Genomic DNA, 72,089 nt, shown 5'->3' on the forward strand with positions numbered 1-72,089 from the left:
GATCCGAACCAATGAACCCTGGGCCACCAAAGTGGAGTGTGTGAACTTAACTGCTGTGCCACCAGGCCGGCCCTATTTGTTCATTTTTTTTTTTTTTTAAGATTTTATTTGTTTCCTTTTTCTCCCCAAAGCCCCCCGGTACATAGTTGTATATTCTTAGTTGTGGGTCCTTCTAGTTGTGGCATGTGGGACGCCGCCCCAGCGTGGCTCAATGAATGGTGCCATGTCCGCGCCCAGGATTCGAACCGACGAAACACTGGGCCGCCTGCAGCGGAGTGCGCAAACTCAACCACTCTGCCACGGGCCGGCCCCCCATTTGTTCATTTTTAACGCCTGTCATGCGAGCACTTTAAAGCCACCTAAAATATATTACTCAGTGGTCTGAAAACATTTGTTAATTTATTTGTCAATCAAACATTTTACCGACACCATGTCAGTAAGGGGCATTGTGATTGGAGGCTGTTCATAAGATGGCCGTATTTAGTAGATGAAGAGGAGGGAGAGCTTGTTAGGACCACTAAAGGCAGAGAGATCAAATTCGATGGGTAAAATATGGCTGGAAACGAGAGCTGGAGGAGAAGCTCGGCAGCAAAATGGAGAGAGGGACGAGTGGAGATACTGAGGAGAGAGGGTGATCCAGGCTACACGGTGAGGAAAGCAGTGCTGAACGAGCCAATCCAGTAACCATGATGCTTTTAGATCATGCAGACAGGTCCCAGACCACGAGGCACCGCGAGGCAATGGAAAGAGACATCAATCTTCAGTGGAAGAGAAAACTGATAAAAGCATTATGTCCGAAGTTCAGTATGTGTAGTATGTCGGCAAGATGATTCTGAGTAGTGTATACACAGATTTCCTTAAAAAATTATTCGTTGAGTATTTGCTAATGTGTGTCAGAATTCCTTAATTTACAATCAAAATGATGATTTTCTGCTATTATGGATTAGAACCATGCTAAATTTAAAAAATGCATCAATTTAACACAAAAAAGTTGAGTGTATAATTTTATGGTTAGTATGCAACCGTGTACAAAAATATTCATGGGGGGCCGGCCCTGTGGCCCAGTGGTTAAGTTCATGTGCTCCGCTTCGGTGGTCCAGGGTTTCACTGGTTCGGACCCTGGGCAGGGACATGGCACTGCTCATCAGGCCACATTGAGGCGGCGTCCCACATGCCACAACTAGAGGGACCTACAACTAAGATACGCAACTGTATGCTGGGGTATTTGAGGAGAAAAAGCAGAAAAAAACCAATATTGGAAACAGTTGTCAGCTCAGGTGCCAATCTTTAAAAAAAAAAAAAGTCATGAAAGAGGCAAATAAAAGATGAGTTTAGAATAGGAGATTAAAGAAAACAGAATATACTTTGCCCTCTACACTATTTTCCTGAAAGGTGTCCCTATCTTGACATACTACAAATTCAGGGTCTGAATCCCAAGCCATGTTGCCTTCTCTTTGTAATATGGCATCCAAATTCTAGTGCTTTCTTATCCTATTGACTTCAGGTTGGTACAAAGAGAAGAGCCTTGGATTTAGAAGCTCTAAGTATAAACCATGGCTCTGCCACGCACTTGGTGTATAACGTGCAGGAAGAGACTTACCTCGTCTGTCTGGTTCACAGCCTCCCTATCTGTAAGCGCTGAATGTGTGCCTGTTGAATCTGACCTCAGTCCGCTCTCTCCCAGCCACCTTCTCTGGCCTGTCACTACCATTCCATTCCTTCGACTTTCCATTGCCTCCTCCTCTGTTGTTCTCAGACTCCAACGTCTGTCAGAATCTCATAGGATCTTGGAAAAACGCAACTTCCTGGACCGTGGCCAGAAATTTTGATTTCTGTGGTGGTTTCTGATAATCTGCATTCTAGCAAGCACCCTTGTGTGTCTGAAGCAGAGGTTACATATTAGGAAACACTCCTCAGCTTGCAGTAGCAGCATGAGAGCTATAAGAAGAAGTAGATAGTTGTCAAGTTATTACTACTGTTGTTAGGTCACCTCTGAATCAGTGGTCCCTCCCTTGCCATCCTCTCTGTTTCCTAAATTTCTATACCAGTTTATTCCCCTACTTGCTTTTTTATTTCTATCGTGATTTAGTTCAGCCACAGGTCTCAGCCTCTCCGGCTCAGCTATCACGCCTTCCATCCTGTGGCTGTCTTTACCATTCCCTCCAGATCAATAGACCCACAAGAGAAAGAAAGGTCGTTATTATTGAAAAAGACACAGAAGAACTACACAGTCCACGTCTGATCTTGGAGGGAGAAATAGCAGACAAGCCTCAATCCAAGAGCTCTGGTCTACAGACTTCTGTGTTCCCAGAGTCTGGAGCAAATCCGGCTAACCTCACATAATTGGTCAGCTGCCCCTAGCAGCTGCTCTCAAGGCCTGTGTGGAGATAATCAGTGATGCACTGCTTAAAAACGCTAATAAGGTTAATATCTACTTTTGGGGGAAAATAAGGAGAGGAAAGCAGAGAAGAACCATAATTAGGGCATGGGGGGGTCCTATTTTCTTTCCCCATGACATAATCTAAAATTGATTAGGGAATCCTTGGCAAATGTGAGCTGAGACGCTGGGTTCTGAACAGTTGTTATAACACAGAACATAAAAAAGGACAGAGATAGCCTTGTCTTCCACCTCCCCTTTGTTGAAGCATCTTCTCCTCCCGCACGTCATCCCAGAAGAGGAGCACAAGCTCGTTTTATGCACACGTATCCTGCTGAGGGCTGCAGAGTCACAAAACAGCCGAGGAAAACAACACCCAGCACACAATATGCACATTGTTTTGATTGAGACATTGCTGTTTGAAATGCATTTATTTCTGCCTCTCATAAATACTCCTCCACAGTAGGAAAAAAAATAACAAATGCGTTGTAAATAGAGGCCCAGACATTTTACACTTAAATTACAGTCACGTCATCCCAGTCCTAGCCGATCTTTCAATTATAGTCATTAATTGAGGATGTAACCCAGAAACAATTACATCCATGAAATTCTAATGAGTCTCCTGTAGTTAATATAAAAAGAAAACAATGGGAAATGCATGCTGATGCTGGAGTCTAATCCAATTCTGTCGATTAAAATAAAGAACAGCATTTTTGTAACATGTAAATCTGATTCTTTTTCCTCTACCCAGTTTCATTTCTTGGGGAGTGACAGATTTTCTGCATAGATTTGTTTATCTAACAAGTTTAGCGAGCTACCTTCTCTCAATTATGTCCAGATCACATCTTGAAAACGCACCAGTGGGGAATATATTTTGCTAGGGATCCATCTTTTAGAGAGTCTCATATTTCCACGTGAAAAGTCCACTCTTTATTTACCTGACTTAAGTGGGAATATGCTTCATATTTCCACCACAACAAAAATAATCACATCAATTATGATTCTGGAAGAACATGGTGGCAGCTTAATTCTGAATGTTTCTACTTCTCCTGGAAATACAGCAACAAGATAATGAAAAGAAAAAGGACAAAAAAACAAATCACAAATTCCACGTTCACTTAAAATAGAAGACAAAGAAACTCCACAAATTTCAAATTATGTATACATGCTGCCAAAAGCAACTGAGACCAGCAGAGTCAGGTGGGAACGCCTGAGAGCAGCCACGATGCAGTGGTGGGCAGAATTTGGGAGTGCTGACCCTGCAGAGGCCAGTCCAGAAACCAACTACAAAATAAATGTCTACTCTCCAAAAGGTGAGGGTCCCAAGCTATGGGCAAACTGTTCTGAACAGCATTGAAAGACAACTGGGCATGAATACTCGGGGTGGAAGAAAGACTTAAAAATTTCCGAGACAAGCGAAGGGGAGAATATAGTTAGAAAATGTCATTAAAAAACCACTTTCTAAATGTGAGTGGATCACGTTGGAAAGTAAGACCTGTGTCCCTGGGTAGCAGCAGCCAACAGAATAAGCAGAGGAGGTAGAGGACTGGAGGAGGGAGGTCTCCAGAGCGACGTGAGGTTCTGGGAGACGAAGGAAGGGTGCGCACATAGAAGCGCCACACTATAAGGAAAGAATTTTGAAGCCAAGGCTGATTTTCAACAGGAACTCATTCCTGCATATATTTTTCCCTAAATCTGTGATGGGTAGCTGAGATGTCTGTTTACATCGATCAGTCGTTATACGATACCAGTGTCCACACTCTTCTCACTTGAGTTGTGAATCAGAGAAGCTGTTCCTGCCCATCTTACTCCACCTCATGCTCACATCCAGGAACATTTTGCTGTCATTTATATATGAGAACCGAAAAAGGAAAGGGTAAAGACAAAAAACTAAAAACAGTGTAAGAAAAAAATGTGAAAAATTAGAAATTTTCCAACAGAAAGGAACACTCACTAAAATTATCTTACTATATAGCAGATAAAAATTGTAATCCAATATTCCAATAAGGATTTTTAAAAAAGCAGTGGGGGCCAGCCCAGTGGCATAGTGGTTGGGTTTGCATACTCTGCTTCAATGGCCTGGGGTTCACAGGCTCAGATCCCAGATGTGGACCTACACAGCACTCATCAAGCCAAGCTCTGGTGGCATCCCACAGACAAAGGAGAAGAAGATTTGCATGGCTGTTAGCTGAGGGACAACCGTCCTCAAGCAAAAAGAGGAAGATTGGCAATAGATGTTAGCTCAGAGCCAATCTTCCTTACCAAACTCCCTGCCCCAAAAACAGTGGATTATTTGTGGCTGTAAAGGAAGATCACAAAGCAGAAATACAAGAATTTTGGGACAAAAGAGTCAGTCAGTAAGAGGTGACGGCCAGAAAACCAGAAAAGGTTAAAAAGGAAGTGAAAGAACTCAGAAAAAGAAAAGGACATAATTAGACCTGGCCCCATGGTTGAGCAGTTAAAGTTCTACATGCTCTACTTCAGCAGCCCAGGGTCACGGGTTCAGATCCTGGGCACAGACCTACTCCACTCCCCAATCTTGCTGTGGTGGCATCCTACATACAAAAAAAAAAAAAAAAATAGGAAGATTGGCACAGATGTTAGCTCAGGGCTAATCTTCCTCAGCAAAACAAAAAAAAATGGACAAAATTCTTTCAAAAATGAAAGAGAATGATGACATGGAGACTATAATAAAGAGTCTCATGAATAGAAGTGGGAAAAAGAGACAAATAAGGAGACAGGAACAAATAAATATTAAATGATGGATAAAGACAGGTAAAGGAAATTTAGTACATGTGTAACTGAAGGTTTCATGGAAGAAAAACAATAGGAGAAAACTAATAGTTTTAAATATCATTTAAAAAATTGTTTGAACCTAAAAAAGATGTGAATCTATATGTTGAATCTGTGTACCAAAACAAATTGACCCCAAGACATATCCAAATAAAATTATTGGGCTTTAAAGGTAAAGAAAAGATTAATTGGATAGGCAGAAACATCAATCCCCTTATAAGGGAAAAAAAATAGGGTTAGTTTATGGTATGGACTAAATGTTTATGTCCTCCCAAAATCCACATGTTAAATCCTAATGCCAAATATCTTGGTATCAGGAGGTGGGAGCTTAGGGGTGATTAGGTCATGAGGGCAGAGCCCTCATTAGTGGAATTAGTGCCCTTATAAGGAGTGGCTCCAGGGAGATTCCTAGGCCCTTCCCCATGTGAGAATATAAGGAAGTCTGTACCCTAGGAAAGAGGCCCTCACCCAACCATGCTGGCACCCTGATCTTAAATTTCCAGTCTCCAGATCTGTGAGAAATAAATTTCTGTGGTTTATAAGCCACTCAGTCTCTGGTATTTTGTTACAACAGCACGAACAGGCTAAGACAGTGTCAGACTTTTCCTGCATTATCTTCTATGGCCAAAAGACAATGGAGCAACACCTAGAAGGTGTTTAAGGAAAGAATATATAAGCCATAAAAGAAAATTAAGGTTAGTGATCTTAATAGCAGATCAGGTAGAAATAAGACCAAAAGGTATTAAAAAGAAAGAAAGGGAGAGAGAGATTGGGAGGAAGGAAGTAAGGAAGGGAGGGAAAGACAGTCACCTTAGAAGAGTTAAGATTGTGGTTCAAAATTAAAATATAATAGTAATGACTGTCTATATATATCAAATACCATAATGCAACTTAAAAAAAGGGGAGGCTATGGAGAACACATTATCTTTTCAATTGGACCATTTTAATCAATGGAAAAACACAGAGGCATTCTTGCTACAGTTGGGAAAAAGGCAGAGATATCCACAATCACCAGTACATCGAAGATTATAGTGAGGCTCATAGCCAACACAGTTATGCAAGAGTAAAAAGTTCGAGTAAAACTATTCGCAAAAATTGGAAGGGAAGAGACAAAACTCTTTTTGCTAATTATCTGTTTGTGTAACTGGTAACCCAAGAGAATCAAACACACAAAAAAGAAAGTAGCCAAATTCAATAATGTTGTAGGGTATAGAAGTAACCTACAGAAATCAGTAAAAATAATAAGCAACAGTTAGGATATAAAAAGAAAGAAAAGACCCAAATTATAAAGGCAACAGAAAACAAAAATGTCAAGAAAAATATTCTGGTACATTGTACTCTCTAAAAATGACTTCATGACTTCAGCAATATCTTGCATCACACACACACTTAGAATGTGACTTAGACACACCTCCTATCAAGAGGTGGGATCTGTGTCACTCACTTCGAAACTGGAGAGGCTTGTGACTATGGTGGAAGTGATGCTAGGTGACTTCTGAAGCTGTTATTAAAGGTGATAGAGATTCCTTCTGGTTCTTTTGAGATAATTGCCTTTGGAGCCCTGAGTACCATGGAAGTCCAAGGATGCCATGATGTGAGGCGGCCCAGGTGACAGAGACACCATATATAGGTTTCTAGTTGAAAGCCCCATATGAGATTCCTAACAACAGTCCGTATCAACTGCTAGACCTGTGAGCAAAGACGTCTCCAGACGATTCCTGCCCCCAGCCAATGACACCCTAGCCCTTGATTCACGTCCAAGTCTTTTCAGCTGCCATCGTGGAGGAGAGAGAGCCATTGTCATTGCTCCCTTTCCTAATGCCTGACCCACAGAATCTAGGAGGGCAACAAAATGATTCTTTTTACACCACTAAATTTGGGTGGTTCTGCAGCATTCATAACTGTTAGAATGACCAAGGGAAAGATAAGCCAACTTTTTTCTGTTATAAGATTTTTGGCGGCAGAGGGAGGTTGTTTTCTTGTTGCTGTTGTTTCGTTTTGTTTTGGAACTAGGAAAAGTGATTCTAAAATGCATGTGGAAAGATAAAAAAAGAGAAAAATAATCTGGAAAACTATGAAAGAAATAATAGAGAAATTATTGGTAACTAACCCTACCAGATATTGAATCCTATTACAAAGCTTTTACAATAAAACTATAGATTCACGAATAGAAAGACAAATGGAACAGAATGTAAAGTCAGGAATGAGATCCAAATGTGTCCCGGAGTTCAGTATATGATGAAAGCAGCATTTTCAAATAGAAGGAAAAAAAATACATGGCATTGAGACAATCTGGCAGCAGCTAGAAAAAAAGACGTTTGGATCCATACCTGTAACCAAACACCAGAATACTCTTTAAATGTATGAAAATGAAATATCAGAAGCAAAATCATAGAAGTACTAGACTAAAATATGACAAAGTTCCTTTATAAATTTAGAGGGGAAAAGCCTATTTAATTGCAAATAAAAAACTAGAAATCTTCATGGAAAAATAATAAATTTAAATATATAAGAATAAGAAAATCTGCATAACAAAACTATCAGTGCAAAGACAAAGGTAAATAAAATGGAAAACATGTTTGCAGTTTGTATCATGGATGTACGGTTAATCTCTTTAATAAAATTGTTTTTAAAAAATAGAAAACAGTCTGGTCTTTGTAGCCGCCCCTGACGCAGCAAGGGTTAATAATCACTGGAAAAGGCTTGCCAACAACCTGTGACCCAGAGGTGAGAAGGCCCCTCAGCCAATGACAGGTAAGACCTCCAAGGCGGGGCAACCTAAGACAGGCACAGTCGCCTGGGGGCACAGATGGAGACACCAAATCGATATCTGGAGCAGGAGGGGCCGTTGCCTAGGAGACCTTGCCTGCTCCAAGATAAAAATATATGAACACAGCAATAACATGATAATATCAAAACAGAGTCTGAGGGAGGGCTCCTTGAGAAATCACTAGGAATTCTTGGCATTCGCTAATTACTTCATGCAGAACAACTGTGTATGTTTAACAGATGGAAGCTATGTATATATTGAAACGCTGATTATAATAAACTCAGAGTGGCCATCAGCCCCCTCTGCATCTATCCTGATGTGTACATTGGATTGCGACACCGACAGTCTTGGGCTCCTCATACTAGTTGCTATTATTGCTTCCAGAACTTTTTAGTGGACAGAGCTAAAAAAAAAGTGTACATTCATTATATATTATGAAATGATGACTTTATAGTGTTTGCCAGTTCACATTTCAAATTATAAGTTCTAAATTAATTTCTTTGATTTTATAACTGTTTCATGTGTAGAAAATATTGATTCCTATGATACTAACAATATGTTCAAAATAACAATAATAATAGAACTACTAAAAACAAATCCAGCAAATTCAGTCAAATATTTTTTAAATACATGTTTGTCTTTAGGATGCATTTTATTAGTAAAAATACTATATTTTTAATCGCATGAAATATTTCTTCATTGTGTGGTTATTCTACATATTATATAAAATTAGGATCATTTGTTAAAACATTATTCAATTTTTAGTGACCATCTTTATTTAATTTTATTTTTTAAGTTTTGTAAAACATTAAATGATTCCAAAATAAAATCATAATGTAATGTATATCCAAGAAGGCTTGCTTCTATCCTGGTTCCTCCATCTCTTTTTCTTTCTCCTTCTTTAAAAAGGGGTAGAATTGCCTGCATTTTTTTTTCCCACTTAACCAAATACTCTGGAGTCAGCTCATATCAGTATACAGAAATCTTCCTTATTATAATTTACAGAAGATTGGTACTGTATTATGTAAACATATCATAATTTATTGAACCAGTTCACTATGGATGGGCATACACATTGTTTCTAGGCTTTGCTATTTTAAATGTTGTCAGAATCAGTATCCTCAGACATACATCATTTTGTATTTTTGCAAGCAGGTCTTCAGGTAGATTCCTAAAAGAAATTGCCAGGTAAAAGAATAAAGACATATATTTTGCTGAATATTTCCAAATTCCCTTAGAAAGGCATTTTGCATTCCCACCAGCAATAAATGAAAGTGCCTCTTTTCCCAGATCCTTGTCAAAAAGTATATGGTCAAAGTCCTTGATAAATTATCTCACTGTGGTTTTCACTTGCAAATCTGCCATTGTAAACAGTTTAACCATGTTGCTCAAATGTTTTAGGCTTATTTGCATTATTCTCATTGAGTTGTCAATTATCAGTACTTTTCTTTTCCTTTAAGGAATTCTTTATATATTTGAGACTTTAATCTTGTGTTACAAACTGAAGATATTTTTCCAATGTGTCATTAATAATTGCATTTTGTTCATTGAGTTTTATTTGTTTTTTTAAATGTAAAAGGGGTGTTTTTAAACTATTTTTGTAGTACATTTTCAAGTTCATTTTCAAGTTCTCAGTACAGTGATGACTTCCAATTATGAATGTCCAATCTAGATTTTTACTCTGAACTTCAGATATGTAGCTATAGCTTCCTACTCAACATATCCACTAGTCTAAAACAGACCACTTAATCTCATTTATGGCCTTCAGCCTTCCCAAATAGTTAATGGCAACTTTGTCTTTCCAGTAGCTCCAGATTTTTTTTAAAATGGCTCTCTTTACTTTTCTTCCTCACATCTAATTTGTAAACACATCTTGTTGGCATCAGTTTCAAAGTAGCTTCAGGAATCATCCACTTTTCACAATGTTCCTTCTAACATCCTGGTCCAAGGGCACATCCCCTCTTTCTTCAATTGTTGGAAAAGCCTCGGTACTCTCTTTCCACCTTTGCCCTCTCTATTGTATATTCTCAAGACAGTAACTAAAATCATCCTGTTAAAATGTTGATCAGATAGTTTCATTCTCCTGCTAAAAACCTTCAAATTCCCAAGCGAAAGCTCAAATCATTCCATTGGCCTATGCGGCCCTGCTTGATCCCGTCCACTCCCACCTACCTCTCTGGCTTCATCTCCTACTACTCATCGTTGCGGAGCTTACTTGCAAGAAGACTGGCCTCCTTGATGTTACTGGAATGCACCAGCAAGTGTTCCTCATCAGGGTCTTTACAATTGCTTCTCCCTCTGGCTATCCTTGCCAAAGACATCAGCACAATTCACTCTCTCATCTCCGTTCAATCTTTATTCTAAATCTACCGTATAAAAGAGGATTCCCCGTCCACTCTGGGAAAATCGTACTGCCAAACTCCAAATTTCCTCTCTTTGAGCTATTTTCTCCTTAACATGAATTACCTACATCAATTTAATCTACCATATATTTCCTTATTTTTCTTCTCATTGTTTTCCACACACACACAAACCGCACACAAAACATACATAGTTCCAAGCATTGTTGAAAGCTGTAGTTTCTGTTTATTTGCTAACAACTGTCTATATTTACTGTACCTATAAATATTTATTGAAGGAAGGAAAGAAGGAAGTAGATGAATAGATACAGGAAACTAACTTTTTTCTGTAAAGTCCTATTACATTAAGGGTTATTTTTCCATTGCCACCTCTAGCCCTAAAGCCCTTTTATTTTACATTTGCAACTTGACTGATGCATTCACATTTTACAGCTCTTAAATTGCTAATTTTCTTTTCCTTTTAAACTAATCACAGTGAGAAATTTAAAAAAAAACCTCTTTTGGTTCAAGAAAGAAAAAATAGTATTGTACGATGAAAATAACTAATGTTTGTTTTGAGTGCTTACTAAACCCTAAGAGCTATAGTTTTATAAGTATCAACTGACCAAATTCTCATGAAAACCTTGAGCAAGGTCGCATAGCTATTACATGTAGAACAGGGATTCAAATACAGGAAATCTGTCCCCAGAAGCAATGTTCTGAGCACCATCACAGTACTGCCTCTATATTCTTATGTTGTAGAAAGTATTACTATTCCCACTTTAAAGATGAGAAAATTGAAGCACAAGATTTTAAAAACCTTCCACTTTTATAAATCTTGTAAGTATAACCAGAGCTAAAGCCAGGATCTTACTCATAATGTATACTATCTCTCACTACGTTATTCTTTAAGAAAAAATGGAAATTGTAATATGCTTTAGAACTAGACAAATCCATCCATCCCTTTATCTATTTATCCATCTATGCATCCAGATGGTCGTCATATATTTATTGAGCACCTATTATGACAACAGATTCTATACTTGTCAGTGGGAATACGAAAGTGAACAGGACAAATATAATCCTCACTTTCAGGATGTTTATAATCCAGGAAGGTAATATTTGGGGGTACTTAGGAAGCTGGCAACATTGACAGCCATTCCAAGTATCCATGGTAAGCTCTTTATCATAATAGCATGTTTTGATGCCCAAGAGACTTATTCCAATTTATAACTATCCTGCAAATTTTAAATTTTTCTCATAAGCAGCTACACTAAAAAATGCTTTGTGTAATATTAATTGTCTTTTTGAACTTACAGATCAAGCATTAACATTCACAGGAACCAAACAGTAATTAGGAAAAACAATACATCATTTTATTTCTGATTAAAAAATTCCTAACTGGAAACAACAGCAGACTTCTGAGAACTTACATTTTCAAGCCCTGAGTACATCTATTTTCAGAGCATTTTCACTCATGGAAAATTAGCTGCCTTTCTTTGGTAACCTCTGAGAATAGACATTATAAATATAGTAGAATGACACTTATGATTCCTATGAAAAGAAAAACAAATAAATAATTTCCCTTCAGCTAAGGGGGCTGGTAGGTAAACAGTTCACATAAAACCATCTGCAATTATAGCTCTTCTGGCATTTTGGAACTCTTTTAATCGTTTAGGTACTTGTGGGGGTCAAGAGTTGAACAGAATTACATATGCTGTCCTCCTATATAATCATATAGAGGCAGTGTTACTACTAATGGTGTCCTACAGTTTGGTGAAATGTGGAGGCTGACCATCTGTCATCAATAATACAGTGGAGAAGATTTGGAAAGCGTTTGTTCGGGTTTTGGCAGCATGTTATCTGTTAAAATATTGTTGGAGGCAAACCTGGGAAGTGCTGATGCATTTTAAGGAGACACAAATGTCTCAGCACATGGGCAGCCTGAAACTGAGATGGTGCAGTGTTTTATTTAGTAGAGGCACAGATTTCAGTGCCAGTCAATAAAGAAAAGCACTGTGTTTGTATATTCCAGCATATACGCTAGGCTCCACAATGGAGCACTTTTCGGTACTCTGAAAAGATGGCATTAGGAAGGAGCATCTGTTAAACACATTAAGGAAAATTCCTTTTGCACTGAAGGAGAAACTGGAGCACAGGAAAGATTAGAGGAAAAGCCTGATTGAAAATTAGGCATCGAGACATAGGTGTCAAGTCTGCCTAGCTGTCAAAGAGAAATGGGTTGATAAAATTATGCCATTTCAGACCCCAAGGGGTTAAGATTAGATAGGAGGAAAAGAGAGGAAAGTTGGGTGGGGCCAGGGTGGGGATAAAAAGCAGGGACACGAAGGATGAAGAGTCCAATGAAACATAAAATGGTGGTTGTTTATAGGAAGGGCTTCATAGAGCTCTCGGGGAACGTTTCTCATTCCATGCTCCGTCTGGAAAGAGACCAAACTAAGAGGACCATGGATATCAAGCTCAGGGTCTAGTGGGCTCAGCTTTCAAAGGGTTTCTGGGTTTGTTTCTCAAGTCATGTGGAAGCTGGGAAAATTCACCAGATGCGTCTACATTAGTCAGCAAGCCTAATAAATACCCAAGCACAAAGATTTCAAGACAAACAAATTTTTACATACAGAAACACAGTCTTGTGTCATTTAACGACTTAATGGGGATATGTTCTGAGAAATGTGTTATTAGGCGATTTTGTCATTGTGCGAACATCACAGAGTGTACTTACACAAGCATAGATGCTACAGCCTCTCACTCTGACACCTAGGCTACTTGGTGCTAATCTTATGGGACAACCATTGTATATGCAGTCTGTCGTTGACCGAAATGCCTTTACATGGCACACGACTGTACTGACAATGAGGGCCTAAATTAGTTGGTGGTCACCACATTGTATCAGTGGAGCGTAATTCTAAGCAATTTTTATTAAAAAATTAAAGAAATTTTCTGGTGAAAAAGATAAGGAGAAAGAAAAATTATGCCATCTGAAGATTTCCGTCCATTGATAATAGTTCTGTAAGAAATAATATAGACTTTAAAAAAAAATAACTTGGATTGAAGGAAAGAAGTCTGGAGTTAAATAAAACAGAAAGCAAAAACTTTTTTTTTTTCTGGGTAACCCTCTGTAATCTGTGCCTCATCTTTCTTCTTTCTATAAAATGGGGATAAGAATACTGGTTTCACAGGACTATAGTGAAATTGTCCTACGAGAAGTTAAAAAGAAGCAAACATTAATGCAAGGTCAAATCAAGTTAAAACTTGATTTGAATTTTCTTAAATAGCATATGTTTTTTATATATATATATATATTTATATATAGATGCATATATGTACATATATAGGCAATGATTACCCCTTAAATGAGGCATCTTCCTTCCTGGAAATTCACAAGAAAGAAATAAACACTCATTAATCTGTATTGATTTAATGAAGCCTGATTGGAAGACAGGAGATGACTTAAATGATTTCAGGAATACGGGTCCTTCTAGTTTATATTACTTTGTGCTCAGTCTATCATTTACGCTTCTATGTCTTTTAGATAATCATTAATATATTTTAATAAGTGTGTGATCCACTTGTAAATCAGAAATTCTTTTGCCACTGATAAAAAGAATGAAGATTGTTTCATCTTCATCTTTCAAATGCATTTGATTGCCAAATTATTAGTACTGATCTAAGGAGAGAACTGCATAAGAGAAGATGGACAGTGTCTTCATCACCGATCCTTCACATACTTGAAAGGGGGAAAAAGAGAGTGTTTTCTTTCAACATTAGTATATGCCTTAGGGATCTGATGCTTTATCAAGAAAGGGCAAGAGGAATTCAATACCATCAGTGGAAAACAGAAAGTAATGAGGCAAAAGCAATGTCTTATGGAATTCGTGTGTGAAACACACATGCACACACACATTTCTCTCTTCCTGATTGACTCCTCTATCTTATTAACACAATTCAGAAACAACTTCTTAAATTTTAAGCCAGAGTGTGCTAAATAAAGATGGATTTTAGTCTTACTTTAGGTTAAGGGTTAAAACGTACTCACAAAATGAATCCACTAATTCCCCCTAAACCATGTGGTGCAATTCCAGACCAAACAAAATGTATTTCATGATTTACTTTCTTTGAACCACTATTTTCTTTCCTAAGTAAGGAAAACCCAGAGTTGGCTCTAATTGCGTATGTATTTGCATATGTTATAGCTCAAGATAGAACTGTAGCAAACCCTCGCTCGGCAGGGAAGAATAGTTACCAAACTCAAAAACAACATTTTTATTCCCTTAAGTAATGACTTAATTAATGCCTTCTGTCTTGGTTACAGCTTTAGTAAATGAAAATATATTTCATTTTTACCAGTATATTTGAACTTTCCACATTTTTTATATCCTAGAATCGAAGTAGATAGTTTCGGTTAAACAATGAGCAACCAAAAAATATCACCCTGGGAATATACATATAATGTCACTAACGTCAAGCAACATAAGCCATCCAAAGAAAATTTAATAGTTGAATTTTATAGTAATGATACATTATTGTGTATCAATTTTCAGACTATACGAACTGCAGACAAACACGATCCCTGTTTTTCTCAGTAGTAAATCAACAAAGGGGAAGTGAGTGAACTGAAACAATTAGACGAACAGAGGAGGCTTCATAAACATGACAGCTAACATTTACTGAGCACCATCTATGTGCCAGGCACTGTTGTAAGCACTGTACATGTTTTCACTGCAAATCATGTAGTTCTCATAACTGCAATTATAGAAGGTAAGCAGGTTAACCTCATTCTAAAATGAAGCCACAGAAAACCAAGAGGCTAAGTAACTTGACCATGGTCACCTGGCTGCCAGAGCCAGGATTCAAACTCAGGCTCAGGATGACTCCAGGGCTACTAGGTGACAAACACATCCCTTACAAACAAACACTTCCAAATCTAAGTTCATGCATTTTATTTATAACTAGTTTTGTGTTAGTGTGTTTTAGAAACTTTTTTTTTTTGGTGAGGAAGATTGGCCCTGAGCTAACATGTGTTGCTAATCTTTCTCTTCTTGTTTAAGAAAGATTGCCCCTGAGCTAACATCTGTGCCAATATTCCCCTATTTTGTATGTGAGAGGCTGCCACAGCATGGCTTGATAAGCAGTGCATAGGTCTGCACCCAGGATCCAAACCCACGAACCCTGGGCTGCCAGATTTGAGCACATGAACTTAACCACTACACCACCAGCCAGCTCCGGGGAAACTTTTGTGTGGAGAATCAATGAAATGTTTCAGGTGAGAAGAAATATATTTTGACTGTTGTGTTTATCAGGGTTCTCCAGAGAAATAGAACCAATAGGCTGTGCACACATGGAGAGATTTATTTTAGGAATTGGCTCATGAAATTGTGGAGGCTACCAAGTCCAAAATTTGCTGTTCATGTCCAAAAGTTTGTCTCCTGGCATAATTTCCTTTTCCTCAGGAGAGGTCAATCTTTTTCCTATTAAGACCTTCAACTGATTGGATGTGGCCCACTCCAATTGTAAAGGATAATCTGCTTTACTCAAAGCCTACTTTAATTAAATGTTAATCTCATTTTTAAAATATCCTGACACAGGGGCTGGCTCCGTGGCCGAGTGGTTAAGTTCACGCGCTCTGCTGTGGTGGCCCAGGGTTCAGATCCTGGGGGAGGACATGGCACCACTCGTCAGGCCACGTTGAGGCGGCGTCCCACATCCCACAACTAGAAGGACCTGCAACTAAGATATAGAACTGTGTACAGGGGGTGGTTTGGGGAGATAAAGCAGAGGAAAAAAAAAGATTGTCAACAGTTGTTAGCCCAGGTGCCAATCTTAAAAAGAAAAAAAAAAAAATATCCTCACATCGACATCTAGCATACTGTTTGACCAAATATCTGGGTACTGTGGCCTAGCCAAGTTGACGTGTAGAATTAACCATCACCATTGTACACATGTATGTGTTTGTATATTTATGTTATGGTTGAGAACAAATTAGCAAACTCCTTAACAGAGAAAGAGTCGACTCTGAGACACTGCTTACTGAGCACCTACTCTTTCCTGGTTATTGGGACTACAAATAAGTTCTCAATTTTGAGATTCTCATACTCAGGGTGGGGACAGGTCAAGCAGAAAGAGACAGACATGTAATGTATACAACCAGCTATGCAAGACTGTGCTGAGTTTTAATGAAGGAGTTGAGACAGAATTCTGCAGGCAGATGGGAGAAACAGTAATGTACTTTTCATGTCCACCCCAGGGCTTGAGAAGACTCTCAAGGAGGAGGAGACACTTGAGCCCCATTAAGGAGGAAGAGGACTCCACTTGAAGGAGAAAGCTGAAGAGCAAAGATCTGAAGACACAAACATAGATAGAGGTTTAAGGATTTGTAGGAAATCTAGTGAAACTGAGCACGGCATGCATGACAGATAGAGACTGGAACAACCCTATAAATCGCAATATAAAGTTAAAGCTTCATCCTGAAGCTAATGGGAAATTGTTGAAATTCCCAGCTGAGGGAATGACATAATCTTAGATGGGTTTCAGGAAGATTCTATTAATGGCAGAAGGAGAAACAAAATGGAAAGAGATGGCAATGGAGGCAGGAAAACCGTTTAGGAGAGACAGTTGAACTGTTGAACCAAGATAGCAAGACTGGGGAGAAAACTGGGAGGAAAGACTCAAAATGATTTTTTGAATTGAAATTGACATACACTTGATTAGGTGTAATTTATGAGGAAGAAGGAATTCTTTCATTCAATATATATTGAGTACCTACAATGTGTTTGGCCCTCTGCCAAAACAAATGAACAAAAGACTATAAAGATGAATGAGAGGATATAAACAATTACAGTATGTGATAAATATAACAATAGAAGAAAATGCAAGACATAAACATGACAAAGAAGAGTCAAGAAAGACCACAAAGAGGAGGTGATGCCTGGTCTGGGTTGTGATAGGTGACAAATAGCATGAGAAAGAAAGGCTGCTAAGGGAATTCCAAGCAGAAAGGCAGAATCCAGAAAGGCACTTAGGTGTGGACAAAACTTGTGCTCCGGGGTCACAGGTGGTCAGGAGTATAAAGTTCACAGGAGGAGAATAAGAAAAGGCAGAGAAGCCAGGTCAGGAGGAGCCTTGACTGTATTTTATTGAAAGACATTAATCAGAGACATCGTGATCTGATAGCTCTGGCAGAAGCACAGAGGATGGATTTATGAGGAAAACTAGTTGGGAGTTGTATTAGTTTTCTAGAACTGCCATAACAAATTACCAAAATTTTGTGGCTTAAGGAATTTAATCAAGGTGTCAACTAGTCCCCTCTCCCTCTGAAGGCTCTAGCAGAGACCCTTTCTTACCTCTTCCAGCTTCGTGTGGTCCCTAGCATTCCTTGGCTTGTGGTAGCATCACTCCCATCTCTGCCTCCATCTTCATATGAACTTCTTTTCTGTATGAGTCCCTGCGTGTCTTTTTGTCTCTTATAGGACACTCTCACCCTAATCAGTATTACCTCATCTCAATTCTCACTTTAAGTACATTTGCAAAGATCCTATTTCCAAAAAAGGCAAATTCTGAGGTTCCAGGTGGACATGCATTTTTGTAAAACACTATTCAACCCACCAAAAGAGGCCATTGCAATAACACAGGTTGGGGAGTGTGAGGACCTGAGAAAAAGCAGGGCAGAGGAGATAGAGAGGTAGTCAGGAAGGAAGTCACAGTGACAGGATGTCGTGGTTGGCTGAAGTGGAGGAAGAAGTCAAGTTCAAAATTGAGGACAACAACAATATTTCTGACTGAGGACACCAGGTGGATTTCGGTACCAGTGGTTGAGACAGGAACTATATGAGTAAGAACAGATTTGAAAGATGGGTTCTGAGGTGTGGAAGACGTAGATGAGTTCAATTTTACACAAAGCAAAGGGCTCCGAGTGAGAATATCCTCAAGGGAAAAGAAAAAGGTCTAAAATGACTTAGATGACTGGGTGGGCGGTGATGCTCTTAACTGCCATTGGATGAACGATGAAATAAAGTGGGGGATATTTTGGGAAAAAAATAAGGTTAGTTTTGAAAATCTTAAGTTGGAAGGATGGGTGGCATATGCAAAGGAGGAAGTGGAGCACAAAGGAGGAATATGCCTTGGTGCTCTGGGGAAGAAGTGACGATGTTTAGCAATTTAACCACAGAAGGCATGTGCTTCACAGGAGACTGAGGCGTGTGGAAAGGAACGATGAGAGAAGAGAGTCAGTGAAGCTCAAAAAGTAGCTTCAGTGAGGGGAGGTCAGTAGTATTCAAAACTTCAGCAAGGACAAGAACTGGGGAGGAACTCATCACATGATATTAGAGACCACTGTTTGCCACCGACCAGGTGGCTGAACTGTAGCACCCATCCCCACGCCCGGCTGCTGGAAGATGGAGAGTAAATAAAGACGGAGGAAGTGGAGACACACAATATTGTTAGACAAGAAAGCAAATTGTTCAGCAATTTGTATAACAAGATCCCAAATAAGAATCTGTTTAAGTATACGTGCAAAGAGAAGACTAAAAATATCTACATCACCGATAAAAAAAGTACTAACATATTTATTGCTTTATTTACTAGTGGCCAGTCACTATAAGTGTTGTACACGCACTTACATTAACCTGTTTAATTTTCACAGCAATTCCCTGAGGGGCTGAGGTTATACATTTTGTACAAGGGGAAACGAAGGCACAGAGAGGTGAGTTTACTTGACCAAAGTCAGGTACCGGATGTGCGACAGAGCCAAGATGCGAACCTTGAGTCTAATTTTGTAGTCTGCTCACTGAAGCCAAGAGTATACTGCCTTCCATCATCCCAGGCTTTTCCTCTAGATGGTGAGATTGTGAGTGGTGTTTATTTCTCTTCTTATAACTCTTAAGCATTTTGCCAAATTTTCTTTATTCATTTTATAATAAAAAGAGATCCAAGTAATATCTTTTTTAAAAAAGTGGAACTAATGAGTATACCTCTTTCAAAGAGATGCAGGGAAGAGAAGACTAGTAATTTAATGAGTTAGTAACATTAAAGAAAAGCATTGATTTTTTTTCACTTTTTTCTTTAGGATGACTTCTACCAATTCGAAAGAAAGCTCAGTGGAGAAAGAGAAGTCAAAGATACAAGAAACAAAAGATAAGAGAGGAAGCAGGGTGTAAAACGGACTGGCAGATGGATGGAAGATTTGAAGCATGGTGTGTCTGTAGAGAAAATGTGGAAGAATGTTCTAGGCTGAGTTGTAGAGTTCAGAGAGGCACTGGGTGTGTCCTTGGGTTACAAGGAGTCTGGAGCATAAGTACATGAACATAAGGGAGGAAATTTTAAAAATGAGTCATACCCTTGCAAGGAATAAGGGTAGCTTCAAAGGAAAGACACTGGGTACAGTTAGTCGAAGATATAAATTTTGAGGTAGAGGGAATCTATGATTTTGCGTGTCTACGTTTTTCAGTGGATAAAGCAGGTTGTAAGATCTCCTAATAAAACTGAGGAGGCACTGGTTTGGTTGAAGGTAAATGAGAGTAAATTTGGAAAACCTCCAGGTGGAATGGGGAAGCGAGGTGCCTGGGGATGGACAAATGTAAACAGCTGAGAAGAAAGAGGGTCCATTCTTCCCACCATAACAGTAATTCATTCACTTTCATGTGAGCTCTCACAAAGTAGGAATTCCACATTTTTTATCCCTGGGACACAATGTTTACAACACAATCTAGGGGCCGGCCTGGTGGCACAGCGCTTAAGTTCACGGACTCCGCTTTGCCGACCCAGGGTTTGCTGCTTCAGATCCTGGTGCAGACCTACACACTGCTCATCAAGCCATGCTATGGCAGCATCCCACATATAAAGTGGAGGAAGATGGGCATGGATGTTAGCGCAGGGCCAGTCTTCCTCAGCAAAAAGAGGAGGATTGGTGGCAGATATTAGCTCAGGGCTAATCTTCCTCAGGGAAAAAAGAAGGAAAAAACCCATATTCTAGAATAAGGTAATTGCTATTAATTATAAAAGGTTGGGTGGAGTTTCTTCAGTCATTATCAGTTTATAGATAAAATGGGGCACAGACCTGGTGGTGACTCTGAGCTCCCAGGTTCTTGTTCCCACCTGCTAAATAGAACTTCCCAGCCATGAAATATTCAAGTTGCGGGAGTCGTGAAGCACCCTAAGAAACCAGCCATGATGTTTATGAAAGATTCAAACTAAACAGGTGTGAGGTAGCATGAGTCTTGTCCCTGCTCTCAGGGCAGAAGGCTGAGCTGGCATTTCTTGGTCCTTTGACAAGCAAATATATCCGGAAGTCTGCTTAACAGGCTGACTGGCCTAATTTGATTTTCTGCTTCTTTTCCACTGTGTGTAACATAATCAGTTTCAAGGAAACTTCTCCACCTCTATCTGATCCCACTGCCACCAGCATGTCTAGAAATTGTTGAGAGGGCCAAAATAACGTTTTGATGGCAAGGCCCGTTTGACGTGAAGTCAAAACAGATGACTCAAAATATTTCTATTGTTTTCTCCACACAATGTCAAACAACCAAGTCGACTGACTCTGGCAGGAATTGTGTGTGTGGTGGGGGGAGGGGTATCAATCAAACGGTTTCATTGTTCTTTTCTTTAACTTAATAGGTGAAATGGACCATCAAACCACTGTTGGGTGTTTTAGAAAGCAAGGCTAAGAGAGGACACGGACTCCTGCAACTCCTGGACCATGTAGCTTAGTTTCTTTAAAAGACAATTGTGAGCAATGTGGAATGCTACCTATAGACTAATGTTCTTCTTTTATGAGCAGATGTCCATAAAAGGCTCCTGCTAATAAAGATTTATTAAATTTGACTGACTTAAATTTGTAGCCAGGGCCCCGATCCTAAATCGTAAGCCTTCAAGGAAAACGTTGGAAAGGATGTTCCAATGAAAGATGCCACTTCGAGAATTCATCACGTCACGCCTCCTGGGTTGCGTGCTTCTGGTGCTCAGGAGGTCCCAGAGATAAGAGGAGTTTCTTGAGCATGCCGTATCTCGCCACATGATTCAGTCTCCAAAAACAGTGAACTTTTAAAAAGTTACACGCTCCCTTAGAAAAAAAGATAAAGGTTTTCCATAACCTTCAGCATTGATTTATGCCTTTTTCCTCTCAAAAAGCCTGGAGTGGGTGGGGCCAAGGATGGAGGGTTTTACTTTGGAAATGTACCCAATTCCCATGCGTCACATTTGTTTCCTTCCCGGTCTGAATTTCTGCAACCGGTCGTAAAAGGTACAGTCAACCTTTCCTAAATAACTAATGCTGGGAACATTTATTATACCTAACTCCTTAAATTATCCAAATGACAAGTACATAAAATTTTCTATGCAACTGCTTGTGTGATTTACTTAGCAAGCATCCTGAGCTAAGCAGGAGCTGAATGAGTTCCACTGCTGGGTTATACACATCAAGATTTAATTACGCTTTTGACCTAGTGTCCCCCTTGTTTCATCGATTAGGGAAGTCATGGGTGGACCACGTCATTCTCAGAAGGACCATGCAATGGCTAAATCTGAGCAGTCTATATATTTTTTTGCCCGAGTGTTCTTTTCAAGTCTCATTAGATTATTATGAGTGTTACAGCTGTGCTAATCTTTTTCTAAGAAATGAACTTTTAAAATGGCACATTTTTAAAGTGACTTCTAGAGTTACCATGGCAGCTTCATTATAATGCAGAGAGATGAACATTATCACAGCTATGCCTGATCCATCCAGGGTTGTCAGGAAATGAGAATTCCACATAAAGTGCATTCTCCAGTAGGGCTCATAAAACTTGCCAGATCAAGTGCCTAGATTTTCACTTTAACAATTTTAAATGAAAAGCCTGCTATCATATGCTGCACACATCTCTGTTTCCTTAAATGTATTCTTGATGACTCAGGGTCTCTTTTATCAATAGCTTATTGTACTTAGAGCTACACACAGTGCTGTTTGATCTTTGAGTCTCCTTTTTTATCTCAGTTTGCCAGCTGCTTGTGATGACCAGGGACACTAAGAGTCATTTCAGACCCTGAGGGAGTAAGGTTTTGCCCCCCACCTCCCAGCAAGGATAGATTTATATAGATATGCCACCTAGACAGTCCAGGCCCCTTGCTGGGGGCTTGGCAGGCAGAAATGGTAGATGTGTACTAACATGCAATGTAGTTGGTTCCCGAATCATCTTTCCAGAGGCAAGATTGGTGTTTTGTCCTGGCTTCTAGCTCTCACAGTGCAAGAAAATCACTCCATATTCATGCCTTAGATTTGCCATGGTCTGGTGGGCTATTTCTTAACTTCCCTGTACTGAGTACCTTAAAAAGCTCCTTACATCGAAGTTTCTGGGGCTCTGAACAAGGAGCTAGGACTCATTACTCATTGTAGAACTTGAGGACACAAATTTTACTTAACTTCTCTAGGCCTCGGTTTTCTCATCTCTAAAATAATGTTATTGAGATGAAATGCGATTATATATTTAGAAGACACAGTACCACCTCTAACTCACAGGAAGCGTCCGATCATAAAAACAACTGTATGTCAGATGTGATAACAGTCGTAGATAAGAGAATGATAAAAAGTTTGACTGTAAAGATTATTTTAGTACCTTGAAGCTTGATTTTGGCTTATTGAGTTGCCATGAAATAATTATTTAGCTGTCTGTGGGGCATCTTTTTGTGTGTGCTGGTACTGTATGAAGTCTTAGTAAGAAATTAGTGTAGTCCATCCTATAAGTAAACTTGCAATGAAATTAGAGATTACAGGTGTCTAACTTCAAGCGTTGAGCACTGATTGGGGGACTGGCTTAGCAAAAAGTTATGACTTTGGCTTCAGAGAGAACCAAGTTTAATTCTTGCCTGACTTCTAACACAATTCTCTAGCCTCCGGGTTGTCTCATCATCTCAGACCCTGTATTTTCTTATCTCTTATGAATAATCATACCTCCTACCAAGATTATATAAAAAGTAAAACTTTATACATAGTAAGCATGTAATAAAGTTATTGCCGTGTATTTAATTTCTAGATGTAATTATGTCTAAAATAAGAATTTCACTTTTGTGCGTTCAGATGCAACTGGAAAATAAAATCTAAGTTCACTCTCAGCTGAATATATGGCTCACCAGAAAGAATAGCACATAAAATTATAGACTGGGCTTCTGCACTATTGCTAAAGCAGTGAATCATCAATCATACTGCAAGTTAGGAGAAGAACATTCCCCTCTCCTGCTCTTCCTTAAGTGTAGAAAAATAGTAAATACACAGAAGAGATTGGCAGTTATCATCCACTGGCCGAAAGAACTGGGCCTTCCTTTGCTTTCTCCTGTTTTTCTCACTTCCTTCAAGTCTTGCTCAAATGGTAGTTTCACAATTGATAGTCATAATTTAAACCTCTACTCACTCCCAACCCTGCTCTTTATTGCACTTATATAGAAAATGGGCTTCTTTGGTATTTATTGCCTGTGTTTCCACACAAGAATGGAAGCTCTACACAGGTAGACATTTCATTTTATCACTGATTGCATCTCAAATACATAAAGTACCTGGAATTGAATAATACATATTAAATATATGAATAAAATTTTAGTATTGCTTTTTAGAGCCTCTATTTAGAAAGAAAAGAACACCAAAAAAATTAGTGTTATTATTTTGGGACTAAACTTATAAAAGTGATTAAAGACTAATTTTAATGAATAAGTTAAATTAGCAATACAAATATATTAAGCTAAAACAAAGTGAGCCATTTTTATTCATTATTTTGAGCCCTTAATTTTTTTTTGGAACTAAAACTTCCGGTTTTAGTTGACTCATACTTTTCTCTTCATTTGGTCATGGTGCAGTATTGTTTTCTGCACATGGATCTTAACACAGCTATGAAGAACTTGGGTGTGTATTTGACTTTCTGTTTTTGATTAGATTTTCTCAAGGACACACACACACACACACACTCTTCCATATCTGTTTTGCTCAGAGAATTAACTTGGAGTGCCGTAGTTTGAGGACTGTAAATATCCATGGTAGCTGGCATTAGTCACCCACTGGTGTATGTTAAAGGATGAAACATTTTGCATCTCTAGATAGCTTCAAAATGGTGGCCTAGATCAGCATTTCTTAAACTTGAATGTGTATGCAAGTTACCTGGGGATCTTGTAAAAGTGCATATCAAGAATAGATAGATCTCAGCCAGGGCTCTAGAGTCTGCATTTCTAATCAGCCCCCAGGTGATGCGGACACTATTGATGCAAAAATACATCCTCTGTGTAACAAGGGTCTAGATTAAAAATTTTTGTTGGCTTTAACCTGTTTCTTCCTGAGTTGAACTTCAATTTACTTTCTTCAATGGCTGTGAGGAAAGAACTTACACATTTTTTCTTTCATAGTCTAAAACTCGTCTGTTAATGTTTTTTCTCAATAACATTAATTATGGATTTCAAGTTTGCATACAATAGTATTTACCTTAAAATAGTGGTGTTAGTTTTTAGGAATGATCTAAAGACAGGTATAGATTTTATTCTCTAAGGAGGTTGAAATTTAGAATTGTGATGAGTCTCAGTGAAAAAGTGAAGCAGCAAATGGCAGATTTGTTTTGATAGAGACCAAGGATTTTAAGTGCGTGTTGGCTTTACACTGTCTTTGAAACTCTGTGCTATGAAAACACAGGAGTCAGGAAATGAGCCCAGCCAAGTGATTCCAGTCTCTAAAGATGTCAAAGTCAGTCAGTTCTCTGCAATATCCAAATGTTCCTCTTTCAGGAGTGAAATGAGAAAAAGCCCCTATCATTTGTGGCTGAGTGAACCAAGAGCACTTTTTTCTCATGTAAATCAGTCACAATCCCATAAATAAAAGCATCTTTGCTCCTGGAGCCAGCTGAAACTTACATCTCTTATTCAGCTCAGGCTTCGATTTCTCTGAAAATGTGCAGGAGGACTAATTCAATTAATATTTTTTGTTCCTTTAAGAAAAATGAACTAGCTTAGGGAACTGAAGAATTGGGGTGTGTCTATGGAGGAGACTGACTGATGTTGATGTCTCAGTTGCTTCACAGTTTCTTGTTTTGACTCAAGAATTATAAAACAATAGTTGCTTTGACCCAACTGCCCTGTGGTGAGTTGGTCTGAGTTCCCCATTGGTCACCGGGAGATCAAGTTCTGCATGTCTGCTGAGCAAGCATTCTTTGAGCCATGAGCAACTGTCTTCACTTGGAGTTCTCTGTTATGACTCAGTGCAACTCTCCTGTTTGGGCTGGGCCAAATTAAAGTTCTTACTTAATTCAACCTGATGCAATCTAACTGGAAACAGACTGGTTCCCTTTTTTCTTAAAAATTTGGGTAATAGCATTGTAACTGGAGCAATCAAGGAAATTTAAAGCAGGAAATCAGCGAATCGTAGCTTAACTTGGGATTTTAATGTGACAGAGTGTGGGAGTTCTTATGGCCACACGACTACAATGACACAAGTATTTGCCTTTGAACTTGGGTAAACTTAGCTTAAAATTTGCATGAGACAAATTAGATATAATATCTCAAGATCCCATAATTCTCCCTTCAGAGAACATCCATTTTCTGAAGGAAAGATGGCAGATCATGTTGCAACTAGAAGCCAAGATCATTTATGACAAAATCAACCACAAAATGTAACACCCTAAAGCAGGAGTTCTTAACATAGGAGTTAGGCCTAGACACTTCTGAAATTATATAGTATATTCGTATAATTTACTGAGAGAAGGTACATTAATTTTCATCAGATTGTCAAATGGTTCTGTGACTTTCCACAAAAGGTAAGGAACCATTTCACTTATGTCTATCAAAATTTAAAACATTCATGACTTTGATGTAAAATTCCATTTCCAGGAATGTATCCTACATAAATATTTATCCTAGTGAACAAATTGGATGTGCAAGAATGTTTCTATCTGAATTTGTAATAGTGAAAGAACAGAAAGAACTTAAATATCCATAGATAGAAAAGTCTAAAATAGTACAGCACATTTGTTTTATGGAATACTATGCCGTTAAAAAGAATAAGACTTTGGGAGGCTGGCCCCATGGCTGAGTGGTTAAGTTCACACGCTCCACTGCAGGCGGCCCAGTGTTTCGTTGGTTCGAATCCTGGGTGCAGACATGGCACTGCTCATCTAACCACGCTGAGGCAGCGTCCCACATGTCACAACTAGAAGGACCCACAACGAAGAATATACAACTATGTACTGGGGGGCTTTGGGGAGAAAAAGGAAAAAAATAAAATCTTTAAAAAAAAAAGGAATAAAAATTTGAATGCTTATAGTACTGCTGAGGACCCAAAGGGAGTGCATGACTCAGGAGGACTGTGGGAGCAGATGGCAGCAACCTTGAGCCCCCACATGATTGCTCTCTGGTCTAGATCCAGCGGGAGAGCCCACAGTCCCACCAAGGTCTCAGGGAGTGGGTCTGGCTTGGACCCAGTGGGGAGGCCTCAACCACCAAGCATAACAGTTGGTGTGACTTAGGAGCAAACCTAGGAGCAGAGGGCGGTGGAACTGCAAGTCCAGGTGAACAAGCTCCCAGCTGCCATGACACGCATAGTACCACTGTGGCCCTGAAGGAAGGGATGTGTCTTGGAGGGACTGTGGAAGCAGGCAACAGCAGCCCTGAGCCCCTGTGTGATTGCTTTCCCATTAGATGGCAGATCCACAGGGCCACTGTGATCCCAAGGAGTGGCCCAGGCTCAGACAGGTACAGCTTACAGGGATTGTGGCAGGCTCAGATTACACAGCTCCTGCCCATCCCACTCCCCTGGTGGGAGGTGGAACCTGTAACCAGATACTATCACTATATGATGGTGCAAATCCATTGCATCAAATGGTATGAAGAAACATATTAATACTCTAGACCAGAAGGGAAAAGATAAACACCCAGAAATCAATCCCAAAGGTACAGAAATCTACAATCTAAATGACAGGGAATTCAAAACAGCCATCATAAAAACACTCAATGAGTTACAAGAGAATTCAAAAGAAGTTCAAGGAAATCAGGAACAAAATTAAAGAAGAGAGAGACTTCTTCACAAAAGAGATCTAAACTATGAAGAAAAATCAATAGAATTGATGGAGATGAAAAACTACATGGATGAGATAAAGAAAAATCAGGAGTTCTTAAATAACAGAGCTGATATTATGGAGGATAGAATTAGCAATCTAGAGGATAGCAATACAGAAATGCTTCAGATGGAGAAGGAGAGACTTAAGACTAAAAAGAAATGAAGAAATTCTCTGAGATATATCTGACTCAATTAGGAAATGCGACATCATATTTTATGTCTTCCAGAGGGAGAAGAGGAGAAATAAGGAGCAGAGTGCTTGTTCAAAGAAATAATAGCTGAGAACTTCCCAAACCTGGAGAAAGAAGTGGAATTACATGTAAATGAACCCAATAGAACTACTAATTACATCAATGTAAAAAGACATTCTCCAAGGCATATATTAGTAAAGCTGGCAAAAGTTAATGACAAAGAAAAAATATTAAGGGCAGCAAGGCAGAAGAAAACCTACAAAGGAACCCCTATCAGGCTTTCAGCAGATTTATCAGCAGAAACCTTACAGGCTAGGAGAGAGTGGAATGATATATTCAAAATTCTGAAAGACAAAAACTTTCATCCAAGAATACTCTATCCAGTGAAAATATCCTTCAGACATGACGGAGAAATAAAAACTTTCCCAAACAGAAGCTGAGGGAGTTCATTGCCACAAGACGCCCCCTACAAGGTTTGGTCAAGAAAGCCCTCATTCCTGAAAAAAAGGAGAAAGGGTTTACAGAGCCTTGAGAAAGGAGAAAAATCAGCAGACAGAATCAGAAAATTGCAACTCTCTATCAGGACAGATTAGCAAACACTTACTTATAACTGTAAAGATAAAGGGAAGGAAAACATCAAAAATAAATATAATCACTTCATTTTAACCATAAATTCACAACACATAATAGAATAAATTGTGACAACAACAGCTTGGAAGGGGAAGAGGAAAGGAATGAAACCTCCTTAAATTAAGGGAATAAGAGGCTGTCAGAGAATGAACTATCTCATCTATAAGATCTTTTATACAAACCTCACAGTAACCACTAAATAAAAAATCAGAGCAGAGCTACATTTCACAAAAAAAGAGAAAGCTGAGAAAACCACCAAAATGAAATGGCAGCCAGAAGTACAAAGGAAGAGAAACAATGGAAATATAGACCAACCAGAAAACAGGGGATAAAATAGCAGTCTTAAGCCCTCATATATCAATAATCACTCTAATTGTAAATAGACTGAGTTCTCCTATCAAAAGACACAGAGTACAAATGGATGGATTAGAAAACAAGACCCAACATTAAGCTGCCTCCAGGAAACACATCTCAGCTCTGAAGACAAATACAGGCCCAGAGTGAAGGGATGGAAGACAATACTCCAAGAAAATGGCAAACAAAACAAAGCAGATGTTGCCATACTTATATCAGACAAAGTAGACTTCAAGATAAAAATACAATGAGAGACAAAGAGGGGCAGTATATAACAAGAAAAGGGACTTTCCACCAAGAGGACATAACGCTTATGAATATATATGCATCTAACACAGGAGCACCAAAGTATATAAAGCAACTATTAACAGACATAAAGAGAGAAATTAACAGTAACATAAGAATAGTAGGGACCTCAATACCCCACTTACATCAATGGATAGATCATCCAGACAGGATGTCAACAAGAAAATAGTGGATTTAAATAAAACTTTTGGTCAGATGGACTTAATAGACATATCGATAGCATTCTGTAAAAAACAGCAGAATACACATTCTTCTCAAGTGCACATGGAACATTCTCGTAGATAGACTATATGTTGGGAAACAAGGCAAACCTCAATAAATTTAAGAAGATTGAAATCATATCAAGCATCTTTTCTGACCACAATGCTATGAATCTAGAAATCAGCTACAAGAAAAATATCTGGGAAAGTGACAAACACATGAAGACTAAACCACATGCTACTGAGCAACCATTGGATCAATGAAGGAGTCAAAGCAGAAATTAAAAAATACCTTGAGACCAAACAAAAATGAAAATACAACATACCAACTCATATGTGATGCAGCAAAATTGTCCTAAGGGGGAAATTCATAGCAATACAGGCCCACTTTAACAAACAAGAAAAATTTCAAATAAGCCATCTTAAACCATACCTAAGAGAACTAGAAAAAGAAGAACAAATGAAGACCAAAATCAGCACAGGGAAGTAAATAATAAAAATTAGAGGAGAAATAAATGAAATTGAAACAACAACAACAAAAACACAGCAGATAAGATCAGTGAAAGAAAGAACTGATTCTTTGAGAAGGTAAACAAAATTGACAAACTCTTAACCATAAAAAATAAGGAAAAATAAGAGAAGCCTAAGGAAAACATAGAGAAGCCTCAAATAAATAAAATTAGAAATGAAAGAGGAGAAATTTAACTGATACCACAGAAATACAAAGGATTACAAGAGAATACTATGAAAAACTATATGCCAACAAATTGGCCAGTCTAGAAGAAATGGATAAATTCTTAGACTCATACAACCTCCCAAAACTGAGCTAAGAAGAAATAGAGAATCTGAGTAGAGCAATCACAAGTAAAGAGATTGACACAGGAATCAAAAACCTCCTAAAAAATAAAAGTCCAGGACCAGATAGCTTCTCTGGAGAATTCTACTAAACGTTCAAAGAAGATTTAGCATCTATCTTCCTCAAACGTCCCACCAAATTGAAGAAGATGGAAGACTTCCTAACACATTTTATGAGGCCAATATCACCCTGATGCCAAAGCCAGACAAGGACAACACAAAGAAGGAAAACTACAAGCCAATATCACTGGTGAACATAGATGCAAAAATCCTTCACAAAATATTGGCAAACCAAACACAGAAATGTATCAAAAGGATCATACACCATGATCAAGTGGGATTTAAACCAGGGACACAAGTATATTCAACATCCGCAAATCAATCAATGTGATACACCACGTTAACAAAATGAGGGATAAAAACCACGTGATCATCTCAATAGACACTGAGAAAGCATTTGACAGGATCCAACATCCATTTATGGTAAAAACTCTCAATAAAATGGATATAGAAAGAAAGTACCTCAACATAATAAAGGCCATATATGACAAACCCACAACCAACATCATACTCAATGGGGAAAAACTGAAAGCCATCCCCTTGAGAACAGGAATAAGACAAGGGTGCCCACTCTCTCCACTTTTATTCAACAGAGTACTAGAGGTTTCGGCCAGAGCAATTAGGCAAGAAAAGGAAATAAAAGGGTTCCAAATTGGCAAGGAGGAAGTGAAATTCTCACTGTTTGCAGATGACATGGTTGCACATGTAGAAAACCCTAAAGAATCCATCAGAAAACTATTAGAAATAATCAAAGTTGCAGGGTACAAAATCAACTTACATAAATCAGTTGCATTAATATACTCTAATAATGAACCAGCAGAAAGAGAACTCGTGAGTACAATCCCATTTATAATCCCAATGAAAATAATCAAATGTCTAGGAATAAACTTAAGCAAGGAGGTGAAAGACCTACACAATGAAAACAAGAAGACATTATTGAAAGAAATTGATAATGACATAAAGAAATGGAATGTTTTTCCATGCACATGGATTGGAAGAATAAACATAGTTAAAATGTCCATACTACCGAAAGCAATCTACGGATTCAATGCAATCCCAATAAGAATCTCAATGACATTCTTCACAAAAATAGAACAAAAAATCCTAAAATTCATGTAGGGCACCAAAAGACCCTGAATAGCTAAAGCAATCCTGAGAAAAAAGAACAAAGCTGGATGCATAACAATCTCTGACTTCAAAATGTACTACAAAGCTATAGCACTCAAAAGAGCATGGTACTGGTACAAAAACAGGCACACAAATCAATGGAGGAGAATTGAAAGCCCAGAAATAAAACCCCACATATGCCAACAGCTAATCTTCAACAAAGGAGCTAAGAACATACAATGGAGAAAGGAAAGTCTCTTCAATAAATGGTGTTGGGAAAACTGGACAGCCACACGCAAAAGAATGAAGGTGGAGGATCTCGTCAAGATGGCGGCATAGGCAGACTCTGAACTCACCTCCTCCCACAAACACAACCAGGTTACAACTATTATTGGAAAAATTGCCCTGGAGAGAAAAGTGAAAACCGGATAAAAAGAAGTGCTACAACAAGGGACAGTCCTGACTAAAGTGGAAAAGGCAGAAATTCCTTCTGGAGTGAAAAAAGCCACCTTCAAGAGTAGTGGAACTTCACAGCTGGCCAGGCAGGAGCCACACTAAAGTACGCAGCCCTCCCTGGAGAAGTGGGGACCTCAGTGGGGTCACGTTACCGCTATAAGCATCCTTCAGACTCAGCACAACTGAGATGAGTGTCCTACTATCTGGCTTCCCTGGCTATTAACTGCAGCGGGGAATACTCCCAGAAAGGCTATTGGAGGAAAGCCTAAAACACTGGCTTAAATGACCCACGCACAAATTCACCCATCTCACAGAGCAACCTGAAATCACCAAAAAGACAGCTGCATGGGCCTTTAGTGAAAAGAGACTCACCTGGTAGGCTCTGGGTGCATCTTGGTGAGAGGTGAGACCTCTCCAGAGACTGAGACTTTGGTGGCGGCCATTGTTGTGACCTAGTACAGGCATACTGACACAGACTCTGGCAGATACCATGGAATTTCTTCCCCTGGCCTGATAGCCAAGGGGTCTGCCACACCCAGTAGAGCACAGATTTAATCCAGTTCACCAGGGCAGGAAGCCCTTCCTAGAGACCAGCCCCACCCAACAGCAAGCCCTCAGGCTACTTATCGGTGTGCATAGACGGGGTGCCTTGATGCTCTACAGGCAGACGAGTGTGACCAGCTCTGTGGGGCAGGGCCTGTGTGAGGACCAGATGAACTATGGGGGTCGTTGGTGGAGAGTTGGGGACCTCTGCAGTGGGGAAATTGAGTACACTCCAGGGGTCAGGAAGTATGCACTGATCAGGGCTGTGTTGATGGTGTGTGTGGACCTGTGGGGCGTGGGGCTTATCAGCAACAGAAGACCAGTGATGCACAATCAGCCACAAAGAGGATTGACTCCACCTTCCAAAGCCTGAAACAATTGGGTGCTCTCCTGCCTAGGGCCAGCCCCACTCAGCTACAATCCTAGGAGAGCTGACAATAGCCTTGCAGGCCTGAGGCCTGCCACAAGTGTAAGCCCCTGAGCCTGGTAACCAGCTAGACTGGGTACATGCTCAATTAATAAGAAAACTGCAACAGGATTGTGCTATTAGACCTGGCAGCCAACAGTGCTAGGGCTCCTCAAACCAAATTTACAAACAGCAGGCCAGGGAGGGAAAGACTAGACTCCCTGGGTACCTGCAGTAAGAACAACCCTACCACAGCAGAAGGACACAAGTAGCCCAAACAGGGGTCATTCCTGGATCATTTGGACTGATGATGAGAGGGAAATACACTGCTGAGCCTCAAAAAGCATCTCTTACATAAGGCCACTTCTCCAAGCTGAGGAGACATAGCTGACTCACCTAATACATAGATATAAACACAGAGAAAGAGGCATGAGGATGCAAGGGAATACATTCCAAGCAAGGGAACAGGACAAAGCCCCAGCAAAATAACTAAATGAAACAGAAATAAGCAATTTACCTAACAAATACGTCAAACAAAAACTCAAAAGGATGCTCACTGATATTGGGAGAAGACAGGATGAGCACAGTGAGAATGTCAACAAAGAATTGGAAAATATAAAAAAGAACCAATCAGAAATAAAGAATACAATACTGGAAATGAAAAATTCACTAGAGGGACTCAACATCAGAGTAGATAATATAGAAGAATGGATCAACGAGCTGAAAGAAAAACTAGAGGAAAGCACCCAAGCTGAACAGATAAAAGAATAAAGAATTAGACAGAATGAGAACAGTCTAAGGGAACTCTGGGACAATATCAAGTACACTCACATTCATATTATAGGTGTCCAAGAAGGAGAAGAGAAAGACAAAGGGGCAGAGAATCCATTTGAAGAAATAATAGCTAAAAACTTTCCCAACCTAAGAAAGGAAACAGACATCCAAGTACAGGAAGCACAGAGAGAACCAAACAAGAAGAACACCGAGAGCCCCACACCAAGACACATTATAATTAAAATGCCCAAAATTAAAAATAAAAAGAGAATCCTAAAAGTGGCAAGAGAAAGACAAGAAGTTACATACAAAGGAATACCCATAAGGCTACAGGAGACTTCTAAGCTGAGGCCCTACAGGCTAGAAGACAATGGCAAGACATATTTAAAGTTTGGAAAGGAAAAAACCTACAGCCAAGATTACTCTATCCAGCAGGGTTATCATTCAGAATGGAAGGAGAGATAAAGAGCTTCCCAGACAAGGAAAAATTAAAGCAGTTTATCACCAAGAAACCAGTTCTACAAGAAATGCCGAAGGGATTTGTTTAAGTGGAAAAGAGAAGACCACAAATAGGAATAAGAAAGTTAAAAAAAAAAAAAACCAAAGAAACAGACAAATAAAATCACTGGTAAAAGTAAAAATACTGTAAAGGTAGAAGATCAACCATCTATGAAGATGATATATAGGTTAAAAGACAAAAGTACTAAAATTACCTATTACAATGATAAGAGGGTAATGGATAAACACACACAAAACAAGAGATTAGAAATGATTTCAAAAATATAAAATGTGGGAGGAGGAGAGTAAAAGAGTAGAGGTTTTAGAAAGAGGTCAAGCCAAAGAGAATATCAACTCAATATAGATTGTTATATATGTAGAATATTATATAGAAACCTCATGGTAATCACAAACCAGAAACCTATAATAAGCAAGAGGAAAGAAATCAAGCATATTACTAAAGAAAGCCATCAAACCACAAGGGAAGAGAGCAAGAGAAGAAGAAAGGAACAGAGAAGGATTACAAAAACACTCAGAAAAGAGAAGTAACAAAATGACAGTAAATACACTTTTATCAATGGCTACTTTAAATGCCAATGGACTAAATGCTTCAATCAAAAGACATAGGGTGGTCAATTGGATAAAAAAACAAGACCCATATATATGCTGCATACGAGAGACACATTTCAGAACTAAAGACACTCACAAACTGAAAGTGAAAGGATGGAAAAAGAAATAAATGAAATAGAGACTAAAAAAAATTAATGAAACCAAGAGCTGGTTCTTTGAAAATATAAATAAAACTGACAAACATTTAGCTAGACTCACCAAGAACAAAAGAGAGAAGGCTCAAATAAATAAAATCAGAAATGAAAGAGGAGAAATTACAACAGACACCTCAGAAATACAAAAGATAATAAGAGAATACTATGAAAAGCTATATGCCAACAAAGTGGATAATCTAGAAGAAATGGATAAATTCTTAGAGTCATACAACCTTCCAAAACTGGATCAAGAAGAAGTAGAGAATTTGAATAGACCAATCACCAGTAAGGAGATTGAAGCAGTAATCAAAAACCTCCCCAAAAATAAAAGTCCAGGACCAGGTGGCTTCCCTGGTGAATTCTACCAAACATTCAAAGAAGACTTAATACCTATCCTTCTCAAACTCTTCCAAAAAATTGCAGAGAAGTGGGGGCTTCCTAACTCATTCTATGAAGCCAACATTATCCTAATACCAAAACCAGACAAGGACAATACAAAGAAAATTACAGGCCACTATCACTGATGAACATCTATGCAAAAATCCTCAACAAAAAACTAGCAAATTGAATACAACAATTCATTAAAAAGATCTTACATCATGATCAAGTGGGTTTTATTCCAGGGATGCAGGGATTGTTCAACATGTGCAAATCAATCAATGTGATACACCATATTAACAAAATGAAGAATAAGTCACATGATCATCTCAATAGATGCAGAGAAAGCATTTGACAAGATACAGCATCCATTTATGATAAAAACTCTAAATAAAATGAGTATAGAAGGAAAACACCTCAACATAAAAAAAGCCATATATGACAATCCCAAAGCTAATATCATTCTCAATGGAGAAAAACTGAAAGCTATCTATCTAAGAACAGTAACCACATCCTAAGAAAACATGTCCACTTTTACCAGTCTTATTTAACATAGTATTAGAAGTCCTAGCCAGAGCAATCAGGCAAGAAAAAGAAATAAAAGAAATACAAATTGGAAAAGAAGTGAAACTGTGACTATTTGCAGATGAAATGATTTTATGTACAGAAAACCCTAAAGAATACACAAAAATACTGTTAGGAATAATAAATGAACACAGTCAAATCGCAAGATACAAAATCAACATACAAAAATCAGTTGCGTTTCTATACACTAACAATGAAGTAACAGAAAGAGAAATTAAGAAGACAATCCCATTTACAATTGCAACACAAAGAATAAAATACCTAGGAATAAACTTAACCAAAGAGGTGAAAGATCTGTACACTGAAAACTATAAGACATAGTTTAAAGAAATGGAAGAAGACATAAAGAAATGGAACAATATTCCATGCTTATGGGTTGAAAGAATTAACATAGTTAAAATGTCCCTATTACCTAAAGCAATCCACAGATTCAATGCAATCCCAATCAGAATCCCAAGGACATTTTTCACAGAAATAGAACAAAGAATTCTATCATTTATATGTAATAGCAAATGACCCCAAATAGACAAAGTAACCCTGAGAAAAATGAACAAAGCTGGAGGTATCACACTCTCTGATTTCAAAATATACTACAAAGCTATGGTAATCAAAACATCATGGCACTGGCACAAAAATAGACACCTAGATCAATGGAACAGAATCAAGAGCTCATAAATAAACCCACACATCTAGGGACAGCTAATTTCCCACAAGGGAGCCAAGAGCATACAATGGAGGTAGAAGAGTCTCTTCAATAAATGGTGTTGGGAAAACTGGACAGCCACATGTAAAAGAATGAAAGTAGACCAACATCTTCCACTGTGCGCAAAAATCAACTCAAAATGGATTAAAGACTTGAATGTAAGACCTGAAACCATGAAACTTCTCGAAGAAAGCATAGGCAGCACGCTCCTTGACATCAGTCTTAGCAGCATATTTTCAAGTACCATGTCTGACCAGTCAAGGGAAACAAAAGAAAAACTAAATAAACGGAACTACATCAAACTGAAAAGCGTCTGCACAGCAAAGGAAACCATCAACAAAACAAAAAGACAACCTAACAATTGGGGGAATATATTTGCAAACCATATATTGGATAAGGGGTTAATATCCAAAATATATGTAGAACTGATACGTTTCAACAACTAAAAACCCAACAACCCAATTAAAAATTGGGCAAAAGATCTGAACAGAGATTTCTCCAAAGAAGATGGATAGATGGCGAACAGGTACGTGAAAACATGTTCAACATCATTAACTATCAGGACAAGGCAAATCAAAACTACAATGAGGTATCACCTCACTCTGGTCAGAATGCCTATAATTAACAGGACAGGAAAGAACAAGTGTTGGAGAGGATGTGGGGAGAAGGGAACACTCATACACTGTGGTGGGAGTGTAAACCAGTGCAGCCGCTAGGGAAAATAGTATGGAGATTCCTCAAAAAATTAAAAATAGATCTACCATATGATCCAGCTATTCCACTGCTGGATATTTATTCAAAGAATTTGAAAACACAAATGTGTAAGGATATATGCACCCCTATGTTCATCGTTGCATTATTCACAATAGCCGAGACTTGGAAGCAACCTAGGTGCCAATCAAGGGATGAATGGATAAAGAAGATGTGGTATATATACACAATGGACTACTACTCAGCCATAAGAAATGATGAAATCAGGCCATTTGTGACAACATGGATGGACGTTGAGGGCATTATGCTAAGTGAAATAAGTCAGAGGGAGAAAGTCAAATACCATATGATCTCACTTATAAGTAGAAGCTAAAAACAATAACAAACAAACACCTAGCAACAGAGATTGGATTGATAGTTACCAGAGGGGAAAGGGGGAGGGAGGGGGGCAAAAGGGGTGATTAAGCACAAATGCGTGGTGATGGATTATAATTAGTCTTTGGGTGGTGAACATGATGTAATCTACACAGAATTCAAAATATATTATGATATACATCTGAAAGTTACATAATGTTATAATCCAATGTTACTGCTATAAAAACAAAAATTAAAATTAAAAAAAAAGGAAACCTCAGAAAAAGAAGAAATGTACCTAATGGCACCTTACCATATCAAGTGGATTATTTTGAGATATTAATAAACTAATCATCAACTAAAAAAAGAATGAAGGTAGACCAATTTCTTTCACCATACACAAAAATTAACTCAAAATAGATTAGACTTGAAGGTAGGATGTGAAACCATGAAACTCCTAGAAGAAAATATAGGCAGTACGTTCTTTGACATCCATTTTAGAAGGATCTTTTTGAGTACCATATCTACTTCGGCAAGGGAAACAAAACAAAAAATAAACAAATTGGACTTCATCAGACTAAAGAGGTTCTTCAAGGCAAAGGAAACCAGGCACAAAACAAAAAGACAACCCACCAACTGGGAGAAAATATTTGCAAATCATGTATCTGACAAGGGGTTAATCTCCAAAATATATAAAGCACTCATACAACTCAAAACAACAAAACAAACAACCTGATCAAAAAATGGGCAGAGAATCTGAACATTTTTCCAAAGAAGACATACAGATGGCCAAACAGCACACGAAAACATGTTCAACATCACTAATCATCAGGGAAAGGCAAATCAAAACAACAATGAGATATCACCCTACACCTGTTAGAATGGCTATAATCACCAAGACAAAAAACAGCAAATGTTGGAGAGGATGTGGAGAAAAGGGAACCCTCATACACTGCTGGCAGGAATGCAAACAGGGGCAGCCACTATGGAAAACAGCATGGAGAGTTCTCAAAAACTAAAAATTGAAATATCATATGATATTTCACTACTGGGTATTGATCCAAAGAACTTGAAATCGACAGTTCAAAGAGACTAACGCACCCCTGTGCTCATTCACAGTAGCCAAGACATGGAAGCAACCCATGTGTCCTTCAACTGATGAATGGATAAAGATGTGATATATATATACAATGGAGTACTACTCAGCCATTTTTATGACAAAATCACTTCATTTGCAACAAGATAGATGGAACTTGAGTGCATTATGTTAAGTGAGGTAAGCCAGACGAAGACAAATACTGCATGATTTCACTCGTGTATGGAAGATAAAGAAACACATGGACAAAGAGAACAGATTAGTGGTTACCAGAGGGGGAGGGGGTTGGGGAATTGGCATAAGGGGTAAAGGGGCACGTATATATCATGACTGACAAATAATAATGTACAACTGAAATTTCACAATGTTATAAACTATTACGACCTCAATAAAATTTCTTAATAAAATATAAATATATTAAATGTAATATAATATAATAAAATAAAAATAATAGGGGCTGGCCAGGTGATGCAGCAGTTAAGTTTGCACGTTCTGCTCTGGCATCCCGGGGTTCACCAGTTCATATCCCGGGTGTGGACATGGCACCGGTTGGCAAGCCCTGCTGTGGTAGGCATCCCACATATAAAGTAGAGGAAGATGGGCATGGATGTTAGCTCAGGGCCAGTCTTCCTCAGCAAAAAGAGGAGTATTGGTAGCGGATGTTAGCTCAGGGCTAATCTTCCCCCAAAAAATAAAAACAAAAACAAGGCTCATGTGTTAAACTGTCTAAGATGTATTGTTAATTTAAGACTCTTTTGTTCATCAGATGATCAATTAAGCATGTATGATGTGTTAGACACTGTATTTGGTACTAAGGATAGAAGTGAGGAAATACCCTTCTCTATTTTCATTTTACTTGAGGTCTAGATGACATCAATATATATATTTATAACATTGGATAAAAATATAAGTGCTAGGACTTGCTTGCAGGTGTGTATTGCATATACATACCAAAACTTTGGAAGGATGTAAATCAAGAAAGAAGATTTTAATCTTTGGGATTTGGAAAACAGGAAGTAACAAGAGAGTTTCCATTTTCCCTTTTATTTTGTTTGGATTTTATTTAAAAGCATATATGACTTCTGTAATACTTAAATATTTTTAACCATTTACTTAAAACTCTGGAGGGAAAACATATTGCCTTTAAGCTGAGTGTGTAACCAGTTATTGCAATCTTTGTACAGAAACAGAAAAACTTGTAGGTTTCAGTTTTTTTTTTTTAAATGAGTTTTTTGACTGATGTTAAACAGCCAGTTTAACTACTGTTTTGTATTTGAGAAAACTTCTCTAACCGTCCACTGGCTCTCTATTCTGCTCCCATGTAGCAGTTATGGCACATGAACCGCCTCTTCTCCCTTTTCTTCGGGATATCACAGACAGAGAACTTCCCAATCCACAGTGTTATCTGGCATACACCACACCAACAGCAACCCTGGAAGACTTAAGTTATTTGGGTTAAACCTGCAAGTGTTGTGCTCAGTATCTAACCACCAACCACACGTTCTTAGAGACCTTTTCCTCTCTGTGCTCAAGTTTCTGAGCACATTTTTTGACTCTCTAAAACTCAGGCTTCAATATTTATATCACGTGTAACTAACATAAGTCTTTGTGGGGATGTCTACAAAGGTGATGCATCCATTTGTGATCTTGTCTTTCGTTGACTCTTCCATGAAAGCAGTACATAGGTATTGGTTGAGCTGCCCCGGGGAACCACGACAAGCGAGCTGTAGTAGAGGAGCCCTGGGATAGCATTTGAGCATTACCTAAAAAAGTCATTAAAAAACAGGTGAAAAAATGACTCTTATATGTTAATTCCAGAGATAAAGATCCCTAATGTTCATCACTATCAATTCTCTTCTCCTTCTGGGGCCACAAGTGTGTCACACTTTCCGGCCACCCTGCAGTTTGGTGAGGCCACATGCTAGTTCTAGCTGATGGACTGAGCATAAACTAATGCGCATTAATTCCAAGCCACAACCCCATAATGGATAGGCAAAACTCTTCCAACATGCCTTTTCCTTCCATGGTGAATTTGAAAGCCACACCACGGCATGAGTAGGCAGCTACAAGGTTAAGTTGCATAATGGGAGTACCTTTGTCAGCCTGGATCCCTGAGTGGCTTCATGGATACTAGCCATACTTGGAGAGTGGCCTGGACCACAAGCATGAGAGATGGGCCTGTGTGATGTGAACAGCTGAGCCTTCAGTGGTGTTTCTTCCTACTGCACAATCCAGCCTGTTTTGACTAACACAGCCGTGCCTATGCCCAATCAAATTTCAGTTTATTGTAATTTAATTTTGTTTAAAATGTGTTTTTTGAGAGTCTAATAGATACTAGGCACGGTGTTAGGTACCAGGAATACAAAGATAAAAAGTCTCTAATCTGAAGGAGTACTTGCATTAGAACCATCTGGAATGCTGCTAGAAATAAAAATTCCTGAAACCTAATTCAGACCTATTAGAAGAGAATATGCGGACATGAGGACCTAGGACAAGCTTGTCAGATAAGTCTCAGGCACTTTCATGTGTGGGACTAAGCTAGGCGCAGGTAAGGGCACATAGTTACTTTGATTTATTCTGTAGGCATAAAGGTAGGTGTTGTACCTAACGTCTGAGAACTATGAGATACCCAGCCGGGTTCTGCTTAACAGACTGGACCATGATGGCGCCATTTGGCCATGTGTCCCAGCAGGACGATTTCGATGACCATCCAAAGACAACTTGGCTTAAAACAAAAGTCAGATCTCCATTTCCAAAACAAATGGAAGAGTTGAAGTTGTTTTCATTGCCATGAACCTTTTGCTAATTTAAATTTTTAAAAAAATTACTGATTTTTAAGTGACTATCAATTTCTAATCTTGTTATCAATTTATAAATTTTAAACACCAATAATGAGATCGTGGTGCAGTGGCTGAGGCGGTAATAAATATGTTTAAAAGATCTTCTTGAATCTGGATTTGGGTATGGAAACAGAAAACATTAATTTTTAAACATCCGTGTGGTAAAAGAAATTGAAACAAAATGAAGTCTTCCTCTTCTAGCAAGAACATTTAAACTCTGTCATATGCTAGGGAGATGCTCTTGTCCATGTTGTTCTCAATCTGGTTATTATGAGCTTCCAACACATTCACGCCTTTGTTCTAGTACTGATCCACATAGAATGCACTCTGCAGATCAATAAATAATTATCATATACGGAATCTATTTGTACCATTCCCGTCACTTAGCTGTCTGCAGTCTGTCAACTGCGTTTGGGCGGAATTTAGAATTTGAATGAGTGTAATTGCAAATAGCTTGTCATGACCCATAAAGGGTTTCATGAGATGGGAAAGCATAAAAGCTCTCTTTTTACCATTCTGATGACAGCAGAAACTGGAATTATCTGGAAGGTAAACAAAAATTTAGGTCAACGGTCTCAATTTCCAGACCCACTGTATATTGATTTTCTGTCAAGAAGATGCACAGCTCTTGGAGCAGGTTGCCTGTATTCTTATTTATTTACTCATTCATTCATTTTGCAGCGGGGTAGTGGTGGCTGCCAAATAAAATAAGCTTCTAGAGTACCAGGATACATCAAAGCCTTTAAAATGTGCACCCAATAGAGGAAAACACTCCTTAAGGAATGAGGTAGAAATCTTTATGGGATAGATGGTTCCTGTCTACCGTGAACTTTGCATGGAGGTGATTATGCATACCAATAACTCACTGGAACAAAAGTTGCTTTTGGAATTAGTCAGGATTCCACAGCGAGTGAGACACACGTAGATACAGTCCAGAGGAAATATACCAAGACATCATATACTGCGACCTAAATCCCTCTTGATCTCCTTCCTTCTCCATTTTTTTCTCCAGGTTAAAGAAAAAGAGGGAGAGTGCCGGCCTGGTGGTGCAGCGGTTAAGTTCGCATGTTTTGCTTCGACAGCCCGGGGTTAGCCAGTTCGGATCCCGGGTGTGGACATATGCACCGCTTGGCAAGCCATGCTGTGGTAGGTGTTCCACAATAAAGTAGAGGAAGATGGGCATGGATGTTAGCTCAGGGCCAGTCTTCCTCAGCAAAAAAAGAGGAGGATTGGCAGCAGATGTTAGCTCAGGGCTAATCTTCCTCAAAGAAAAAAGATGGAAGGTGGTCACAGCTCCAACGTCCTACAGACAGCTATAAAAACAGAATAGTAAGACAGTGATTTATGTCAGGAGCTCTAAACATTGGAGATTTGTGGTGCATATTAACATAGTAAAGGCTCTGAGAAGTCCTTAAGGCTGTCACACGTTTCCTAAATTTAGTTGACTATTTTTCAGACCACCTATTAGCTTCCCACAGAATACATGGAAAATCAGGCCGATTTTCTTCAGTCGTGTCTCTTACCATTCTGATCTCAAAATACAGGTCACAGCCACATAGCTCTCAATCTCTACAGTTTTTACACATGCTGTTCTTTTTACCTAGATTTTGTTTTGTTTTTTCACTCCCCGCTCATCCTGCTGTCCCAGCTCTAGTGGCCTAAACCTTACCTGTAGTTTAGGGCACAGCTTAGCTGTCAATTTCTTGGAAAGTTTTCCCTAACACCCCACTTATACACACTGCTCTCCGTTTCTCCCCTTTATCCCATACTTGTATCATAGCTACAATCATCTTTCATTGTAATCGTGTTTAATAATCTCACTTCCTGTTGGATGGTAAACGCCATAGACCTGCACGCTCTGTTGTCTTATTCAATATTTTAGCTCCAGCATCTGGTATGGTTCTTGGCACATGATAAGTATTAAATAGATATTTATTGAATTGAGATATTTCAATTCAAGATATTGCTAGTTTAAAGAAAGGTTCTTGGAGCTTTGAGACTAAGAGAGTCACAGATTCTTAGTAAATTATTGTGCTTTTGACCTCAGTGAGTTACATTAGGCCATATAAATTGCATTATTTAATTTAATTTAATTTTATCTATGCCTCTCTTGAGATCACAGTATAGTTTACCAGCTAAAGCCAGAGGTTTCCAGACTTTGAGAGTTACAACACCCTGTTTTATTTGGTGTGAGTCCATGATATGCTCATCTCTCCCTAAAAATGCCACCTGATGTCTATTTCACATTTACACCTGAATAAATTTGCATGGATAGGTTTATGCACTCTAGCTACCCTCTAACTGCTGAGACATCCACTGGAGTGCTTCAAGCATCTAGCAGACTGGCGGCTGGTTCCTGATTCTTACTCTGGTTCTAATATCCTGGGAAAGTATATCTCTGAAGACAGAGATACAAGACACATGCAGCAAAACTAGATTAACTGATGTTTCTTAAATGTTTTAATGGCATTGCTGGGGCGGTGAAATCATGGCTGATGAGGACATGTCTTTGATCTTGGAATAGTTTGGTAACTGGTATTCTTGAACAGTCTGTCATGGTGCTTCAGTTGCTCTGGACAATGTTTAATACTGAATCTTCGTGGTGGTTAATTTTATGTGTCACCTTGACTTGGGTAAGAGATGCCCAGATAGCTGGTAAAACATCATTTCTGGCTGTGACTGAGCATATTTCCAGAAGATAATAACATCTGAGTTGGTAGACTGAGTAAAGAAGATCACCCCCATCCATGTGGGTGGGCATCGTCCACTCTGCTGAGGGCCTGAATGGAACAGAAGGGTGGAGGAAGGGTGAACTTGCTTTCTCTACTTGACCTGGGACATTTATCTTCTCCTGTCCTTGGACACTGGCCCTCCTGGTTCCTGGGTCTTCAGGCTCAGACTGGGACTTCCACCATTGGCTCCCTTAATTCTCAGTCCTATGGGCTTGGACTAGAACTACACCATGCCAGCTATCCTGGGCCTCCAGTTTGCAGAGGGCAGATGTGAGGCTTTTCAGCCTCCATGATCGAGTGAGCCAATCCCTCATAATAAGTCTTTATCTATCTATGTATCTATCTATCTATGTTTCTATGTATCTATCTATCTATTATCTATCTACCTTTCTATCTTCTTTTGGCTTTCTATCTCTAGAGAATGCTGACTAATACACAGTATATACTTATTTATTCTGTCAATAAATATTTTGACTGATCATGGAGCTAGTTGTTTCCCCTATAGGGTAAAGGTTGATAATCTCTGAAAAGTGTGGATATAAATATTGGGAAAAAAGAAAAGCTATAGCTATAAGTGAAAATGGCACGGATGAGAAGAGAGTTACATTTGGCATCAAGAATTCTTAGATTGTGATTATAAAGCAACACCTGTCCTTTAGGAAGGAACAAAGCGGAGCGTGTATTTGGGAGTCAGTAGAAACCTTCGTCTTTGGAACCATCTCTTTACTGCTTTCCAATGGCTCTATTTACATGTTTGCCTCTGCGTAGTGAGGGGAATTTTCTAGAATATTTTTATATGATTTAGAGAAAGATATGGCACTGTCTGTGGGCTATCTGGAGCCACAGATGTGATTGTAATTGGATGTGAAAATCAAATTAACTTAAAAGAAAAATAAACAAAGCAGAATTTAGAACAATTATGTAGTACAATTTAGAAAGAATGAATGAAATAAGTTGGAAATAAAATACATTAAATTGGTCAGAGTAGCTCTCTATGAGAGGTCATTTCTTCTTCCTGCTATTTTGAATTTTCAGAATTTTATTTAGTGGCAAGAACTTATAAAATTTATTCATTTTCAATTATAGAAGTAAAATGTGCATTAATTTTACAATTGTGCAAAATATATAACACTGTTTTTTAAAAGATTAGAATGATTATTTAGACTAAATATAGATTTTTCATGCATAATTTGAGGCCTGACCTCCCCACTATCCTCAGAGCATGTTCTTTTACATGAGAGAGGGTTAAGGAGTCTACGAATTCCAGCATAAGCATCCTGAAAGCATCTTATAACTGCTTGCCCATCCCCGCCCACTGTCTCTACTCCCACCACACACACACGCAAACTCACACCCCCCCCCCGCACCCTCCGATGTCATAAAAACCTCCCTCCCTCAATTATCCTCGCTAGCATCTCTGCAGCCTCACCCATAAAACTACCTTGCTCATCTTTTGAACCACTCTCTCGGCACATGCAACACACTCAGAAGCGTATAATTTCCACCCATCATCATAAAGCACACTGCTGTGAGTAGCAGCACACACATGCATGTATGTTATGATGCCTCACTATGAAACAACCCACTCATTTGAACTAAATAATAATGGAAAATCCTTTATCTGGTTTATTCCCAATATTCATATTTTATTTATTATTGTAATTAGCTTGATGCCTATCAGAAAGATGGAGTGCCCTTTGCATTCTCTATGGCTGAGTTTCTGTTTTTTCCCTTTCCCTTTAAGCTACCCATTAATAAGTTTTAGTAAAAAATAAGAGAAAGGCTGGGCGAAAGGTGGAATCTCTGTGCTATTCACACAACTCTTCTGTAAATCTAAAATTATTCCAAAACAAAACGTTTTAATAAACGAGAGAAGGAGAATGAAAAACAGAAGTGAGGATATGAGGAAGGAAAGAGCAGGGGAGATAGGAAGAAACAGCAAAGAGTGTGGTTTTAGGGACCAAGAGACAGTGGACTTTCATACATTAATGGTCCAACAATTTTGCCCGCACTCGTGTGTCTGACGATTTGTGGCAATCAGGTTTTAGCATTGAGGTATAGTGTTAATTAGGGCTCATGCACCTTCAAGTCAATTAAATTTGGTTTATTAGTGCATAATTCAATATAGTTATGTATAGCAGAACACTTAAAAGGATTTTAAAATTCTATCTTCTGATGTGGCCTGAAATATTTCAAGGAAACACCCCCTGTCAAGTGAGTGAAAATGAATAATTATGGGAGCCCTAGAACCCCACAGTTGAGCAGACAAGACAGCTGCTATTATTAAGCACTCCAAATTGAAAGTATGGATTCTACCATTATAAGAACAAAGGCAGTGCTGAGATAATTATGGAAATGCTATAGCTTCCATTTTTGCTAATGTTTTTAGTAGAATGTTTAAGCCACAAAAGGTTAAGATGGAGAGCTCAATTTCTGTATCTTGTTACTCACTTAGATGAGCACATTTTTCTACCAATTGTAGTCATAACAGAGCTTGCAATCCCTGCGACATCGTGATAAGAAAGCGCCGATTTGGGCAAGAAATTAAATGATAATAAACACAGTGTAGACTCAGCGGGGGTGATATTGTTTAATGTCAGTGGTGATTGAAACTACCTTCTAGATGACTGAAGCTTTGCTGGCCTCGTCTGTTTATATTAATTTCTCCTTTTCAAAGGCCATTATCTTAAATTGCATGTTATATAACGTGGGCCGCCTCCCTCCAGACCCCAGCACCACTTCTAACGCAACTCGTGATACATATTGTAGGGGAGAGAGCTTCCCTGAGCTTAGCATCCAAGGAGATTACAATCTGGAGACTGTAATGGGAATGGATTAAACTTCGTACAATTTCCTTTTGTCACGTGAATTGAACCCTGTGGTGCTATTTTCTATACTCCTTTCAATCTTTGTCACAAAAATGATCTATGAAAGTGTTAGCGCTGCTTAAGTGACCCTGGCCTGGTTTTAACCCAGTCAGGATCTTACAGTTTGAGTGGCTCTGAATTTTGATTCCTTGAGAAAACAAAACAAGATGACTGGGACAAAACCACCCAACAGATGACAGAACGCGGAAAAGGTGATTGCCCTTTGGCTCAGGCAGGCTTAACAAGGACAATCAATGATCTTCTTGTTGATCTCCTACAAAAAAATTGAAAGAGAAGGGGAAATGTTGCAACATAAATCCAATCTTGTGACAGCAGTTTCATTTTTCTGCCAAAGCGAGACTGAAACAGTAAAAGGTCCTTCCTTCTCGACACAGCTTCATGTTTTCAGATTCCAATGGCAGACTCTTCATTGGATGTCAGACTTTCCACATTTTTGTTAACTAGCACTCTTACCTCTGAGGTTAAGAGGGAGTCACTCAATTGTCGATGGTGCCCACTGTCTTGTGCCTTGAACTGACCATACCAACAGAGAAAACAAAAACTCGCCTATTAAGGAGGAGAATAAAAGACTTGCTTCCTCAGAACTTGATTTTGTTTTGATCTCTAGAGTGTCTTTGATGTCAGGCAAAGCTGCTGCAAGCAGAGTACTGTCTTCGGTACTTTGGGGGCATGCAAATTAAACTCATTTGGTTGAAGTTTAAAAGTAAAATATTTTTGCTACTTATTTTTATATTGACCTCAAATAATTCCATGACCACTGGTAAATAACTAATTTTTCCATCAAATCCATAAAATTCCCCTTATTAACGTATGCAGCAATAAAGAACTATATGCTTTAACTTAGCTGAAACCTACGTGTAGTTGTTCATCTTTTATTATGCGAACCTAGGAGACCTGGTCTATCTGATCTCTGTCTTGTTTTAGAATAATTCATTTGCAGGCACATGGTTTTCAAGTGGCATTTGTTTTCCAAGTAGCTACACAGAGCATAAGATTGGGAATCAGGAAACCAAGGCCGTAGGTGACAAAATCTTGGGTGAACTATTTTTACTGCATGATATCAGAGATGAGTATTATCTGTTGGACCAGAGATTTGGGCTGTGTTCTTTTCTCAGAACCCACTTAGAAATAGCCCCATTAGACTTTAGTTCTATCGTAAATCTCTAGAGAGACACTGCTTAATCTTTCTGAAAAGAGATTTACCAACAGAGAGACCACCTTTCAGGTCCACTTTACTCAGTTTTACACTTATATGCTGTGGTGATACAAAACCTTAAACAGACACCTTATATAATCATATGGCAACGCAACAAGAGTGGTCACAAACTGGCCTAAAGGGTATTCCATTAAGACCTTATCTCTTTTTTCCCCCTAGGATTTTCCCTAAAAATAAAAATTGATGGAACTGAAGAGCCAACTAATAATATTAATTAATATTTACTGAGTGCTTGTCCTGTGCTCTATCTAATCACCTTACATGTAAACCTCCCTATAGCTCTATGCCATTTATAAGGAAGATACTATTATTGCATCATTTTACAAAAATCTGAAGCTCAAACTAGATTCTTAATTCACCCATGTTAGCACAGCTAGGAAGTAGACAAACTAGATCCAAAATTAATGCTCCACCAATAATTTTACTGCCTCTCTACATACCCTTGCTCTTTATATTGGGCTGTCTCATTAGCTGACTAATAGGAGGAGTTGTCCAGGGCCTTCTAAAACTTTAGTTGACTTTGACTAAACTTTCAATTAAAAGACTATATTGTTGAAAAGGTATTGAGGCAGCTTGATTGAAGGTGGTTGCTATTTGCCTTCTGATGGTTGGGTCATTTTTCTTTATTCCAGGCACCAAAATATCTCATATACTGCCATAAGAAAGGAAAAAAAAATAAACAGTTATAATTATAGGTAGAGAGATTGATATAAACAGGGATGTTAGGTCAATCACTTAAACTGGAAGATGGGAAATTGCTTTTTTGCAATCATAACTAAATCAGAGTCTGAAAACAGTCTTAATTTAAATGCACATCTCTTAAACTTAGAGTTAAAACTGCTGCTTATGCTCCACTATTTCAGGTTATAATGCAAAGCAACTGCTTCGACACCTGAAATAAGTCTCCTTTTACTAATCTTCTGATCCTGTATTCCAGCAGGGTTATTTTTCTTCGTGTGTGGACTTCTCTGGTGCTCTTACCATCAAGGTGATCTGGAAACAGGATAGACCAATGCATGGAAACTCTCAGTGGAACCAACGCTTCCTTTTAATAGTTCTTGACCTTTAAAAATTTCCATAACTTATCATGGTACATCAAGACTTGCACAATCTTCCAATGTCTTGTGAAAGAGTTTACCATTTCCTAAAAAACAGTACCTATATTACATTGTCCTATGCCTGAAACCATTGTCAATTTCTCAAATAAAAAATAACAAATGAACACTCTTTAGAAATAATTGTCTCTGCAATTTGGAGAGCTGTAATTATTGATAGAATTTTCAAAGATGGTGATGGATTAGTAAACAAATACACAAGAAATATTGATAAATAAATGTTTTTATTATAGACTAAACTGTTGTCATTCGAAATTATGGTTTAATTTTCTTTTAGAGATGATAAAGGTAATGGTTAGCAATGAGAGTAGTACTGGATACTAGGGGGAGTTTTAGAATTTTATGGAGAGCGTTTTTTGGTTGTATCAATGATGAGTATGCTAAGGCATTTAGTGAGTGGGAACAATGAATGCTAAGTGTCCTTCAAATGCACAGAGTTGTCCTAGTCAAATTTTAAATATCTTCCCAGACATTCAAGTGCAGGCATCAGATGGAATGATTTATCTTCTCCTCTAGTTGTGCATATTATTTTAATAAAATTGCTTTCCTTTTATTTCTTAAAATTATTAAAACTAGGATATTACATTGATTTTTAAAATTATGTTGTTGGTAGTTTTGCCATCTATTCATATCATTTCAGGAAAGTAAAGAGTATATTACAAAATATTTGTTATAAAAAAGATTTTGTGTCTGATAGAACCGAGATCGACAGGGTAAGAAATGAAGAAGCTCTTAGCATACAAAAGCATAAGATTGAATCTTGGAAACTCCTGAACTAGAAAATGTCCAAAAAAGTGTTATGATGGTGACTAAAAAGGAGAAAAAGCTACTGATATCATGTTATAGTGCCCAGATTTGGTTGAATAGCTCTACCTTCTTAGCTGTTTTAGTGAACCAGGGAGACAAATGTGGATTTCAGTGATGTTTTCAATAGTTTTTAGGAGTATCATTTCAAACTATTCAGGGAAAAAATTTTCATTGATATTTTTCTATCCTAGGTTTTTATTTTGTGTTGTTAGTGGTCGTGGTGGCTTCATGTCCACTTTAGCACATCTGGATAATTATTCACAACATTTCCAAATGGAACTCTCTAAAGTTACAGCAACATCTAAGAAAATCAGTCCAGAAACCCTTGTATTAACAGCTCAAACTTCCAAGTATTTACATTCCTTTGTATTTTAGCCCATCTGGGCTATATGACTGAAGTCTTGCCCAACAATGCGACCTTTTGAATAAGCTTCAAATGCTCAGTGGGCCGGTTGGAACAAATGTTCATGGGCATCAAAGAACCCTCTTTTCAGAATGATCAGGATGAAGGCAAATGCTACCATCCCCAGTGGGATTCTGTCCATCTTCTTAATAATTCAATCAGCTGTGTAATCATAAAGCTTAAAATATACTCACCTTTGTATCCCTTTTCCTTATTAAACAAACATTGACATCTAGCTATAAACTACAGAACTATCTTCAAAGGACATCTTTTAATCATTTCTTTTTTCTCTGAAGCAAAGGATGATTAATACAGATAGGATGTAACTCAAGAGAAAGCATCTTATTAAAATCCTAAATTGAAAAACATAGTAAGATTGGTTCAGTAACTTAATAGTGATTTTTCCACAAAAAGAAATATATGTAAATATAGGAAGTGTCCAATAACTTGTTGCTTGAATGAATGAGTGGAGTAATTAACGAATAAATATACATATGGAGTGTTTTTAAGTACTAATTAAAACTCCATTTGGAGATATGAATTAAGCTGAAACATAAAGAACATTTCAAGTATGCTTTTTTCTTATAGAAAGATCATAAAAAGATCATAGTTAATCATATTAATGTAAATAATTGTAAAATTTAAATGTATTTGGTGCTTTCTGTGTGTGCCTGGTAATGTTATTCAGATTTTATATTAACTCATTTCATTCTTACAACAATTCTATAAGGCGTTGTACACTATTTTACAGACTAAAAATCTCATTAAGTGACTTTCCCTAGGATACACATCACTTTGGAAGGCATTAAAATAAAAACCTTACTGATTGAGCTAATGAATAAGAAGATCAAGTGTACTGGTGAAAATTCAGAACTACAGATTTGTAATATTTAAGACTTTTGCAGTAAGTACTGGAAACATGAATTAAGTTAAGCAAAAGAATGAGGCTCTTAGACTTTCTTGCAGATCTCAAAGGTAGGATGATGGCCAGACCTATGGAAGGACCAGAATCAAGAATAGAAAAGCTGTCTCATATTTGCCTCTCTGCTTAGATTCGGCATTCCTCTTTCTCTCTGCTCCCCAGTTCACATGACCATCCATGGTTTTCAACCCAATTTGTTACAATTCTGTCACAAGGAGTAATTTAAACTTCTCTTAGTTCAAATTTCACATTCCTGGAGAAGGACTTTTGATTGTCCAGACTGAGCCCAGTGATAACTCCTGTTACAATCAACAGTATGCAACTGTGTAATTCTGTCCACCTTCTATCTTCAGCTGTCTACTGTATGGTTGTGAGCCATGTAAAACCAATATGGCTGCTGGGAGCCACTCCTCTGACCATGTGAGTGATAGTTTTCAGAATTTGATAGATATCTTAATAGACATCTATCTCAAGAATGATGAACTTAAGACATCAAATATTCAAGAGAGAGTCTTGCTAGTTGCTCTAGACAGGTCTCCCCATGCTGCTAGTGTTTCTAGATCAGATTGTCAGGTTTTCTGATCAGAAAGTACACTTGATCAGCTGATCTATATATAGCATTTTGGGTTCTAGGGAATTAATATTAAACTAACTCATAGGAGATAGCTTAAAAAAAGTTTTCAAAAAGCTAGGCCCAATTTAATACAGTGAAAAATGGGCTTGCATCAAGAATCATGACTGATCTTGGTTGTAAGGCCTCTCTGGAGACCAAGTTGTAGATCAGCCACTTGACAAAAAATAAGCACAATCACGTTAGATAATCATTGACAGGTGAATCATCCTTTCTCTAAGATAGGAATTGTCCTTTCTAGCTAAATAAGTAGGGCAGACTTCTAGGACAAGGAGCAATTTCCATTAGGTAGTATAGGATAAACAATGAAAAGTTTTGTTCTTCTCCCTTTTGTATGCAGTCTGCCTTCTCTGATTAACAATCGCTTTAGTTACGTTCCAGATCTAAGGGTGCCATTGTAATCCTATTGGAGCATTTCCTAGGCTTCCTCAATAAAATATTTGCAAATATCTCTTGACATACATAATTTTTCAGAGGGATCCTCTCATCTTCTTTGTTCTGATTTTTACTAGTTTTATATCAGAAAGAGATCTTTTGTGTGTGTGTGACATGTGAAATACAGCTTGATTACTCTCAAGAATATTCTTTAAACAAAGAAATAAATAAGAGATGTAGTCAAGAGTCAGGAAGGAGATGGGATCAGAACCAAAGTGTTAGTATAAGAATAAGTGAAGATGGCCCAGGATGTCTGCAATGAGTACTACTGGTATAAGAGTTGTCATCTAATGTGCAAACTAGTACATCTGGAGATGTCAGGCTGGATAAAAATACAAGATCAAGATATATCTAGGTGAACACAGTATACTGTGTGATGGCTGAGAACCAATCAATTGAAGTTATAGGAAAGCAATCATACACAACCTACCAAAATAGTTGCATTTGGTTGTACGAGTGGTATACTGCACAGGTCTAGAAAGCACTTTACATGTTAGTCATAATATATTTGCATGTTTATTACAAATTTATGGCATATAATAAGAACATATCTTGAGGAAGGGGTGCATTTTTCAAATAGAGTAAATGAAGTTGCTCTATAGGCTAAAGTGGTATCAACTCTCACTTTTGTATGGGTAGAACACAAATGAGATTCAAGGTTATAAAAGAAACCCATTTATCTTAACCTCTGATCAATGTTAACAACCACACTTTTCAAGAATGGACAATGTATTATGTGCTAGGCATGAAATGAAATATTCATCTTTTGTCCACAGTCAATGCAGACCACCAAGTTATCCACCTACCTAGAGTAATCAGAACTTGGTAGCTTATTATTTTGGTTAAATAGATCCCAAAACTACAATCTAATTCATCATAGCTAAAATTTCTATTCTCATAATAAGAAAAGTTCCTGTCTTAGAATTTATTCAAAATTTAAAGAAACCTCCACATTTCTTTCATTCTCTCTCTTCCTCCTTCTCCCTCTCTCCCTCCCTCCCTTCCTCCTCACTCTCTCTCCCTCTCCCTTTGCCTCTGCTTCTCCTTTCCTTAAGTAAATTGTGAGTTTTTATAACTTCTTTGAATTTACTTAAAATATGTGACTCATGTGGTAGGGAGAGATCAAAGAGAAAAAGAGATCACAAGAGAACAAGCTTTAATAATTGGGCTTGAGATGTTGAAGAAAGGAGGCAGAAGATGCCTCTGTTAACAGTACTTTAACAGCATGGTTCCTCTCACTCCTATTGTCAGATTGACTAACTAATGGTTTATTTTATAATTTGAAAGGCAAACTAAAGGTGAAAGAAAATTCCCTCTGTCTTGCCAATAATTCCAGGCTTGGAGAAGCACACATTCCCATGGGAAGCATGCAGCAGGTGTGAGAGCATGGGGCTATTGCTGTTGGCTGTTGATTACTCTCTGTGTAATTTGAAAAGCTTTCTATTCCCACAGCTTTATGTGATATATCAACAGTAATAGATTCATAATCATTATCCACACTACTGGAGGTTTGGCCACTGTGACAGATGTCTTCTCAATTTCATATTGTATATTCTCATTTATTTCCTTTCCCTCTGGAAAATATCTTATACAAAAATCTAGCATTAACATATCTTATGTGGTGTTTACATCAAACAGTGACATTAATTATCAGTCTCTAACTTCAAATTAATACATAGTTGAAGTCCAAGACCAAACAGCTTCTCTGGTGAATTCTACCAAACATTCAAGGAAGATTTAATACCTATCCTTCTCAAATTCTTCCAAAAAGTTGAAGAGGGTAGGATGCTTCCTAACTCGTTTTATGAGGCCAACATTACCCTGATAACAAAACCAGACAAGGACAACACAAAAAAGGAAAATTACAGGCCAATATCACTGATGAACATAGATGCAAATATCCTAAACAGAATATTAGCTGTTTTCAGCTAATTATATATCAATTATAACAATACATTAAAAAGATCATATGTCATCATCAAGTGGGATTTATTCCATGGTTTAACATCTGCAAATCAATCAATGTGATACATCACATTGACAAAATGAAAAATAAAAATCGCATGATCATTTCCATAGATGTAGAGAAAGCATTTTACAAGATTCAACATCTATTTATGATAAAAACTCTCAATAAGATGAGCATAGAAGGAAAGTACCTCAACATAATAGAGGTCATATATGACAAGCCCACAGCTGAAATCATACTCAAGAGTAAAAACCTGAAATCTATCACTCTAAGTACGGGAACAAGACAAGGATGCCCACTCTTGCCACTCCAATTCAACATAGTATTGGAAGTCCTAGCCAGAGCAATTAGGCAAGAAAAAGAAATGAAATGTACTCAAATTGGAAAGGAAGAAGTAAAACTGTCACTATTGCAGATGACATAATTTTATATATAGAAAATCCTAGACTCCACCAAAAAACTACTAGAAATACATAACAAATACAGCAAAGTTGCAGGGTACAAAATCATCATACAAAAATCAGTTGCATTTCTATATACACTAAAAACAATCTAGCACAAAGAGAAATGGAGAATACAGTCCCACTTACAATCAAAACAAAGAGAATAAAATACCTTGGAATAAATTTAACCAAGGAGGTGAAAGACCCGTACACTGAAAACTATAAGACATAGTTTAAAGAAATCGAAGAAGACATAAAGAAATGGAACAATAGTCCATGCTATGGGTTGAAAGTATTAACATAGTTAAAATGTCCATACTACCTAAAGCAATCCACAGATTCAATGCAATCCCAATCAGAATCCCAATGATATTTTTCACAGTAATAGAACAAAGAATTCTAAAATTTATACGTAATAACAAAAGACCCCAAATAGACAAAGCAATCCTGAGAAAAAAGAAGAAAGCTGGAGGTATCACACTTCCTGATTTCAAAATATACTACAAAGCTGTGGTAATCAAAACAACACGGTACTGGCAGAAACACAAACACATAGATCAATGGAACAGAATTGAAAGCCTAGAAATAAACCCACACATCTATGCACAGCTAATCTTTGAAGGAGCCAAAACATACAATGTTCATACAATGAAGAGTGAAGAGTCTCTTCAATAAACGGTGTTGACAAAACTGGACAGCCATGCGCGAAAGAATGAAAGTAGACCATTATCTTACACCATACACAAAAATTAACTCAAAATGGGTTAAAGACCTGAAACCGTAAAACTCCCAGAAGAAAAGATACACAGTACACTCTTTGATGTTGATCTTAGAAGTATCCTTTTGGATATGTCTCCTCAGGCAAGGAAAACAAAAGAAAAAATAAATAAATGGGACTACATCAAACTAAAAAGCTCCTGCACAGCAAAGGAAACCTTCAACAAAACAAAAAGACAACCTATCAATAAGGAGAAGATGTTTGCAAATCATAGATCTGATAAGGGGTTAGTATCCAAAATTTATAAAGAACACATACAATTCAACAACAAAAAAACAAACAACCCAATTAAAAAAATAGGCAAAGGATCTGAACAGACGTTTTTCCAAAGAAGATATACAGATGGCCAACAGGCACACAAAAAGATGTTCAACATCACTAATTATAAGGGAGAGTCAAATCAAAACTACAATGAGATATCATCTTACACCCATCAGAATGGCTATTATTAAAAAGGCAAGAAATACAAAGTGTTATAGAGGGTGTGAAGAAAAGGGAACCCTCATACACTGCTAGTGGGAATGTAAACTGATATAGCCACTATGGAAAACAGTATGGAAATTCCTTAAAAAATTAAAAATAGAACTACCATGTGGTGCAGCTATTCCACTTCTGGGTATTTATCCAAAGAACACAAAAACACTAATTCAAAAAGATATATGAACTCTTATGTTCATTGCAGCATTATTCACAATGGTCAAGACTTGGAAACAACCTAAGTGCCCATCAATAGATGATTGGACAAAGAAGATGTGGTACGTGTATATATATATGTGTGTGTGTGTGTGTGTGTATAAGCATACGTACATACAATGGAATACTACTCAGCCATAAAAATGTTGAAATCTTGCCTTTTCAATAGCATGGATGGACCTTGAGGGTATTACGCTAAGCTAAATAAGTCAGATGGAGAAGGACAATTACCATGTGACTTCACTCGTATGTGGAAGATAAACAAACCCAGACATAGAGGAGAACAGATTGGTGGTTACCAGAGGGGAAAGGGGCAGGGGAGGGTGAAAGGGATCAAGGGGCATAGGGGTACAGTAATGGATGGCAACTAGACTTTTAGTGGTGAACATGATTTAGTCTACACAGAAATTGAAATATAATAATATACACCTGAAATTTATATAATGTTATAAACTAATGCTACCTTAATAAAAAATAGTAAATCCTGCCAAAAAAGAAAAATGAACATGTAGTTAATTAACCATAATAAGGCAAACATGCCAGCACTAACTCAGTATACTATATCCCCACTGGAGTTTATGACAAAGATTACTAGATGATGAATGACTAAACTCTGAGATATACTTTTGTTTTCAATATTTGGAATGATCCATTTTTTGGCTATACATTTAAAGCATTATTTTGTCTCAGAGTCTTGGAGATTTTGTTTTAGATATTTTGTATGTCAGATTTTTGTCTTAGAGATATTCCATCACTGGATGGAAAATGTAGAGGAACCCTCAAACATCTCCACCAGGACCAGAAGTAACCCAAAACAGAAAACATTGTAGCACCTAAACTGACAACTCTTTGCAAGGAAAATTCATGTGTGCTCAACATACGCTATATTTTTATAACTTATTCAGTGGACTTCTAGTGAATATACAAGAAAGGAACAACTATATTTCCCTCTATTTACTGTTTAGTTTCTTAACAAACTTTTGAGTTTAAGACATATGTATATTTACTGTAAATATTTGTAACACTCATTAGGCTTGAAGAAATACCTTCAGGCTTCTGATATTACTTTTTATCATTGTGATTCCTTTAGTTTTGAATAAAAATTGTTGTTGTTATTGTTTTTAAGTATTTACCACCAGGCTTGTTTCATCTAATTGCTGCCTCTGTTTTCATTTTCATTGTATTATTTTTGGTATATTGCACTGATCGCTTCTTTTAAGTAATTTTGAGAATCTTGGAAACAGGCATGGTTGATAATAATGAGTTATATACCTCACAGAGAGAGAGAAGGAAGGAGAGAAAATGCTAGCTCTTACAGAAAGCAGATCCTTTGCGTACAAAGTTTTTTTGGTCTTTTAGTTTATCATGAGATCACCCAGAAAGCACACATTAAAAGCTGTCAGAAAAACTGTCTCCCACAGTCGAGTTTGAATGCTTTTTGAAGAGTTTACAACATTTCTTCTCCATTTGCATGTTTTCCTATTGCTCTGACAGTAAGTGAGAGGCGAGCTGGAAAGAACCATGAAAAATGTACGCTTGGTATGGATGAGTCTGAGATTTCCATAAGGAGTTCCATTTTCTAGCATCTGAGATCAATTTCTTACAATGACGTTGAATAAAAACTTGTTAATGCATCACTTGAAAGCTCTAAAGCTGCCTAGTCTGTAAAGTATATCTCCCATTGACTTTCACTTGTCCTTCACCCCCTTAGGAAGTGTATTTAGTTGTATCAAAATTAATTTATTTGAATGACACTAAGAAATATGCCTAAATATTAAGATTGCCCTTTTGTATGTATCAAAGATCCTAGATCTAACTGGAGAAACAGCAGCACTTTTCCATTAGGAGAATAGAACTATCCAGAGGATAGAGAGGACACAGAAAAGCACCTTCCATCGGTAGATCAAAGATAGTAGGCCTGGTGGTTAAAGCCATTGGCTCTGGCAATAAAATACCTGCTTGCAAATACCAGCTCTTTCATTTAAGTCCCATGTGACCTTGGGCAATATACTTAATGCTTCTATGCCTGGGTTTCCTCATCTATAAAATGTGTATAGTAATAGTACCTAGCATTACAATGAGGGTTTAGTGCAAAGTTCTTGAATGAGAACTGAGGAGCATTAGCTATATATTGGGTGAGTATACACAGCATTTAGAATAAAGTCAGACTTAATCCATTAGGAGTTTGGATTAACTCCACTTTCTCAGAGCTGTGGGGAGGGTTTTTCATTTGAAAGAATGCTCCAACGATAAAATTGTGCAAAAATCAGAACACAGTCAGAGCTCTATCGCCAAATGTCTTCAATGAATGCTGTTTGGATCTTTGTCATGCATAATGAAGAGAGAAACCCCAAATCAGATCAACTGTTTCCTAGATGAGCAGGGAACCCTTCTAACAGGAAGATTTGATGGTTTCCCCAGGTTTTGAGATTGTTGGAGAGGGAAGTCTGAGGACTCCTAGGATAAATGGGCACATGGGGGAATTATTTGATAGCAAATTCTCAAGAACTCCAGTCATTATGTTCCTTTTCCACGGGGAGTCCTAGCCAAACACAGAGTTGGCTCTGTCACAGCAGGTTTAGAAATGGATCTAGCAAGATTTTGAGTTCTACCATATTTGTTAAAATTTAGACATTATGCTCCCAATGACCGGAAGGGTGGTCAGATTCTTTCTATTACCTTCAAGAAATCAATCTTAATCCTCAACGTGACCACACAGGTTACTTCTCAGGCCACAAAGAGTCAATTCTTAGTTGGATGCCTGGAGTCCCATAATCTCCTCCTCTTTTTCCTCTTCTCTATTTTTTTTCAGGGTCCAGATTCCATCCTGCTTCAAGACTTTGTGAACCACGTTCCATCCTAAAAGGAATACGTTAGATCCTTACATTCTTTAGAAAGGATCAGCCATAAAACGAAAAAATCTCATTGCTAATATTGAGAGCCTCTTCTAACAAAATTCTAATGCTTGAGTATTATTAAAAAAAAAAAAAAAGAAGACTCTCTCCATTGCAACAGTGAGAAGGCAAGGATCATAAGCAAGAAAGAACCACATCCTGCCACCTTCTGATATAGAATTAGAAGGAGAGGTTCTTTATGATCATGTTCGAACCTGATAGTTCACAACTCTATAATTACTTTCACTTGTACAGAAAAATGCAGCCTTGTTTCTGCTAAAGCAAGGACCCTTTATAATCAGACATAGTTTGCCCAGAAATCAGTTGGTGAAAAAGGGATCAGTGCTCCAGTCAATTTTTAGGAGACTTTTGGGTGATCTGAGTCTAGATTATAAAGGAATAGTGGTAAAGAGAACAGCAAAGGGGGAAAGGAAAAGAATTAAAGAAAAGGAAAGGAAAACAGTAAAGTAAAATCTATGGCCTGAATAAACACAGCCTCTTCAAAAGCGCAGAGAACTAACCTTGCTATATTTTAAGGCAATTTCTGTTTCACATGATTTCTGTGTATGATTTGACACTATTCCTTTTTCTCTAAATTGTATTTCAGTAATTAAAAGAAAAGGGAAGAAAACCTCTTTATTGTTTCCATTTTAGATGAAAGAATTCAGTATAACGCCTCAAAAAGTGAAATCTAATCCCACATGACCCCTAAGGTCTTTTTGATCTCTACTCTTCAAGATGCTAGGAGTCTACGAAATGTGAAATACACAACCCAAATCTGCCATGACCAAGTCGATTTCAGATTTCCATTGTTACCAAGCTTGTGGACGAGATGGATACGGGCTTCATAGAGTGGTTTATAATTTTTCTGGTTGTCTTTCTGTGCTTAAGCCATCTGTGGGAGTGACAGCTTGACATAATCACTAGCTTCAAGTAAGTAATTCCATTCACTATCAGTTTTTAATTTTATTTCCTCATTCCTTTATTGATGCAGTAAAATGCTGGTTAATCTGCAGAGCCCAGGCAAGCCCAGTGTTGTCAGTATTAATTTCACACTACTGCATCTTCATGTTTGGTCCTATACAGTAATTAAAGGAAATCATTATAAAGTTGAAATTAAGCTGGGTGTATAATCCTTGGTTTTAGTTTGCATGAGACCAGTAGATGATTCACAGCAATCTTTATTATTTTCTTCACTTAGCCAAGATTTTTCTTCGCTAGTAAAATGTTTCATCACATGCATTTCTTTGTGAATGTCTCTTTTATTTTATAATGTTCAACCTCTCCCAAGAAATCTATCCTCTAGGCAGACGGGAGTTATTCTTCCAAGTTTGCTTAGATTTAGGTGTGCCAAGACCAGCGGTTCTCCAAGTGTAATACCCAAAAGAGCAGCATTGAAATCACAAGGGGTCTTAAGCAGTTCGGGCTGCTGTAACAAATTACCACGGACAGGGTGGCTTATAAACAACAGAAAATTATGTGTCACAGTTCTAGTGGCTGGAAGGCTGAGACCAGGGTGCCAAAATTGTCAGAATGGTAAGGTGAGGGCTCTCTTCCAGGTAGCACACTAATGACTTCTCCCCTAGTTGTATCCTCATACGCTAGAAAGAGGGTGAGAGAGCTCTCTGGAGTCTCTTTTGTAAGGGCGCTAATGCCATTCATGAGGGCTCCACCCTCAGGACCTAATTACCTCCCAAAGGCCCCACTTCCTATCATCACATGAAGGGTTATGATTTCAACATATGAATTTTGGGTGGATGCAAACATTCAGTCCATAACACATGGGATCTCACTACAGTGCAAATTCTACCAAATTAGAAATTCTGGGATGAGGGACCCAGCAAGCTGTGTTTTAACACGGCTTCTAAATGATTCTAATGTATGCTAAAGTTTGAGAACCACTGATTTAGAGCTTTTCAAGTATTTCCCATGCCGCATTACTGTACTCCTCACGACCGCCTGCAGAGTGGCATCATTAACCCCATTTTGTAAATGAAGAAAGGAGGCTCAGAAAACCTTAAAGTCACAGAATTGGTAAATTGTAGAGCCAGGATTTAAACTTGAAATTTCATAATGTTCTTTCTACCATATTCGTGGATTTAAAAAGTATCTCAAAGGAAAGATTTTGCGGATGCCCAATGTATAAGTTAGACCAAATCAGGTATTTCTTTTATTAAAATGAAGTTGTATGGGAGTATAACTTCCATAAAGCCACATCCACTTACTCCACTCCCTATTCCCTCATACCCACACATTTCCCCATACGCACACATCAGCTATTTCGGTGGTGGACACTCAGCCATCTATTGGTGAATTCTTCGAGTCATAATATACAGGCTCCACTTGAGCTTCTACACAGACGTGGGTAGCGTTGAATGTTGTGCTAAAGAACTTGAGCTTTACTTACAAATCGGTTATTCTGCTCTTCTGAGCTACAGATGGATACTTTGTTACGGAGGACTGAAATTTTGCAAGAGGTCCACCAATCTAGAAGCACAGCGATCAGCGACTTTAGACAGGATGAATAATATCTCATTCAAATATGTAATACAAATCTCCAAATGTCTAGTGATTCACAAAATATCTATTTATCTACTTCAGAGTAGTTTTATGCCATCATGGTTTTCCTCAAGCAACAGATACCAAAAATTCAACTACTAGCACATAAGCATTTGCAGAATTTATTGTTATTAAAAGGAAAATTCAGACTCAAATTTGATAATTCTTGCCATTTATGCTTCTTCTTGGTTCTTTATAATCTATTCACTACACCTCCTGTCCTCATTCAAGTTCAAGGCTTAATTTGCCTTGACTATCAAAATAATTTGGGTGACCATATAGTTTATCATCCAAACGAGGATACTTTTCAGAGTGAAAGAAGGCACTATTAATAATGACACTGGGATAGCTGCCATAAACCAGGGCAGCCCTAAGCAAACAAGGAGGTTTGGTGATCCCAGGAAAAACCACTCCCTTTCCTGCCTCTGGCAACTCTTTTCCTACCCAACATCCCTACAGTTTGTGTGGTTAATACATAACCCAGTCATGTCACTCCCTTGTTCAAGGCTCTCCTCATTCCCTGACACAATAAAATTTAGATTCTTTCCTCCAAAATTTAAGAGCCTGTAGGATTTCAGGATTTTTATTTTAACCATTTTCTCCAGTCAGGACTGGCTACGTAATTTTTGAGGCCCAGTGCAAAACGAAATTGTAGCTTCCCTTGTTCGATAATTATCAAGAATTTCAAGATGGTGACAACAGAGTAATAAACTCAGTGCAGGGCCCTGTGGAACTGAACAGGTCACACATTCATGGGACCCGGCCTGGCTTCCAGTCAAGCCAGTCTGGTGATCTGTCACCTCTCTCAGGTCCTCCTTAGAATGCCCTAGCCCTAATTTCTGTCCTTGAAATTCAATTTGTGCTTTAAAGTCCAGCTTAGAAACAGTTTCTTCCTCCATAAAGCCTTTCTTAATCCTGCTAATTTTTTCTTCCTTAAAACCCCCAATTCTATTTTATTTGCATACTTCTCTTAGGTCATGTTATATTACCTTAATCATCTTTTATTACCTTAATCATCCTTACCACCTAGTTTCCAGTTAAGTTGAGTTATATAAACATAAAAGAATTCCAAGACCATTTACTGAATGAATGCAGTAGTAAATTTTTTAAATTCATTTCCTTTCCAAATATGTAGAATATTATCATTTGCTGACATTAATCCCAATTTCATCCCACATTGTTCAACATTGTCTAAGTATGTATTGGTTTATCTTCATTTGGGGGAATTCTTCAACTTATATTTCAATATGTATATATAGTACCTAAAATTCCCATTGTTCTTGTACGTTATGGAGAAGGGAAATGCGATTTACTAGGCCCATATCAAGTGCTAAATAATGTAATAGGAACATTCAAAAAATGTATGTAATTTACTGCCTGCGAAACCCATGTAGTGATACGCCCATGTAACAAACAAACAAACTAAGACTCGAGGTCTTAGTGACTGAGTCACCTGCCCAAAATCACACAGTTGGTGACAGAGTCTGGATTCAGAACAATATCCATCGGTTTGATCTCTGTGGCTCCCACCATGCACCACTATTCTCCTAAGAGCAGCTCTTTAAATGATAGATAGCAACTATCTGTCAATTTAACGTAGTTTATGAAAAGAGGACAACAAACTCTTAGGGTCAATGATCGGGCATTTCCACAGGGACATCCACCTGGCTGCATCTTTCCCCCATTTTTCAGACAAGGAGATGAGCCACCTTCAGGATATGGCCAGTTCTGAGGCCGTTCTAGAAGGTTGGGTGGCCTGGCAGGGGTTCCAAGGGTACTGGTATCCTGATCTCCTCTCCCTCCTGAATAAGACCGGATGAATTACAACTTGATGCTAACACTAGTGATGCTCTGTAGCCTCTAAATATCTGCTGGCTAAAAATAAATAAATGGAGGGGCTGGCCCCGTGGCCGAGTGGTTGACTTGGTGCGTTCCGCCGCAGGAGACCCAGTGTTTTGTTGGTTCAAATCCTGGGCGCAGACATGGCACTGCTCATCGAACCACGCTGAGACAGCGTCCCACATGCCACAACTAGAAGGACCCACAACGAAGAATGTACAACTATGTACTGGGGGGCTTTGGGGAGAAAAAGGAAAAAAAATAAAATCTTTAAAAAATAATAAATAAATAAATAAATGGAGACATTTTAAAACTCCCAGATTCCCACAGCTGACTCTAATGAGAAACACACCTCAGCAAACAACTTCAGATGGAAATGAACACTCAGGATCACATAAGGGTCCGCAGAATCCCTCCCCCACCCAAGGCCAGCCTTCCTTAGTCAAGGACAGTTTCTTTGCAGAGCTCCCAAATCTTGATTACAAATTGTTAAAGATCTTGCCTTTGGACTAGAATTCATAACCCTGACTTGTCGAATAACTGTGCAGCCCCAAGAATTACCCTCAGAATCAACACATTATCATTTGCATTTGACAATTAGAAAATAGCTGATCCTGTAGAGTAAGAACAATCATAGTTATGAGAAGCTCACTTTAGGGCAATTACTCCAGTGGAAGCGAGGGTCTGATGTCCCTAGGAAATGGGAACAAGTCAGAACAATCGGAGGAAGGGTTATGCTTAACTGACTAATTAGAAACCTCAGTCTCTGAAATGAGGAGGCCCTTGTAAACCAAATAGTGCCCCTGGGGTGAATGGGGCTTTTAACGCATTCTTCAGAGACGCACCCCGCACTTTTCTCATCAGGTCCCAGGTTTTCACCAAGCTTATCACTTTTCTAAGGCAGATTACAGAAATGGCAGAATAACCAGTGAGAGACTCTTCTCTAAATCTGACACTGATCCATTCTTTAAGATTCAGCTCGAAAGTCAAGTTTCTCTGAAGTTCCCCTCAATTCCCAAAGAAGAGGATATAAAATGTTATAGTAGAAAATATTATAGATGTTGGATCCAGTTCAAATGCTGAATCAATGATCTACTTGCTGGTGACCTTAGGCATATGACTTAACTTCTCTGAGGCTCAGATAGCTTCAACGAGGATCCTCACCCAATCCGATTTGTACGTGATGGTACTTGGTTAATAAATATTGGCTCCCTTACACTCACTGCATCCCCACTGTAACCAGTACCATCATTAAAACATATTTCAGACTTTGCCTTGTAGTAGGGTTTGAATATACATGACTTGTCTCTTCTTCTATAATGCAAACTGCTCTTCAAGAGATGTGCATCCCCACAGGCCCAGTATACCTTCTGCAGCATATGTTCAGTGCATGCTCTTTGCAAGGAATTAAATTACTTTTTATCCATGAAAAAGGAATGATCTTTGCATCAAAAGGTAAAGCAAATTATCATAAATATATACATTTCTCCAAAGAAGATGCACAAATGGCCAACAGGCACAAAAAAGATGCTCAACATTACTAATCATCAGGGAAATGTAAACCAAAACCACAATGAGATATCACCTCACATTTGTTAAGATGAGGATCATGAAAAAAACCAGAAAATAACAAGTGCTGGCAAGGATGTGGAGAAATTGGAACCCTTGTGTGCTACTTGTGGGAATGTAAAATGGTGAAGCTGCTATAGAAAACGGTATGAAGTTTACCCAAAATTAAATATAGAACTACCATATGATCCAGCAGCCCTGCTTGATCTCAGAGATATATGCACTCCCGTATTCATTACAGCATTCCTCACAAGAGCCAAGAAGTGGAAACAACCTAAATGTCCATTGACAGATGAATGGATGAAGAAAATATAGTAAATACATCCAATAGAATATTAGGCTTAAAACAGAAGGAAATACTGTCGTACGTGACACGATGAACCTTGAGGACATTACGTTAAGTGAAACAAACCAGTCATGGAAAGACAAACAGTGTATGATTCCATTTGTATGAGGTATCTAAAGTAATCAGACTCAGAGAGAGAGACAGTAGATTAGAGGTTGCTGGGGGTGGAGGAGGGGGAACCGAGAAGTTGCTGTTCAACGGGTATAGCATTTCAGTTAAGCAAGATGAAAACGTTCTAAAGACCTGTTGTACAATGATGTGCATACAGTTAACTACTGTACTGTGCACTTAAATATTTAAGAGGGTAGATTTCACGCTATGTGTTTTTTACCACCAAGAAAAAATAATAATGATCATTAATAATCTATTGCTAGCCCTGACTGCTTGTAAATCTCACATTTAGTACTTTCTTGAAGGAAAATCTTGAAGGAATGGAGATATCTTTAGCACCTTGCTCCTTTGGTACCCTGGGACTAAAGAAAGTCGAAATGTAGTTTTCTCTGGCCAGCGCTTGCCTCCAGAACAGTGGTTCTTGAGCTGCGTATCACAGCAGTTCAACTGGGAAGTGTGCCCAAGGTGAAACCGTGTATAGCCTAGTGGTTGCGAGCCCAGCAAAGCAGGCGGATCTCAATCTCGTCTCTTACTTGCTGTTTTCCCTTAAGCAAATTACCTGGGCTTTAGGCACCTTCATTTGCTCTGATGTAAAATGAAGATAGTAATAATTCCTCTCTGATAGCATAATTATAACAATTAAGTGAGATACATCTAAAACACCTACCTCAGTCAATACAACCATTACTGTTAATTTGTACTCAAAACAGGTAAAGAATTCGATTGCACATGATCATGTGTGTGTGTGTTTGCATGTGTGTGTAATTCATTTATTTTATACAGGTTAACCTATGAAAGCATGGCTCATTTCTATTACAGTTCAAACAACTCTTTCACGATGTATTTATTTTGTGAAGTTCAAGTTTTGTTCAAAGTGGGTGATTTTAATCTTGTCATGTACAAATTTTGAGCTCTTTTCAGACAGATTACATGTGCTTTTTTCTCTTCTTATCTCCTCTCCTCATCTTGACCCCAATATCCAGTAGACTGGATTGTCTATGGTAGGCCCTCAGTAACATTATTTTGAATGAATAAACATTTATAAATTTAATTTTCGGAAAAAATGTACTGCAGCTATTTCATCAGAAGACAACAGAACTTTCTCATTTCTTTTCCAAGCATTTCAAACTCAGAATACTTTAACTGGAATATTTATGTAAACATGTACCTTCTGAGGGAGCTATTGATGGGAGAGATTCTGTTTTATAGAACTATACAGTCAGGAGGATTTTAAGGGGCCTGCCAATTCATTTATTAGGATTTCTTAGTTTTTAACGTAGGAAATTAAGACCCAAATTGACCTAAAGAAGTGGTTATCGAGGACTCAGGCCACGGTCTTCTGGTTTCTGTACCCAAATACTTTTGATCAAGATCCCTAGTTTTACGACGGCTGAGACCATGACTGTCTAACAGCTTTCAGTGGACCTCAGAATATTTGTGTCTATGGGGAAAGAAATACATTAGCATTTACTCCACTGTACCCTCTCCCCTCCTCTTCTCTCCAAATTACACACACACACACACACACACACGCACACACACACTTGTACACACTGAGCCAAGGAAAATGCTTGCAAAGCCCATCTGACCACCAGGGGGCCACCATGAGAATGGACAAGCCGAGAAGAAACTCCTGCCTAAGACATCCCCCTCCTTCTGTCAAGGAAAGAGCTGTGTGGATTATGAGAGTATGAAAATATTACCTTCCAGAAACTGGAATCTTTGTTTAAATGATAGGACTATAGCTTCTTACAATCATTCTGTTGGTAAAATACAGTGTAGCCCGAGAATTTAAATTCACTGTATTTTCCTTCACTAACTGAATTCAAATTCTCATTTCCCTTCAACAGTGACTGGATATTTTCTAATTTTAGGGAATGATTAGTAATTTTTGATGAGGTAAATGGCATTGTGGATAGTTTTCTTTAAGTCCTTAGCCTTTAGAAATATATTTTAACTATTTATGGATGAAAATGAGATGATGACCAGGATTTGCTTCAAAATATTTCAAAATATTTTAAAAACTAAGAAGTATGTGAGAAAATAAATTAAAGAAATGTGGTTATGTGCATTATATAATGACCCAAACAACACAAAATATTTTGAATACTGTATATATATATTCTTTTATGTGATATAACTCTATATTTAAATGATATAGAAAAATGAAAATCTTATGATAAACCTCAGCCGTAAATAATAGTTAGATTTATAGGATAGGATTACAGATCATTTTATCTTCTTTGAGTTCTTTCTGCATTTTACATAACAAATGTGTATGAATAATATAATCAGAAAGCAACTGTTAATATAAAGTATTTAAAAATTATAAGTATTGGGGGATGTTAAAAATGTAAAAAGATGAATATATGTATACATAGCTACATCCATTTCCCTCTGGTATGTTATAAAATATAAAATGTCAAACCACTGCTGGAATTTCACGATGAGTTAGGTGTTTTACATGCAAACTGCAGGCAGATTCCTTCTTTCCTCTAAGTGTATTTACACATTAAGGACTTCTTAGAGCAGTAGTTTTCAACCAAGGGAGATTCCTTCCACCCAGGTTATACTTGGTCGTGTTTGGCAACATATTTAGTTGTCACAACTTGGGGGGAGGGTACTACTGGCATCTAGTGGGTGGAGGCCAGGGATGCTGCCAAACATCCTACAATGCACAGGACAGACCCTACGACGCAGAATTATCCAGCCCAAATTATCACTAGCACCAAAGTCAAGAAACCCTGTCTTACAGTGATGTTATTTCAGAGCTGGAAGGACCCTTAGTTCCGCACAACATCTCCGTATGTGAAATCAGCTGAAAGTAACTCATTTTCTTCCTCAGTAAGAATGCAGTCATACACTACCTCCTAGTGAATTAGACCTGAGTCCATGAAAATTCTGCTGAAAATAGCTCGTTGTACACACTTCTTCTGAGTTACATTTTGTGGTGTCTAGAACCCTCAAGTGAGAAGATTTTCAACTCCAGGGTATGACAATGGTTAGTTTTTGCCTCTCCCCTGCACAAAGTAAGTGCTCAGCAAAGTTGTTGACTGTAATCCAGACAGTACTCATTACAATAAGAAACTTGATCTTTGCTCCAGAACTTGGCTTAAAATTCATTGTCCCGGTTAGCACTGTTGAAGAGATTTTGTTGAGAATATTTGTTATGAATGTCCGTGGCCATTTGTAAACATGGGAGATCAAGGCAGAGACCAATTTTTCACCAGTTTTACTTATTTATTTTTTTTAAAGCTATGCTTTTTTGTGTGTGTGAGGAAGATTGGCCCTGAGCTAACGTCCTTTGCCAATCTTCCTCTTTTTTTCCTTTCTCCCCAAAGCCCCAGTGCATAGTTGTATATCCTAGTTGTAGGTCATTCGAGTTCTTCTATGTGGGATGCCGCCACAGTGTGGCTTGATGACTGGTGCATAAGTCCCTGCCCGGGATCCAAACTGGGGAATCCTGGGCCGCCAAAGCAGAGCACGCAAACTTAACCACTCAGCTCCAGGGCCAGCCCCCTTCAGCAACTTTAAATAGAACTCTCCCAGTATCTTTGAGATGATACAGAACTTCCACAGAATTGTACAGTGGCATGGAAATCACAAGGTTAACCTATTGAACTTAACGTTAGAGAAATAATACAAATATTTCCAAACCTCAGTGCTACCAACATAATAACGTATCAAGGACTGACAGTTTTAACATATTAGTGATTTATGCGTGCATTTTAAATAGTCCCTCACACAGAAAATCAAGCTCAAAACACCCCTCGAAGATTCATGAATCTGAGCATGGAGCTTCAATGGCTACCAGCATAATAGAGACGATCAGGCACTGCATGCCCCCAACTGGAGGACACATCGTGACCCCTGTCTGCCCCCCCCCCACTGAAAAGGAACATGAGTCTAATCAAGTCTCTATCCAACTACCAATTTACATGAAATCCAGACAATGAAAAACCCTCCAGACTCATTGACCCATGTTCTCCCACAAACGTGCAAAAATTGTTTTCGAAAGGAGTGAAGATGGAGGAATAAGGTTTGGGTGAAAAAGACTTAAACAGCACATTAATAAAAAGCAGGCAGAATAAGCTATACTCTTTAGTAATGTACACTTGCGTGATAAAAATGTGGAGAAATGAAAGAAAGTGATTAAAGTGCAACAGTATGGTTTCTTTTAGGAAGGAGGAAGAGACCTGTGATGGACACAGGACACCTGCAGGGTGTCTTGGCTAGCCATCAAAAGTCTGTCTTAATCTGCGTGATAGATGCCTCATAATAATCCACCAAGCTCTACATGTCTTTTATGCAGTTTCCTGTACATTTTATAATAAATATTGTTAACATTTTATATTAGATATTTAATATTTTATATTAGATATTATGTTAGATGTACTTATTTTATTAAGTATATTATTGTTACATTGTCAAATAAATTAAATTAGCATTGAATATAATTTTATATTTTAAATACAATACTATTAAATTATATATCCTTAAATCTATTATTAAATATAAAATTTATTAAATATAATAAATAATTGTATTAAATATAATGTTATTTTATTAAATATAACATTATAGAATATAATAAATAATTACTTTACTATTAAATTATAAATCTAATGAATAATTATTTTATAAAAACAAGCCACTCATGGTCTAACATTTGCTCAAATATCCCACGTGATTGCACACACAGAATTGAGGGAACGACATACAAAAGTCACATGCAGTGCCCATGGTACCATAGGGTGGGCATTGCCTACCTAGGTGACACCATGCCACCAGTTTGAGTTGAATGTTCTTAAATCATACTTTCAACACACATCCTTTGCCTCACATTCACAGTCTCTTACCACTTTAACACAAGCTGGAAAAAAAAATGACTTTCTAATATCAAAGGTAGGTGTTCCCATAATTGTAGTGCTTAATCACTATTTCTATGACAGTTTACTACCCTTGGAAACTCATTTCTCCAATCCATCATGTGTAATGATAAGTTCTGCATGTTTAGCAAAATTACATTAGCATTTCATTAAATATACACAGTACAATGGGTGACATTTCAAAGGCCCTAATGACTTGCCATTTGTTGGAATTGTTTAGGTCGGTAACTCTGATCGCATTGCTCATTTGCAGCCAAGTCTCAGTTATCCACGGGTAGATTATCCACAGGAGACATTGCTTTAAAATTCACATCAGCAGCCACCGCTTCTAGTCTACAGATGTGAGTCTGGGGGATGCTTGACGAAGCACTTGCTCCAGTGTCCAATTTCACAGATGAGGAAACAAGACGCAAAAAAGTGAAATGACTTGTCCAAGGTCAATTATCTGGTAAACAGTGAAAAAAGGGGACTGGAATCCAGGTGTATTTGGTGCCAGGACCAGCGTTCTTGCCACCAGCACCTTTTGAATAAGGCACACACTGTGTTCTCTTTCAGGTTTTCCAGGGTTTAACTTGCTTTTTGTAATGTTTATATCACACATGTTACTTGCCATTGCCATGTGGAGGAAAATTGTGCTTCAACAGGAAGCTGTTGTTTGGAACACACCCATCTCCATTTTTAAATTTTATTCTGTGAAAGCTATTTTGTAACTCTGTGAGCTGTAGATTACTGATAGCAAGGCCAGAACGAATCCTGCTGTACAGACAGGGAAGTTCCATCCAGTGGGCATTCCGTTGTTCTCTCTCCTCCACTATGGGAGACGCCAGTTTTGCCTCCGTTTTCGCATTCATTTTGATATTCCTAATCCATAAATGTGTCTGTTGTTTGGATTCTCTTTTGAATTGGTTATAGCATCTGCTTGGTTCCCTCCCTGATTAATGAGTTAAATAAAATCTAACACATGTTCATTTTTATATCTATATGAAACCCATGATTTACCTACTTTTTGAAAATTATCTTTTAACAACAACTACTACTACAACTGTGATGATTTCTACTACCAGAGACACTAACACTACTCAACTAACTAGAGGTTTGTGTTACCAGAGTTCGCTGTATTCTTCAAATGGGGCTAATACTTTACTTGCGCTAGCTCATGAAATCTTCACAAAATTCCTAAGAGGTAAAACCCTCTTTTACAAATGAAGAACCTAACACACAGAGAAGTTCAATTCACTCACACGTGGGAACACAGCTGATATCATGCCTAGAACGTGATGCCCAGTTGCCTCTGACTTCAGAACTCATGCTCTTAGTCACAACACCATATTGATTGTAAGTACAACACTGCTTAAGCCAAATTATTCCCTCCCCCGGAGAAGGGAAGCAGAAGTACCAACTATCTAGAAAGGAGTTGGACAATTCAAGTTAAGCTGATGCTTTGTACCAGTTTATTCTATGACTGTCCTAATATCTAGCCTGAAATATGAATCTGAACCTAGATGAGGGCAAGGGGGAAATCAGCACAAAGTCAAGACAATGGAGTCAAATCTATTTAACTCTTCCAAACTTCGTTTATTATGTTTTGATCATTATATTAAAAACATTTTAAATACCTAAGCTATCACAACTGTAAATAATAAGGTACAAATACACAAGAAAAAATATTCTCCATGTGGCAATAGAAAAAAAGTG

This window comes from Equus przewalskii, chromosome 29 (genome assembly GCF_037783145.1).
Source record: "Equus przewalskii isolate Varuska chromosome 29, EquPr2, whole genome shotgun sequence".
Classification (NCBI taxonomy): Eukaryota; Metazoa; Chordata; class Mammalia; order Perissodactyla; family Equidae; genus Equus; species Equus przewalskii.